Genomic DNA, 72089 nt, shown 5'->3' with positions numbered 1-72089 from the left:
TCTAATATTACTAACTTGTGTTTATAATGTAATTACCTATTGAACAATTGTCTGGTAAAAGGGTAATAAACTGCAATGAGTGTCTTAAGTGAAACCATTTTCCCATTTTATAATGTAATTATTTTGTCTGGTTTGCATCAAACTTCAGAATTTTTTTTTTCTTCTTCACAGAAAAGGGCACGATTTAAAAATACACGTTATATCTCACATGATTAGAAAATAGAACGTGTGTATTATAGTTTTTAAATAATTAAAAATAGAATAGATGGTACAGTTATGCATGCTTTTTGATTATGTAATCAAATAGACCATTACTTGTGGAAATTTAATTAGCTGTGCAACGGTGTTTGATTATAAATAGTTTGTTTTCCATGGAATAGCAAGCTCTAACACTCAAGTCATAGAATTTTGATAATTACTTACGCGTGTTATTGCTATTACAATTATTTATTTAATGCTATAATAACATTATATATGTAACATGTTTTCAATTCTTAATAGTTCTTTAAAATATGATTGTGACTGTTGTTTTACTAATACTAGCTATACTATTTTTTCGTTGGATACAATGTAAGAAAATTTACTTTACGTCTTGAATATAATCATCAACGTGAATTATTTATACTTTCAACTAACAGTTATTTTAAAATGACATAACATAAATGTCAATGCCTTTCTACAAATCGCCCCCAGATGCGAAAGACGTAATGTTATTGAATTCTAAATGGTTCTAGCAAAAAGATAGCCTAGGTGCATCAACTATTTATCTTATTACTCTGTTAACTTTTTCGTGATCCTACACTCATTGTATTGTTAAAAATCATAGCTTGATATCTTCAGCAAATTCTTAATTATCTATTTGTTTTTTTTATCCCACATTTGTCATACTTGCACAGTTTACGATAATGTAAATATATGCACTCAATAAATATTGATGTTCAACTACTACTCAACATTTCAGATGACTAGTTTAAGGTTACTTTGTTCACATGTTTTTTTTTTGTTTTGTTTTTCTGTGTATCTGTTGAGCGCAGCATGATTTGTATGTATCTTAGAGAGTAAACTTAAAAGGTGTATAATAAAATGCTTAATGTTTAATTTTCAAGCGATCATTCGTATTTTTATATAAAAAAAAAATATAAATATCTGCCGAAAGCTAGTTCCTTGTGAAATTCTTTATATAAACTTCGGTGTTTCCTGTTCAGAACACATTAGGTAACAATCATTGTCTCGCATTTGACAGACGTAGCTAGATAAAACTGAGACTTATCTAAATGAAGCTGATCGAATCAATACATGAACAAACTTTACATCGAAATATAATCAAATATCTTTAAAATAATAATGGTCATTGCAATATTGTAAAATTGTTTAAGCTTCATCACGGGAGTTACTAGATAAATATGACTGCTATAACAATTTTCCTAGTAATTTACCCAAACAGTGTTTCATTTTGGTTTCCTTGAATCCTCAGCTTCAATTGTTGCATATTGTATAGGCATTTGATTTCAACTTCTAACTTCTTGATTATTATTCCCGAGTCATGTCATGTTTGTCTTTGTTTTTTAAAAACATTTCACTTTTTGCTTTCAGAAAATTCGAGTTCTTGGAAAGGAGTCGAAGAATTAACATATGTCAGATGTAAAAATTCTAAAAAGTAGAAAATGAAAGAAAATAATTGAATATTTTATTAGCCATTTGAATATTTTTATTTTCATTATTTTCATTTTCTTTACTTCATTTGCAAAACGTTCAGGAGTCAAAATGTTCAGACAAATATTAAGATATTGCTTCGTCATCACATTCATTATAACAAAAAAAACACTTCTTAAACTATATTGAGTTTATATATCACCTAATTCTGCATGCAAAGGGCATTATTATTCTGAAAATTCTGTTATTTAAGAGAAATATTCGTGTTTGAATAAAATAGAAAAGTGATCATCAATTTTTTGTCTGCATTAATCACGGAATGTGCAGGCGTTGGATTTATGAGTCATAATTCATTGGGAATAAATATTTAGATATAACAACACATGCATGCAAAATAAAGCATATTAATGGCGATGTGCATAATATATCACAATAATTCAGGATATGAGATCTTGTTCGGAATGAAAAGGTGTATTTTATTATTGATTCACACGCTCATCGACCGAATGTATTTAAAGATGGTTACTACCAACACAGCTCGGACAACGTTATGATTGTCAAAAACATTACTTTTCTTGAACATAAAACCTTTATAATTATTTCTTAAGTTTAAATAACAGTGCATTTTGAATATTTCAAGGCACTGTTCAAACACTTGGTTTTAAAATAGATTTTAGATGCGGTCATATATCTGTTAATCAAAAATAGTAACTGCTAGTGCAAGACTTATGTATTTTATTTTGGGGAACAAACCGTTTAATGGCGCGGTTTTTATGGATATGTTTGATGTGTTCATGACACTTACGACTTATAGCAATGTACTAAGCAAAACGTTTTACAATGAAGTGACAAGTATCCTGTAGAAAATTGCCTTAAGTTTATAAATCAAACAAAACGGACGTTTGAAATGACTGGTTTGTTATGTACATAAAGTAATATAGCATTCTCAATTTTATTGTCGAGAGATACTCAAAACACTAGAAACCTAGCTTTGAGAAATATAAAATATAAGAAACTATCCTGGCCATTAGTGTGTTCATTCTGTAAGCAAGAGCTATTCTTTCTAACCCTAATAAGTTGTCTTAGTTACCAAATGAAACAGATTAATCGTAATGATAGTAATTTACAAAAATCATTCTGTCTCATTATATGTATTTTGATTTTGTATTCTTACACCTCCACGTTCTTGATAATGTATTCACACGTGTTTGGGTGGATTTTAGAACTCATGAATCTGACTCAAAAAATAAATAACATAATATATACATGAAAAACGAAAAAGAAGAAGAATGTTCGCAACTTGAATAAAGTGATAAAATAAACATAAAAAGTATGTAATTTGAACATATATAAATTTGAAACACTAAAAAGTTGTTTGTTTATATAGGTAAATTTGATTAATGCATTTCTTATTATATACATTGTATTCTGGGACAAAAAGAAATAATGCTAGATAAATTGTATATTAATTTTGTTTCCTAGTAATTGCTTTCATGTCATTTACTGTACATAGTTCCCAGATTTTAATGAGATTTATCATTAGCTGTCCTAGAAACAAAGATCTTATGATTAATATTTATTTTAAGCATATTGCAATGACTAAAATATCCGTTTTATGTCTTTTACTTTTCATGGACGGTATAGTTACGAATACATTTAACGTTGCTATAGTCATAAACAAAGTGGTAAAAACATACGTTTTCAACTGTTATGACATACGAAAGATAGTGGCATATTTGTTTTGTAAATAATTCTGACATATTTTGTTCCTGTCCATGCAATTCTATAGAACAAATCTGTCAATATGTCTGATTCAGTTTTTCATTTGCTATCCAACATTTCATAACTTGCATTATCACTCTTGTAATTTCCCTTGAGATAGAACTTGTCTTATATTTCGAAACATCGTTACCTATTACATATATTAAATGTACCTTCCGCTACATAAAAATCTCAATACTAGTGAGTGTATTTCATTTTACCACTTTAAACCTTCTGAACAGGTCTAAAAAAAACATCGGAACTAATTTGTCTAAATTCTTTCTTCTGCCTTGCATCCTCTGGCCCTTTTATGTGATTTTTTGCTGATTTTGTCTTCCATTAAGACATTGAGTACTTTAATATGGTCATTGGGATTTTCATTTTATATGTATCTGCAAGATCGTTTATGTATTTTACTTATTTTATCTTTTGTAACCATAACAACTGTTAGAGTTTCGATTGGCGTTTTTAGCCGGTTAAAACTCCCCAGCGGTGTGTTTGTTGCTGACCGTTCCAGAGCGGCTGTATGTTCCTCAGATGCATGTCTTGCTTATTGTTACATTCTTTAGTTGCCACTTTAGTGTCCCTTCCTTAATTTGTCGTCTGCGGTAAGTATCGTCCACTTTCCCCCTGCTGGGTTTCTTCTGGGTGAGTTACAAATGCAGCACTATTATAGTTCTCCCTTAGTAATACCATAACAAACTCAATATCGGAAAGAGTGGCGAAAGTTTGCATATATAACGAAAGAAAATAGTACACAGACAGCCTACGCTGAAAGATTTAACCGTAATCTTTATATTGGAACAAAGTGTACAAATTGCGATGTAGTTTGTATATATGTAAGAAGTCCTTTAAAACGTACATGTAGTCAAAGTCACCAAATAAAATCTGACCGTATTAAAATAATAATGCTTCGGCAGGGGTGTAAAAATCAACATAAAAATAGAATATAAAAAAATATATTCGCTCAATTTGAAGTAATGCTTTTTTAACATCAACATCATTGTAATATTTATGAATGTTTTAATACATAGAATAATGATTAATCATCATTTTCGCTGACATTAAAACTGTGATACAAATAGTTTGTTTTCTAATTTTGAACGAAGTGACAAAGAAACACACTTGAACGATGCAGAAAAATACATGAAAATCATTCCATTGATAGTATTGTGTAAAGAGGAAATCAAGTAATTAGATATTGTCCAGGAAATAATCGCAATAAATAACTATGTTTTATTATCATGCATTGTCATTGCAATGTTTGCTCTATTTTGACGTCAAATTGACGTCACAATCAGATAAGTAGCTTCTAAAAGCCTATGGGAAAATCCATAAATATTTAATATTGTGTTCATAGGACTGAGGTTATGCGTTCTAAATAATTGCATTTGTTTATTTTTATACACCCGAAAAGAAATTCAGCGTAAGTTGCTATGCACCTGGTCGGCCGTTCGTCCGTCTGTTTGCAATTCCGTTTCATCTTTTTTTAACCGATGAGGGGGAATTGTAACTACTTGGCAGAAATGTGAACACAATAATGACACGTTATGCAGAGCTTCCTTAGATCATAATGTCACCAGCCTAGGAGTTTCTTGAATTATAAAGTCTTGTTCTTCATTTTAAGTTTTTTTTATGTAAAACTGCAAATGTAAAACTGCTATATCTTGAACTTAGATGTTTCGCATGTAGCATTGTCCTCTGGACCTCTGTATCTTTGATATATCTCTTGGGTCAATATCTGACCTGCTTTGGAGGTCATTTTATTTATAGAGATCTTTTATGAACTGTACAGCCAAAGAAAATAATCATGTCTAAAATAATAATCTGTTATAATTTTATTTGTGTAGATTAACTTGATTTATTGTTTGTATGATCCTACTTCGAATTACTTGTATGTATACATTTTACTATATGAGATAAAAAAGGCAATATCTTGGAACTCCACTGAGTCTAAAAGTTTAAAAACATAAAATTATAATTTCTTACGTACACAAGCTTTTGCACATGAAACAGAAAGATATTCAAAAACATATTCAGAAATATGCATACAAATAGATTTAAAATCATATACATATGGTAATCTTATTCCAATTTGAGTGAATAATGTTGCATTTTTCACCAATAAAATAATTATTCTGGAAATAGAGGAATTATTGGTCAAGACCTACATCAATAGCACCTTAATCTCAAAAAAAAATATTTCTAGTCCAGTCGAGACAAACAACATTAGTAGGCTATCTTACAACAATCATACAATAACTTAAGCACATTAACTGTGAAACATGTTGAGTCTTTGCTACATGAGCATTAATGTAATGTCTTATGCATTTGTGTATATGTTTTTGAATATTGCGTTTACGTCATAATTGGTCATGGCGATATAGATAATGCTTATAATTCGATAACAAATTATTGGAAATTTTCATGCACAGGGTCTCAATAATTGAAATTTTACAAACGTTGAAAATATTTTTTTTATAAATATATATAAAGTGTAACTCTCATTCCGCCTGATAGATTTGCAACCTGATACATCACTTTTCGTGTTTACTTTTTAATAACAGGACTTCATTAATGCAATGTGCTAATGAGACGTTATAATATCAACAATGAAATATTATCAGTTATGAATAGCATGAATAGTTAATGAAATAAATTGTTTATAGTTTCTTTTAATTAACGTGAATTAAAGTGCATAAGTAGGATATTTGAGTTAAAAGAATGACAATCTGTTTTTTAGGATTGTTTTTATGTAACAAACACCGAGTTTCTAATAAAAAAGAAAACACATCAATCTTAAAACCTGATTAAAATATTTGTTTTAGTACAAACAGAAGGTCTGTAATACAATGAATAATTTCTCAAATTTGTATTAGGCATAACTGCGAAATAATTAAACAGGTAAGTTGTTGGCAAGTGTGAGATATATGGTGGAATAGTTGATACATTTATATAGTGAATAAACACATAATAAACACATAATCTAGAACAAAATATTATATTTCATCGTAGAAATATTCATTCATCACCACAGTATTGACATTTTAATAACAAAGTAATATTTGAAATAATTGTGGAAAATGTGCCCATTATAGAAGAATCCATTTTAATTTTATATAGCCCAAAACGTTTATGTTGTAGAAAAATGGTGAAAGTAGTGATCAATGTTATATTTGAATGCTAGCACAATGTCCTAGAATACTCATCATTCCTGATAGCATTGAACGCCGCCTTTCCTTGTTGATCTTGTTTATCATATTTTAGCATATGAAGCATATTTCATTACAACGTTTACTTCATTGTCATATCTTTAATATACAGCAAGCCAATCATACAAATATTATAATGATAAATCGGTGCTGTCTGCATTTCTTTTTCCTTATAGGTTTCCTTTAAATACTAATTTAAAAATGAATTTGTCTATTACACAGGAGTCTCAATATGTTGATCGAAATAAATTCTGTCTTAAATATAGATATTTGATTGCTTCATATTTTTATGATACATCATTGAGTTTTATAACATGGTAATACAGAATGAGAAAATCAGTCTTTAAATTATTTGTATTTTTGCAGGCTCCTTCTATAACTGACTTAATTATCATAAATAATGATTACAAATAAAATCAATCAATCAAACACTTTTATCATTTATTTACTCCAAAAGACTACTTTGTATTTATTAATCATTATTCTATCTTTTGGTGCATGGTAACTTACTTAACTTTACATATCATCATAATCAAGTTAGAGTTTTGTTCTTGATGAATGTTATTTAGAAAATATACTTTAATTTGCAGATTTCTACCATATGAATGAATAAAGTAATATTGAGTAAGACTTCAAAATGTGAGTTTTTACAACGCAATAAAATATGTGTAAGTTACTGAAAAATCCATCCGTATGCATGGTCAATGTCAATAAAGAAGTAACATAAACATAAAGTTAACAAATTTGAGCATACTATCTCTATAAAGTGAATTGGTACATTGTAATTTACTATATTTTACATTCTTAAGTTAGAGTTTGTTTCAATGAATGTTGTTTAGCAAGATAACTCACAAAATGTGAGTTTTTACAACGCAGTAAAGATTGAACATTTTACCGGAATATCCCTTCGTATGCATATTTAATGACAATTATGTAGTGAACAATACCATATATTATTTTATATATAAATCATGCATCTCTGTAAATGTAAGATATCAAGTTGTCTGCGAAGAATGAATATTCAATTTTTTGTTTATTACTTAAACATGATAAAGGAGATCAGTCAAATCCCTTGTTACTGTGGTAGGTCTTTCTATAGGTGTGTTTGTACTTTGTGCCGCACTTTATTGATTCAGTGATCGTTTCACTACGCTTGTTGAGCCTTACTTTTGCCATATGTTATTGAAAAAAGCACTTACTTATCCGTTAATGCTGGTAATGAATATTGAGCATAATTATGTCATATATCGTATCTTTCAATCATGGCATAACTATTAACCAATCTCTCTTTACTAGTGATGACAAAACTGATAATATTGTATAAGTAATACTTGTATATGTAAATATATATATAAGTACTTTATTAGGATGCAAAGTAATTAATGTAGAGGAATGAAACTTGATGCATTTTCTGATACCATTTTATGAATCCGCAGATTGTATGACTTAGTAGTATCATTTGAAAAATAACCGTACAATGTTACTTCTGTTATCCAACGTTCAAAAAACTGTTTGTTCAATGCATGCTTTTATTGGTATCTGTATTGTTTTAATATTCGCTTCATGTTTATTAGCTTATTATTCCGCGATCCTGTAAGCCCTATTTTTTCTTCACCTCAAAAATAGGTGGGAATTTCTGAATATCATCAATCTTAATTGATATATTGGCAAATGTGTACGAATGTTTGAATGTTTACGGGAAACATCAAGCATTAAGCATGTTTTACGTCATTCAAGCAGAGCTTGGGTCATTTATATATAGCGGCATATTGTTTTCTTAGCGCCTTTTGGTGTATTACAGACATCTGTTTTGAAGTATTGCATACATCTATTTTTAATTTAGATTTATGGCCTTGGATGCTTTAATACTTCTTAAATACTGAAAAGAAACAGAAGCTGTTCAATAGATTATCATACTGTGTTAATGTTCTACATGAATCTACTCTATAATGTACCTAACCTACAACAATATCTTAAATATGTATGTGCATATAATTAAAATAATTGCTTAAATAATCAATACAACATGAAAGTAAGTCGCATTTAACATCCCGTCTGTGTATCATATATTTTGCTTCAAGTTAATTATCTTGAATTAAGTCATTGCAATAGAGTTTATTATGTGATAATACGAGCCTTAAAGAAAGATATTTAAGCTTGTCTGAACCACTCTGGCGTAGGGCTGAAGCATCGTATCTTTGACATGGGACGGCAATAACTTTTAAGTCCGTGCTAAAATGTTATCTTTAAGATAATGTACAAGTGTATTATGGTTAAGCTTTAATATTGAGGTCACAATTTTAAAATGTTCTAATAAAAAAACATATATTTGATACATATAAATATTTGTCTGACAAATAATATGACACTAAGCAGCTATGACATATATATCTAAGAATCTTATAAGCAATTCAATTAACTCATACAATTAAGATGGCTGAATTTAATCTCTCGTTAATCTATCCCAAACTCACATTTGTATTTGTCAATTATACATTAATCACATACTGATTAAATTATTCATGTAATTCATTTTGATGTGTATAATTTTATCTCTTTAACACCTTATTATCAATCCAGTCATAAACCCAAGGGAATACACCCGCTTAAACACGATTTCGACATTTCATCAGAGGAGAGCTTGTACAGAAGAATACACAGGTCATACGAATTGCTTTCTAACGAAACAGATCTAATATCATTTTATTTAAAGAACACAACTTTAGGTTGATATTTGTATTAAGCATTATGTGATGCATGCTTACATCGAGTCATATTTTACATAAAGTATAACAGACACTCTTCAAACTTAAATCAAGAACATCAATTATTATTACAGTATTCCCTACAGTTTGAACTTCGCCAATATTCCTTAAAATAGTTTATGCTTCAAGCATTTTCTTTAGTTTTTAATCTAGTTAGAATGTTAACTGTGTTTTATTCTCATATTTACCTAGCACTAACATCTGCACCAAACACCACATCAATCATACAGCTATAATGATATCAAAATAGTTCATTGCAATTAGTGTATAATACAATTAGTGCTTCCATTCAAAGCAATGATTGATGAATTTGTTTCTATATAATTTATGTTTTTCCAAATAATCGGGAAAAATATCTGCAAGAACCACATTTTAGATTTTAAAATCATCGTGAATAAACGTCGATTTTCTTGTTATTTTTTGGTCTTTACACAATGCAGATTTTACTGATATTTTTCATTTAAAATACCTGTTAGTAGTTAACCCTTTTAATTTTCTTTGTAATGAATATAAATATCGTGTGGTTTAAAACGTTAATGGGAACTTTAAGATTAGAAAAAATCTTGGTGAAATATACAATCGTTATCATTATAATACATTACTGAGCATTTTGTCATACACCTTTTACAAATGCTGTTATCTTAACAGGTATTACGTATAATTGAGACTATACAAATTGAGTATGAACGACTTTCAACTGACCATGTAAGCTTAAAGTCATGACAAGAATTACGACAAATATTAATATATTTCCTCATATGATACATAATACAAACTTACAATATATGAGGAATATGAAATAATTTCAAGAGCTGCAGGCAAATATTATCAAATCTGTTAACATATTTTTGGACTCCAGTCTATTGAAAGAAATGTTTCCAGCGTTCACGAATATTGCTAATTATTTGGTTGCCTTTCATACGACCTCACACGATGTGTTGTTGTAAATTGTAATATACAAATACTGGCGTTAAATACGTATCTATATATTATCTTAAACTTACATAAGATTGACGTTTTCATTTAATAGTAATATTCTACAAAATGAGAATAAAAACAAAAGTGTGCTGTCCTTTATCTTTTTTTCGCCTCTTTATTTATATCATGTACCGTATAGAGAAACACATTATTATTGTGAGGTTATAAGTCTAGACTGTGGAGTTCTGACATTTTTATAGATATACAGGCATTCAGAAAAATATTCTACTAAGACTCCTATGGGGAAATGCCTTTGACTTAACCTTGTGAATCGGAAAGTAGAAAATTACAGACAAAAAAGAAGTGTTCTCTTGAATCACATGTTATTTATATCGCAATGAAATATTTCATTATTGAAGTTTCCATAGAAGTAGAAAATCAGACACCTATACGTGTAAATACTTTAAAGAAGACTCGTTTTGAACCCACTCTTTTTCATTAACCAATGAAAAGTGGAGAAGGATAACTGGATAAATTTTGACATAAAAAACGCCTTTTTTGTCTTTTATGCAACACTTTACGATATCGATTTTCAAGATATTTGTTTCATTTGATAGACCTTACCTAGCCTGGGTTCCAGTCTGTCGATTTTTTATGTGCTTCTGTTCGGCAAATCGACAGCCTGGGGAAATACAATTTTCGATCGAAGCGCCACCTGGTATACACCCCGAAAATTACGGGTGTTATTAAAGAACGATAACTCATGCAACAACAAACTAGTTTCTAAAAATAGAAACGGAATTTCCACGAAGTGACCCGAAGCTCAACGAACAGTTACGGAGCCTCGCTTTCAAAACACCATTTCCGATTAAAAACTAACACTCGTTGACAAAGTTTATTGCATGATAAGTGAATCTGATCAACAGGTGTGATTAGTTAAAGTAGATAAAGTGTGTGAGCATCAGATAATTGTGCTGGACTCAATTTAATAATGGTAAATGGCGTCAAATTTTCAACATTTATCATCTTCGCCTCGATTTCGGATTTAGTTCATGTTATTTGTTGGTCACGTGCTAATCGGTCTATTAATAGGATTATCATTAGTCGATAATTACATGGGAAACCCTGCAGGTTTCCCCAGGCGTTGATACTATCAAAACCAGAGATGTTGTGTTATCTATGACGATCGAGTATGAAATATCGCGTAAGTTATGAATAAATAAAAAAATATCAACGCCTGAATCCCAGGCTAGACCTTACCAAATGCTTCAAAATAAACCCTAGGTTCTCGATTCGATTTTAAGCCGTTCTCGAGTTATGGCCCTTTAGCGATTTTTAAACCAATTTTTCAAAGTCCATAAAAACCGTGAAATGTATATACCGTTTGGATTGGTTACATTCAGTCCGTAAGAAAAGACCAACTGCTGTTAGATTGGACAATGTCATTTCTAAATTTAGATCAGCGCATGCGCATAATGTATCGCAGTGGTGACTTCAGTCATTTGGTGATTGGACGTCAAAGAGTAAACATCATTACGCAGTAAGTTGAGTTTATATTTCAAGTACAGTATTTTCAATGAAGAATGTTTAATAGAAATAGAGCGTTTATGCACTAGTGATTTTTAGTCCGTATTCATAAAGAGCACCTTAAAATATTTCGTACGATACCAAACATGACCGGGTTATGTTGACTAAGAAAGGCGTCAATCCACATTTTACGCTTGAGTGATTTTACTTCATATCTCGTGTCCTATCCGAGTCAGCGATACAAAAATATACATTTTCTGAATTTAGTGAGTAATACCTTTCGTTCGATACAGGTATTGATAAGATCGGTCCGTTGGTTGGGGAGAATAAATGAATTTCACGCACGAGTGACTAAACATCCGGTTTGATCGCTTTAGTAAAATGTACTCGTCAAGACCTTCAATTTGATACCAAACAAGACTGTGTTTCGTTCATAAACGAAAAAGTTATGCGCGTTTTTCCGCATGAGTGATTTTGTCTGCCATATTCAAACTCTCCTATCTCAGAAACGGTAAGAGATAGATCCATATAATAATACATTTTCTGTATCTACTCGCAGAGATCTTTCAAACGGTATATACATTTCACGGTTTTTATGGACTTTGAAAAATTGGTTTAAAAATCGCTAAAGGGCCATAACTCGAGAACGGCTTAAAATCGAATCGAGAACCTAGGGTTTATTTTGAAGCATTTGGTAAGGTCTATCAAATGAAACAAATATCTTGAAAATCGATATCGTAAAGTGTTGCATAAAAGACAAAAAGGCGTTTTTTATGTCAAAATTTATCCAGTTATCCTTCTCCACTTTTCATTGGTTAATGAAAAAGAGTGGGTTCAAAACGAGGCTGTCTATTGTTAGACGTCATCGTTTTTCAATTTCATTGGCTGATCGAAAATAGCAATACCGGTTTAAACCTGTCGTAAATTGTCATAAATAGTTTGATAGGCGAGGAGTAAAGACTGGGGTAAGCTTATTTCAGTTATTTTAATGTTTTTTACGCATGAGTGATTTTAATTTCGATTTTAGTCCTTATTCATAAAGAGCGGCTTAAGACGTTTCATTTGATACCAAACACGCCTAAGATCGGTCCAGGCGTGGTACAGAAAACACGTTTTTACGCTTCAGTGATTTCAGTTCCGGTCCAATGGCTTTTTAAATAGCGTCAGGTAACAGGTGTGGTAAAATGCTTTCCAACGATACCAAACACGTATATATTCGGTCAAGTAATAACGAAGAAATCGATTTTGAAATTTCTGTGACGTCACTTCCGGTGACTTTAAACTCGAATTACACAAAAACTGTAAAAGATAAACCCATAAAACTATATATTTTCTTTATCAGCGCGACGAGACGAATCGATTGGAAAACAGTTGTAACGTTTTTATTGACTTTCGCAATTTAGGGTTTAAAATCGCTCTTGCGTCATAACTCAAAAACGGCTGAAAATCGAATCGACAATGGGGTGTACATTAAAGGTAATGAACTGTTCTTTCAATTGGTAGTCAACAATTAAAAATCATATCGGATTCGGTTGCTCTAGTAACCAAAATATATATTTTTTACGCATGAGTGATTTTGACTTCCAGTATGAACTTTACTATCGCCAGCGTCAGAATGTACTCGTCAAGACCTTCAATTTGATACCAAACACGACTATGTTTCGTTCATAAACGAAAAAGTTATGCGCGTTTTTCCGCATGAGTGATTTTGTCTGCCATATCCAAACTCTCCTATCTCAGAAATAGTAAGAGATAGATCCATATAATACTACATTTTCTGTATCTACTCGCAGAGATCTTTCAAACAACATATAAATCTAAGGGTTTTATGAACTTTGAAAAATTGGTTTAAAAAATCGCTAATTGGCCATAACTCGAGAACGGCTAAAAATCGAATCGAGAACCTAGGGTTTATTTTGAAGCATTCTGTCAGGTCTATCATTGATGCGTTGTAAAAATAAACCATCTTCATTGGTCCATATTTCAATTAATTCATCCCCTCCGGTTTATCAACCGTAACAGAAAAGGTCCGTCAATTCTATTAATCTTTTGTGATTAATGAAAAGCTATATTTAGTAACGAAGGATAAAGGGTTTTTGTTCAACATAGTTCCGCTAGGTATTGTAAATCTAGACTAAGTGGCGACTGTACTTGACGGTCGCTGCGTTTGAAAGGATAATAGATTCTTTTGTGATTAATAAAAAGTTATATTTAGTAACGAAGGATAAAGGGTTTTTGTTCAACATAGTGCCGCTAGGTATTGTGAATCTAGACTGAGCGGCGACTGTACTTAATGCCTTTTTCTTTCATTGACACCCGCGTGGGGCTGATGAAATAGCTCCTGGTGGTTGTGAAATACCGCGACTAAAAAATAGATCATGCGCAGTCTACAAGAACATTACGCTATGACAGTCATTTCCTTACTAAATGTAGGTAAGTAAACGAGTTATATTTGTATCAATATTATTTTGAACCTATTAAAAAACTATTTTTTATAAATTAAAATGTTAAGTACGTATCTATTTACAAACATTTCTTTTATCTGTCATAATGGTAATTATCTCTCCGTCTAGGGCCGAGGACCTGACCCTCAATGTCCGCGATTCAAGCCCTAAATCGTGTATACGAGTCAGCTCCGTATACTTCCGGGAGATATCTTTTTATTCGCGTTTCTATTTATAACGTGATGATGTCAGTCTTAAAATAGAATTCAAAATGGCCGCCGCGCGTCTGTTATTCAACATGGCCGCCGCGCCTGTGTAGTGAGGTCATTTCTTTTATGCAAATTAGTAGCTATTAATAGAAAACAAAATGGCCGCCGCGCATGCGCAGTCTTGGGGCTAAACCGACCCCTATACTACTAAGGAGTTTATCATAGATAACAGCCGAGGACATTCCGATTAGTAAAAGTAGTGAGATAAACTGGGCTGGTTTCCGTTCTTAGATTTTTTTTTACACTACAGACATTTGATGGATTTCTGTAGTTTCCAGAGCCAGCTTCTACTTGCACTTCCGACAGCATTTTTCATGCAGGCGCGTAGTGTTTTTTTCATACAAGTTATCCGAACGGAAAAACTTTAAGAATATGCATTCAATTATCATTATCTAGAATAGAAATCCTAAAAAAATGTGCGCATTTTATAAGAGAAAAAATGGCAATTTTAAAAAAGTCTATTTACTTACAAGGAATCTGACCTTTCAGTACAAAAGACTAATTGCTCTACAATTAAATCTTTTCAAAGTGCGTAAGTCATGTTCATGATGTTGTAGTCTAATACAAAAACGCTTTATTATATTATGTCTGTAATTTAAAGGCCCATTATGCCTAAGAAATTATTTTTATTTTAATTTCTCACAAGCTTTTTTTAAATTTCTCACAAGCTTTTTTTGAATTTGAAGTATTTTGTTGGTAATATACGTGGATTGCAAGTACAGTTTATTATGTGTAAATTATTTTTCCTTGTTCACTTCACAATATTTTATTTTAAAATACATGTACATGTTGAAAAAAACTTCATGAGAATTAAACCTCCAGATGAGTCAAAATATTTCAATAAAATCAAACTTGAGAAAATGTAAAAATAAAAAAAAAGTTTCAAGATTCAAGTGATATTTTACATATTATTTGCGATTAATGACTGATTTTTCAGTATTTACAACAATATTTCTACTGCGTTGCTAACACAGTAAAGGCTATATATTCATATTTTGACCACATTTTGATATTTTACGTGTTTTGTAAGTGTCATTGATAATGCCTTTTGGATACCTCACAATATTACACATTCAAAAAACATTTTCAAAGTTTTCATAAAAATTAGCATGAATCTAGAGGCATGCTGCTTTAAAGGCATGAATCTGGAGGCATGCTGCTTTAATGCATTTGTACACCTAGAGATAATAGTTCAAACTATGAACACAAAAATTGCTGCTGTAAATACTACTATATGCATAGAGAATGAAGGACTACACCTCATCTTGACCGCATTAGTTACTGATAAGCTCTTGAAAGTATCAGATAACATTACAAATCTGTTTCCTGGTTGCAGTTATCCATTGATAATTTTCATTTTGCGTTAATAAATATTGTAAATTTAGCTACTGTTATGTCTTTAAATTGATATCAAGTGTTCAAAAGCAATAAAAAAAAACAAAAAACTTGATTTTTTACTGTAAAACTTATAAAACTTGACGATAGGCTTTCTCTTTTTACTCTCAAGGTTACCTTTGTTTCTACAAATGTACATGAAAGCATTTGCTTGTTAATCTGTTCGGCCCTTTCCGTCACTGTTCGGATAAGGATTATAATAGATAATAGCCGGGGAGTTCCGATTGGTAAATCCATAACACTGATTACAAATTATGCACCTATCAATATTATGCCCGCCCGGGGGGGGGCGGCGGGCTGACCCAGGGGAATTTGACATCTTAAAATGTTTGAAGTCTAAATCCCCACCCTAGAGACAACCAATTTTGTCTAAATCCCCACCCTTGAGCCTGCTTGGTGCATCAAATGCCCCAGGGGTAGGGGAGAGGGTAAATATTTAATAGATCAATCAATAAATAAAACTGTTATCAGCAAAAACAATGAAAAATATAAGTACAAAGGAAAATAATGAATCCAGATTAAGGGCCTCAGAAGTAAGGTAGGTATAGTCACTCCCAATGAATATATATGTATCAATCAATTGTAGTTTAATAACTTTGATAGTATTCAAATAATTAGACTTTGAAGATTCTTATATTTTTTATAAAAATGGGTATTTTAAAGTAATAAAGGGGCATAATTCTGAAAATAATGCATCAAGGTTATAGACCTTCTTAGTATGGTAGTGGTAGTCCCACTAAATACCGTACCTAGTTTCAATTAAATATCTTTCATAGAATAGAATGTATGACTTAAAAAACTTAAACCAATGCGGACACGGACACACAATCGATCATATAAGCTCTTTAATATTTTACATTTATAGTTTAGCTACAAAATAAACCTACTAACCTAGTTTCTGACTCCACATGACCCAGTTTCTGTAGGGATAATAAGCATGCTGACCAAGCTTAATTATAATTGAACCATATCTGTGGCCTCTTAGAGTGTTAAAACACTAAAAGTTGAGGACACCAGATTTGCGAAGACAGACATTCACCGGTCATGATCACAATAGCTTCGTGCCCACAGCTCAGATGAGCTAAAAACTTACAACACTTTAACTTCTTATTTTATTTTAACATTTAACACAAAAAGTCATTAAAAAGACATTCTTCCTCCTTCTGCAGCCAAACCTGTACACTTCCACATTGTTTTTCTGAAATAGAGGGCATTTTTATAATCTTTAAGGTTTCAAATTTATTAATTTTCATTTTAATTAGACCAAAAATGTTCTAAGATTTGACCTAGTGACTTAATTTTTGACCCCTCATGACTTAATTTTGAACATGTTCTAGATTTTATAGATTTGAACATTTACACTAACTTTAATGAAAAATGGGTCAAAAATGTGGCCTTTAAATTGTTTGCATTCTTTTTCTAAGATTTGACCTAGTGACAGAGTCTTTGAACCCCACATGACCCAACCTTGAACTTTGCCCGAGATTTCAGCCAAACATTTTGACCAAAGTTTCATGGAAGAAACGACAATTATAGCTCAACACAAAGCTACAAAAAGAACTGACATAATTTTCTTAAGCTAAGTTGCATGGTGTACTCACAATCTGGTGCACTTTCCTCAAGAGCCTGGATAGGAGCAGGAGCCTGGATGGGAGCTTGAGTCGGGATATATAGGAGCTTGAACCTTGATAGGAGCTTGGGCCTGGATAGAAGCTTGAAAACCTGGATTGTTTAAAAATTAATAATTTAGTAAGCACAACTAACAAAGATTTCCAACATATATTTTTGATATATAAAACAGTAGGTTGTTTTTAATTCTATTGGAACAAAAATGGTACTGAATTTTTTTTTTTTTTTTTTTTTTTGAAAACACATTATTTTCTAAACAATTCTGCTGGTACTAAGTCTATCAAACTAATCTTGCAATTATGGTGGGGAATCACGTGATATGGAGACCACATGACATGGTATTGCAGCAATTGATAATCTTTCAGATTCTGGTGTCAATTTTGAAAATTTTTGTCAAATATCTTTGTTTAACAGAAAATATTTTGGAGTATGCGTAACTGACATGACTTGCAATAGCCCCCAGCGACATTATAAACAATATTGTGCTTTTTCAGGAGAATTTTTAAGTTTAAAGGAACATAATGCTTTTGTGAGTAAAATTTCAAATTACTGAATAAACATATCATACTTATCCTTTTATTGAAGAAAATGGCTCATTTCCGCATTACTATTCTTCAGAAATTATTTTTTCATCCAAACATACCTCCAAATTATTACATTTGCGCTACATGAGCGCAATATATTTATAGCTTATTTTGAAGATTTTCTTTCATGTCTTTAAGAAAGCAAATGCAAATTTTTACATCAGAATTCTACTTGATGTCATTGGTGTGAAACTGAATACTCTTTTATTTCAAATAAAGTTTACAAATGCATAATGGGACTTTAAGATACCATGTTACGTTACAGGTCACCATATCAATGATTCCCCACCATGTCAATGATAAAATACACATATTTAGACCACAGAAGTGCAATACCACTTATATGTTTTGTATGGCTTTCAAAAAAAAAGAGTTTTTTTGGCCTCAGACTCATTTAATGTTGAGGCAATCATTTATGAAATTCAACTCATAATGTCATTGTGCCTGAATACCTTTTTCAAAGACCGTGTCTCGGACGCCTTTGCCTTGCCCCTTTTTCTGTTGGCAGAAACACTCGTCAAATGGTCCAACCAAATGTTCACCTGTTTAAATATAAATCAACATTTTAATACATTCACATTTATCAGATAAGAACAAAGCCTTAACATAGTTTCTGCAGATTCAATTTACTTTTTATTAGAGCAAGTCACGACTGTAAAGCAATACATGACCAATGAAGATGAAACCGATAGCCAAGATTCAAAGCCTCGTTATGACAAGCAGTTGAAACAGTAAATGATAAAAAAACAATGATGGTAATACATCTGAAAAAAAGGATATTATTTTATTTAGATCTGTTTTGACATACATTGTATTTAAATGCATTTTCTTACTTTATTAAAAATCATATTCTAACAGAGACATAGATAACAGAGATAGGCAGGCTTCTTCCTAGCCAGTTAAAATATCACGCGTGCCTGCTAAACTTAAAACTTGTAGCAAGTAAAACTTATTAACCAGATATCAAAATCAGTAAAATAATACATTTTCTGAAAACTTATGCATTTGTCTATTGCTGCAGCCTGCAGGTAAAAATATTTACAGTTCCCATTAAAATAAATGTTACATCAATTTTTTAAAGAGAACTTCTTGATATTTTTTGTTACAAAACTATTCATGTGACAAAAAAATGGCTCAGTGGGTATGTTCTGCCATGTTTTTCTAAGGGAAAGGCATGGAAGGTTACCAATATTTTAACATGCAGTTATAGATGAAAGATTAACCTTTCAAAGAAAGGGTACAGTGTTTTTTTTCACTTTTGGGGGAAGGGGGTCGGTGCCCATTGGAGGGGGAAAAATGCAATAGGAGGGGGATTTTTATACAGATCTAAAATATTGATGTGTCACATGATAAACTTGTTGGGATACCAGGAGTAGCTCCCCTTACCTATATGAAAACCTTGCTTAACAGTAAGTCTTACAGGCATAAAATAAAGCATTTTTCGGCAGTAAGTTGCAAAAGAATGATATTCATTGCAGGCAAACTTGGGCTGCCATATTATAGGGGGAAATTTCAGCTTTGAGGGGGAAAGAAACATACTATTTTGAGTGGGGAATGGGGAGAATTTCGCCGAATATTTTGGTGAAAAAAAAAACACTGGCCCGTATATAATATTTAAGGACATTAAGTTTTATTTGCTACAAAATGCCTAATTTTTCACTTTTTGATAGGCATGAGTGATATTTCAATGGAGTGTATAAGAGCTGCTTATCTCTATGTCTCTGATTCTAACAAGGCTCACGGGAACTACTGACTTGGAGTCCCGTGACTTCAGCCTTTGGATTTTAAATCCCTTGCATGGATGTGCAAGCTGATCTGGATCTACACTGGTCGCATAGGTGTTAAAATAATTATAAAATGAATAATTAATAACATAATTCTGTGTGTATGTATTCAACATCCGTTTTGTGTCACTTGATCAGTTCATTCATACTGCAGTTAAATAAATAAAAATAAAATAAAATACTGCAGTTAAAGGGATTATCTCAATTGATACGACATTTTCTGCTCTAATCGTTTATATTCTACAGGCAAAGTGAACGTTCTTTTGTGGATTTTGTATTATTAATACGAGATATGTGTCAGTTTCATGTGATTTCCAACGCCTTTCAGACTCGCAAAATAAATGGGTCTATTCGCGAAAACAGATGACAAACATGAAAACCGCTAGGCTTCACGTAGTGTCTGGGTAGAAAACAAATGAAGAATACAATCCCTGTATACCTTTGCAAATAAATCCCAATTCTGGGGCAACCTTCTCGCCTTATCCCACAATTTTCTCTACCGTAGAAAAAATCGAAAAGTTTCATGTCTGCAACTTCAAAAACACGAATAAAAATATCGCCGTCGTCTTTTGACCTTTCGCAGAACTTTACTCCCCTTTTTTATTTTGTGGCGTCGAAATTCCCGAGTCCCGGGATTTAAAAACCGGCCAAAGTCTATTACCCGGGACCCGGATTCCATAAGTTAGTCAAATTCCCGCCTGTCAGGAATGGTCTTCTGTCTAAAGCCCCGTGTATGCCCGCCGCCCCCCCGGTAGGGCAAAATATTGACAGGTGCATTATGATAACGTAACTATTCTACGAGTATTTATATATCTAACACATCTGCATCATAACTTACATAATCCATGTACATTAAAAGTAAAGACGTTACTATAGTATATACTTCACGGTTTATAAACAATTCTACTTCCTGTTATCGCAAGTAAGGTATATTTAAACTCCCAAGTAGGATACATAAATCGATAATAACACGTGCTTTTGCTTGCAAAACATTAGGCTCACAAGACAGTGTTTATTATTTATATACTGTGTACATGCATGTAATTCAAGTTAGTACACATAAGTTTATGTTTACCACTGCTCCAAGTTATCACACACATTTAATAAAACACACGTGTAGCATTTAACTATATGATTAAGCTAGACTTACCTGTAAGGTGAAGGTTAATCATGATTCCATCTACATAACGTTTCCCATCCCATAGAGTGATTAACATTTGTAATATCACTGATAAGCCCCAGTTTCAGTACCGTCAGGCAACTGTTTGCGCATGCGCAATACGTAAAGTGGGTCTGACCAAACTCCCCGCGCCAACCGCTGTGAGGAGTTTGGTCCGACAACGAGGCTGGAAAATGTGTCAGTTATAAAATCCGTGAGTAAACTCGGAGTGTAAATAGCATGCCATCCGTTGTAACACATGTATGCCTGCCGGGCACTCGCTATCTATGATATCGGTTTACTATAAATATCTGGAGAAAGGGTGATCCCTCGGACGCTTTAATAGTCTCAATAAAATTACATGAAAATGCAGAATTATATTGATTGGGTCTTCTTCTTTTAAGCAAATACATAATACATAAAATTGATACCAATAATAATAATAATAATATTGATATTTTTGCGGGAAAAAAGGGTTTCTTCCAACGTTATATATTCCGTACATGCTACATAATCTACATAATATAGCATGTACGGGGTATCTTCTCACTTCCCCTCGGAGCGTGCTCGTCGCTGAGAAAGCACAGGGCATCGGCAGAAGATTTAAAAGACTTGGGATTGCGTAAAAAGATCAGAACTTGTACTGCGGACCAGCTGCCGGTGTCCGGACTTATGCCGAGGGTTGTGGCCCTACAATATGTAGACAGAGGCGACGAGGGTGGTGTGCTAGGGTGCGTGAGCCCCTAGCACATATAGACGGCCTGAACGCCTTTGCTAGCACCAACAGCCGTTTTAAGGGCTACCCATTCATTGTTTCTCGGGTTACTGTACATTTACATTCTCATTGACCACCGTACCTCTGGCTAATATTCCGTGGAAATTGCCTGGTGGTAAATTATCACCACTTATAGTGCCATCCCCTATCAAACCTCCAAGAATATTTTGGACTGGTGGTGAATTGGTCCCAGGTCGACCTTAAGGTATCGTGCTACCAACGCTGAATTGCCTTTACCATTGAGAAGTTGCAGCACTTTGAACTCGGTTTTGATGGAAAAAAATCTACGCAAAACAGTGATTTTTGGCAATTTTGAGATGTCCCCTCGTTGCCATGGTGACAGAAAATTTAAGATCGATAATGCCGTACCAAAGGCTAGGTCAGTCAACATATGTTTCAAGTTTGAATAGTATTAAAGCCTTTGTTATAGTTTCATATCATTTTTAACTTTTGTAACAGGAGGCTTTTATATGAAAACAGCCATTTTTCACAAAATGCTCATGCATTAATGGGTTTATTATAGCTGAGAGTTTCATAAGCCAATGATAATCTTACATCTGGTTCCCGTTTACAGATCTTTTGGACAAGTCTGGTTCCCACTTTTGGAATGTGTTTAAATGACAACAAAGATAGAAATCAAATCTTCTAAACATGTTTATCAACTCAAGTCTATTTCAAATTAACTACAATACAATGTTTTATTTGCTACTAAAATCATCATTTGAGCCATGTCATGACAAAACCAACGTAACGCATTTGCAACCAGCATGGATCCAGACCAGCCTGCGCATCCGCGCAGTCGGATCAGGATCCATGCTGTTCGCTTACAAACCCTATTACAAGTAGAGAAACTGATAGCGAACAGCATGGATCCTGATCAGACTGCCCGGTAGCGCAGGCTGGTCTGGATCCATGCTGGTGGCAAACCCATTACGTTGGTTTTGTCGTGACGCGGCTCATTTTATTATTATCATTATAAAAATAACACATACAAGTAATTATTTTGATTGTAATTCAAACTTTACAACACATCTATAACAATGTTAGTCAGTTACACATATACAAAATCTATAGGAGAAAACATTCTTAGCACATTATTTTTACTCTATAATATAAAAATATTCATTTTTGTTTGTTAAATTATGTCATAATACCACTATGAAGACCATATGACAACTTTCCGGCACAAGTGGTGGGGGGAAGGTTTTAATTGGGTGCCTCAGCAGGCATAATTCCAGGCACATAATTATACTTATCATATAAGCCTGTTGGACCACTTCCTCACATGACAGAAATTCAGTCTCTGACAGGATTCACATCCACAGCGGTGAGGGACTATTGGCATGAAGTCAATGACTTAAACCACTCAGCCACTGGCTAAATATTGAAGGATTTTGTTAATGACGTCACTTTTTGAAGTAGTGGGATTGTTATTCAATTTTTAAAATACATCTGAATTCAAATCTGATGACTATCTTATTGTGCTGTATTTGCTAAGAAAATATAAATAGATATATGCATAATGTCATAATGCCATCATTTTCTAGAAAATTTAGAACACAGAGCACTTCTAATATATTCAAATATCAATTTTTTAAACGTCAAAAAACAAAACTGAAAAACAAATCTACATACAACCTTGCATAATACAAACTCCTCGCAGCGGTTACTTCCCCTGATCAGTACAGTAACAAAGCGTGACTTAACCACTGTGAGGAGTTTGTGCATAATAAACAAACTTGCATCATATTATGTCAGCAATTAGTAATAAACTAATACAATGTATAAATTTATAGCAAAACTTCAAATCTTTGGTTACCTAAACTTTATTTTATTACACAACACAAACATCCTCTAGACATGAAAATCAGTGTAATAAACTTGTTACATGTATTCAATAACTCGAAAAACTTTTTACCACTATCAAGCTAAAAAAACATAGGCCTTATAGTAATTCTTCTTTATTTTACAAATAAAAATCACTTTTTATAAAAAAAAAACACATGCCTTATAGGAATTATTCTTTATTTTGCAAAAAAAAAGTTAACGTCTTACACTAAGGTTACCTCACTAAAGATTTAGAATGAATTTGGCCATGACTCAACTTGGACAAAACCATTCACAGTATTTAGGGAAAATTTCAAAATATGTACTTAGTGCAAGTGACAAGGGTAGAATATGTTCCCACCAGCAGATTTAAGTTTAAATCTTGCAACATACTTAAAGTGGCCTTCAGCTTTTCTAAAAGGTTGAATACGTTAAATTTTAGATAAATCGTTAAATTTTAGATAAATCGTTTTATATAATTGTCAAATCAAAAAAAGTGAAAGGAAATTTTCTGTCAATAAAATACATAAACAATAAGGATACCCCTCGATACCTCTAATCTACTGGTCTGCTCTCTATATGTAAATTAGTAAAGTGGACGATTTGTTTCCTTATCTTTCATTTTTATAAACAAACATCACAGCGGTGTTATAAATAGCTCTCACCACGCTTTTTTGAAGAAGTGATATGATGCATTTTTCCATGATAAAATTACTGAAATACTATGTTTGACACAACAGACAATTGTTTTTGTTTTTTTTTCCAACAAATATTAAAGGCTAAAGGCTGCTTTAAATCACATGACAACACTAGTCATTTTCATTGTAATAAATTGACTCTATTAATTCTTTATGACAACAGATAAATGATTCCCTCTCTCTCAATATATAAAATATATCTATGTAATGTAAGTATGAATGTATGTATGAACTTTGGTTTGAAACTGACTAGACTTCTGAGATTCTCTTTCTTTTTTTCTTTTAAAAAAATAAAAATCTAACAGTGGTAAAACTGAGTCAAGAGACATTAACATTTTAATACTTTTATACATTTCATATCATATACCTTGCAATTTTCTGAAGAAAAAATTCCATCTTAGAATTACAAAATTTCAGATTGATTTTCCGTATTTCACTCTTATGTTTTATTTGTCACATATAAGTAACTGTATACATAAAGTATTTTACACTATATCATAAAATTATCATAAACAATAATCATAAATAAAAGTTTCACATGTTATAGTTACACTTTGATCATAAAACAATGATATGTATAGTAAATCAGCATGCCTCCAGATGAGCAAAATAAATCTTCCAAAAAAATCTAAGTTAAAGGGACTTCACTGAGGTTTTTTGGCATGACAGGACTCAAAATCATTTTTGAGAAAAGTGTTCTATTTGATGTTGATCTACATCAATAACTTGTGTGCAAAATTTCAGATCATTCCCTTCACCCGTTTTTTTTTTCAGAATAATTATTCTCACAGTGAAAAATGGCCCAAAGTTGAAAAGCGATGCAACGCTTTTTACTCAAATTCGGCCAAGAATAGCACTAAATTACAGATTCTATTTATATTCTGAGTTCATTACTTATTTATCTTTTGCATATCTTCCTGTTTAAGTGCCCCTGTTTGTCTATGGAAGAATTTGAGATTGGATAATGTATTTAGGCATTTGGACCTAAGTGGAGTTCCTTTAACATAATCTCCATTGTTATTACATGATATTGAGTCAGGTGAAAAGATTTTCATTGAAATTATGTTATATAACTTAAGGTATGTGTTATGAATTTGAAAAGAAGCTATCCTACCATACAATTTATATATTTATATTTATTTTACTCATTAGAAACAAATTTTTATTTTTGCATAAAAAAACAGCCTGGAAGACTGCTTCTTTAAAACAAAGAAACAAAGATGAGATTTTTACAGAGTATAAAGAATGGCAGCAAAATATAAAATGCATGTAATATATTGACATTTTAGGTAAAAAAATAAAATAAAAAACTTAATACAAAAACAACACAATCTTTGGTATGACAACTACACCACAACAAAGGCTTTCTTTCTTTGAAAGCAAAATGTTAAGACAGATAACTGTTGTGTGATTTGCCTGAAGTAATAAAATACAATTTCAAGCTACCTTGAGTGCTATCAAGGGATATTACTCTAGGGATACCCATAGGGAGCTGGCACACAAGTTTTTGGATAGCATATAAAATGCTTATTTAACATCCGAACAGACTAGAACACCCCTCCCCCCCCCCCCCCAACAAATTTTTTTTTCATCATCCAATATTATAATATTATATAAAGACAATGGGTGGAACATCAAAATCTAAAAAGTTTACCCTTTTTTTCTATTAATGCCATGTTTTTTTTTTTTTCACAAATGAATCAATTTTCAGAAAAAAGCAAATGTCCTTTATATACATGTATAAATATGGCTACCCTTCTGAAAACCAAGAAATATTTTTTTCTAATGTGTTCGTATATTCTAATTAGCATTTTATATACAGTCAACTATCGTTACCTCGACATCGCTTTTCTCGATATTTTGATATCTCGATGAAATTTTGCAAGTCCCGATTTTCTTCTTTCTTTATCTATATTGGAAATATTTGTTTATCTCGATATTTTTATTTCGATATTTTCAGTATCTCGATGTACAATTTCTGCCCCAACAGTTATTTTCACACTATTATCCTTTGTTTATCTCGAGTAATAGTTTTCTTTCGTCTGTTCCCTTCAGACATGAGAAAAACTTGACGATAATTGCTCAATAGCGCGTGTCATAATGATGATTATGTTTGTAACATGTTTAGCTGTTTTTATAAAAGTTAATCTATTTAGCGTGTTGATTGACTAATGTCCAAAATGAGTGCATTTTACGTTCTTTATTAATATTCGAACACTGTATCAATTCATTATGACTTTAAATGTAAATGAAATAGTGAAAGTATAGAAAAGATATCGTTGCTATATTGTTTCACAACATCACCAAATCAACCAGAAGTCGAACAACATTGAGAAAGACCCGATAAATAACCCGGTAGGATATCCGGATGAACCACCCTGAAAACAATGTTTTCACTTTATTGGTGTATTACTGAGTGTTTTTATCACAAAAGCCCGTATTTTCACTGGTATTGAACATCCACTAATGTTACTTTGTTAAATATTGACTAGGCTGTAAAAATCAGTTTCTGCCTTATTCAAACCCTTATATGTTTATCTCGACATTTCGTTATCGGAAGTCCCAATGACTTCGAGATAACGAGAGTCGACTGTATGCTATCCAAAACAATGTGCCGGCTCCCTATGGAGATACCAAAGAAATACAAAAACATAAAACCAATGTGCATAACATCTGTTATCAAAAAAAAATAAAAAAATATATATATATAAATTATATTTGTGTTAATATTGGTCATCATTTTGCTGTCATAACTTTAGAAGTATTAACCTATTTTATCTCTCTAAAAACAAGGGGAATATCAAGAACAATAAAACATTCTATGTATGAATGAAAATAATAAACAAATATAAATCAAATAATAAACTTGTTCAACACTATCACAAAGCAGCAGTTAATGGAATGTAAAGAAACAAACATATCATTTGCATAATGAAAAATATTTATATAATTTAATTATATATATATAAAAAAAAAAAAAATAATGAGCCGCCCCATGACAAAACCAACATAATGCGTTTGCGACCAGCACTGATCCTGATCAGACTGCTCAGGATCCATGCTGTTTGCTTACAAACCCTATAACAAGTAGAGAAACTGATAGCGAACAGCATGGATCCTGATCAGACTGCGCAGATAAGCAGGCTGGTCTGGATCCATGCTGGTCGTAAACACATTATGTTGGTGTTGTCATGGCGCGGCTCATATTATGAGTTATAAAGATAAACATTCAGTGTCTTTGTGCTGTTAGTTTACAGCAAACGAAGTCACGACTATAAAATTTTACTGTACGTTATGATATATACTATACATCTCAATGATAAAGCGTTAGAATCATTTTATTTATTTGGAACAATATTCCATTACAATTGATAAAGAAATAAAATGCCCCACAGTATAACAGAGCGACTAAAATCTAATTTCATAGGTTTTTAATATGATAATAAGTCATGTTTATGAACTCTGTACACATTTACAATTTACTTCTGTAAGTTCTTATTCAGTCCACCTTAAACACCCTATAATATAATTATCTTAATTGGACTAAAATGTCCATGTAAAAATGTCCATAATTCTGTCAAAATCTATGTAAGTGTTATGGGTCTTGGACAGTGACTTATCAAGCTCTCAAATAAGTGTGTAAAGTTTTAAACCCATTCCCTTCAGTAAGTTTTAGTAAGTTACCAACTTGCATGCAAAATCTTAACCAAAAAGTGACAGCGATGCAGACACTAATGCCCAGGTATATACAAATAGCTCTCCCTATTCTCCAAAGAGTCGAGCTAAAAATTGAAGTTATCGACATAAGAAAGTAAACACATTTCTTGGGTGAAATTATATTTCACATTTTGTACATGTACATATAGTTTCACTTGCACATATTGTAATACAAGAAACAAATATAAAAAAAATGTTAGTAAAGAAAGTACATTTGTGTTTATAGGGCTTGTCAATCAGCAGTATCGAAAATGTATAAAAAATATATATATGGAGAAAATAAGAAAAAAATACAAAAAAAATATTTCAGATCATTACTTTACAACAAGTTATGCTATCTCTATATAAAAAATATTGTCACAAAAGAGAAACATATAAAAAATATTCTACAACATCAGATATTTACAAAACTTTACCCTTTAACCTGCTGAATTTCAATATTTTTTTGTTCTTTGTTTATTGTATTAAAGGCCCATTATGCCTCAGAAATGCTATCATTTTCATTTCTCAAAAACCTTTTTTTATTTTATTTTGCATCTTGTTACAGTTTTCATATTTTACTCATTTTCCATACACACAATCTATATTTGGCTGCATTTTGTTCTTTTGGCAATTGGTATAATTAAGTAAATTTGTATTTTGTGTAAAAGTCAAAATACTACTTATATTGACATTTTGCTACTTTAACAACACATTACTTCATCAGTTGTTCAACATCTAACACGCCTTATATCCATTATTAAAAATATTATTAAACACATGTTTGAAATTTCTAAAGAATAATTTTTTTTATTTCTGAGGTATAATGTGCCTTTAAGTACTAATATCAGAGGGTTACGAACAGTATCAAGCTCGGTCAGACTGTGTGGATGTGCAGGTTGGCCTGGCTCTAGACTGGAGCAGGTTACGATTTAAGAATTAATAAAAATCACAATGTTGCAACTCCTGTCATGTTATCTTGTAGAAATTGATATGTAATACATATGTAAACATGATTGTATGTTTGTATCCAATGGTTACAGTATCCAATGGTTATTGTATGGTAAACAATGGTAACGGTAGGCAATGGTTATTGTATGGTATCCAATGGTTATGGTATCAAATGGTTACGGTATCCAATGGTTATGGTATCCAATGGTTATTGTATCCAATGGTTATGGTATCCAATGGTTATGGTATCCAATGGTTATGGTATCCAATGGTTACGGCATCCAATGGTTATGGTATCCAATGGTAACGGTATCCAATGGTTACAGTATCCAATGGTTATGGTATCCAATGGTTACGGTATCCAATGGTTACGGTATCCAATGGTTATTGTATCCAATGGTTATGGTATTCAATGGTTATGGTATCCAATGGTTATGGTATCCAATGGTTATTGTACGGTATCCAATGGTTATGGTATCCAATGGTTACGGCATCCAATGGCTATGTAATCCAATGGTTACAGACTATCCAATGGTTACAGTATCCGATGGTTACGCTATCCACTGGTTATGGTATCCAATGGTTATGGTATCCAATGGTTACAGATTGTATTTTAAATGCCTTCAGTTGTCATGGTATTTGTAGTGCATAAAGTTTATCAGCAGTTATAGAGTAGGATTATTATATGAGAACCTTGACCATTATAAACTTGTATTTGACACATGTGGATATTACGAGGCTCAAATGAGGAGGTAAGGCTGACTCACAAGGCATAGACACACCCAGTGTGATATGTTTTCAGTCTGTAAAACCAACGAGAGCCAATCGGATTAATTTAAATCAGCACCTAACAAAACATAATCCTATAGGCTTTCATATAAGATCGTAACTTAAGTCAGACTGTATGAGACCAAAGACAAGTAATAGAGTTAAGATACTCTTATAATGATCCTTATAATTATATCATACACTCACAATCAAAATAATTATATTATATTCAAAATGAGAAATGTAACAAACATGCCATATCATATATATACATGTATTCATCTATATAGTAATAAGACACACTCTCACCTCTAACAATTAACATCAAAAATGTTATACTCTTTAATATTCAGATCTATAATTTTCTAAATTTCAAAAACAAGGTAAACAATATTATCTATATCAATAAAATGCAAGTCAAAAACACCTTAAAACATTTGCAGAAGAAAAAAAAACAACATTATGATTATTTCTGCAAATCACACAAAATAAAGAAAAAATATGTATATATATAAAAATCATCACAGATTCTATCAAATAATGCTACTGAATTGTAAAAAAAAATAATATAAACACAGATATGTATTAATAATGCTGTTTTGATGATAATGATGTTTATCACATACTCATGCCGATTTTCCCGCTCCATAAAAATGGTACTGCACGTCTGTGCATATTTTTTGACATGACATAATTTGTGTTATACATAAAGATAGTGTAAAGATGGAAATTTGTTAGCGTTACACTGTATGTGAGTCAATGAAAAATTATTCTTTTGCACTTGTAACAGTTTTTATTTTGGGTATATGATAAATAGAATATCATATTTATGTAGGTTTATTACTGAACAGATGCTCGCACAGTATAATTTTATTTAACTGGTTCAATTATATAATTTTATTCAACTTGTCCAATAAATTCAGTATTGAACCTACACTCATTCAATATCCTCTATTTGTTCAAATTTTGGCTAAATAAAAGATGCCAGTATCACACTCCACGAGAAAAAAAATATATTAAATATAAAGTTACATTTCTACACACTTCACATTATTTTCTTATTAAAGCGGCCTTTAGCTTTTCTAAAGGTTAAATGTTATTTTTAGATAAATCATTTCATATAATTGTCAAATAAAAAGAATCAAGGTAACAAATGAACTTTGAAAATTTAAATTAAGTAAACAATACGGAAACCCCTTGATACCTCTAATCTGGTCTGCTTTCTATATATAAATCAGTAGAGCTCAAGACTCCTTTCCCATTCTATTTTTAGAAACGAACGTCAATGGCGTACTATAAATAGCTCTCAGGATGTTATTTTGAGAAGACTTCACAGTCATGTGATGATTTTTTCCAAGATAAAATAACTGAAATACTTAGTGTGAAACAACACAAAATTGTTTTTTTCCTGCAGAAAAAAAAAAGCTTAACGCGGCTTTAAATAGACTGAGAAACGGAGTACATAATAATTCACAAAATAAGAGAAGGAATGTTAGTATGCAATATCACATCATTTATGACGTTATAAATAATAAAAAAAATATATGAAAATTTCTTCTCTACAAAATATAGTTCACAATAAATTTACTGACTCAATTTATATCTACGAACTGTACAATGAAAAAATAGGTCAAGTTGATTTACTTTATATTTATGAACTGTAGAATTAAAAATAAGTTAAGTTGATTTTCTCTCTATTTACAAACTGTATAATGAAAAAAATAATTTAAGTTGATTTACCTTCTATTTATGAACTGTATAATGAAAAAAATAAGTTAGGTTGATTTACTTTCTATTTACAAACTGTAGAACGAAGAAAAAATAAGTGAAGTTCTCTAACATTGTACAATAATGCATGTCTTTGGTGACTATATTACCATGGATCTCATCTCCCAACCCTTAATCTATTTCCTAAAAGACATGGCTTCCATTAAGTTTTGAAATTTGGAAGTCAGAGACTGCAAAATGTCTGACACTGGAAGTCACATTATATAGGTAAAGAAGGAAAAGTATTGTATTTTGGAAATCAAAGGTGAAAATCAAGGAGTAAATGAGTCCCAAACTTCCATTTACAGAAGCCCTGTAACAGGTATGTCATCATACATCCTGGATCATAATAGAAACAAGTGAATTCAAATTTACACTTTTGTGTCATTCTTGGTATATAAATACATGGTACATATTTCATTTTATAAATAACTTAAGACTTTTTTTTAATATCTTTTATAAAAAAATTCAAAATGATAATTATTTTACTGTGATTAAGTTTGTCTTCTTATCAATGGTGAGTGGTCTTCAGGTTTTATTTTATGTTTATATCACAATTAGTTTTTTTATTATCCTTTTTGTTGTTGTTTCATTCATGACAATAATTATGTGATATTGATTCTTGAAATGCCAAGCCATGTATTTATATACTGAAATAAATTATCATTATAAGTATTATTATTATTATAATATCTTAACTTTAATTCAGCTCAATCAAGTTCAAACTGGAACCTACAAGAGCAAAGATATCTTTGATATCAATGTTGATGACTCTTGTATAAAACATGCTTAATTTAACAATAACTTTATCACTTATTATTATTTCTACTTCATTTTTTTCCATTATTAGACTTTCCGATTTTTGATAATTGTTGGACACTTATTACATGTATTAGTTTAACAGATCATATTGGAAGTTATTCACCAGAAATCAACTTACTGCTGCAAACTGTATGTAAACACTTTTTGAAGATATTTATGGCCACAGTGTTTAATAACCCAAACATTTACCCAACTATGAGAGTTGCTTCCCTTTTATATTTCAAACAGTTCACTTGATCTGTAAACTTTGATCTTCAGCTCAATTAACTTTCCTCAATTTATGGATGGCGTCAAATTTGAATCGATTTATCATCAAATGTGAATAAATTGCTGGTTCTAAGTTACAACCAACTGGCAACCTCTTGTATTTCAGCCTATACACATATTTTTCAGGCAGTGAAAACCACTAACTTACATATTTTCAGATGGTGTTGTTTAAATCCGTCAGAGCCCTACATACATGATTCTGTAGTAGAGAGATTTTTCTAAACACCAAGCCGCAGAATTCACACGACATGTCCTTGAGATGAAGTTTTTTATGCGTGTTAAGAGAACTTGACTGTGTAAACCCTTTATTGCATATGCTACACACGTACGGTCTATGCCCGCTGTGTGTTCGGAGATGATATACAAGATGATGCCGCTCTTTGAAGCGTTTCGGACACAGGTTACACGGGTACGGCCGATCTGTGTTTTCGAGATTCAGGTAGTTTTCAAGTTCAGCTTTGCGTTCTTTCAGACTCTTCTGCATATTTGATTTCCTGTTTCGACTAAATAATTTCAATTTGGGTTTGGTTTCTTTCAATGGTGTTACATCATGTATTTTGGATGATCCTAGGTCGGTTATCATATCTGCTGTATCTATCCCTCCATTCTGAAAATGACCTGCTCTCATCTGATCTTCACCTTTAAAATGCAATAAAGGAAAAAAAACTATACCAATCCAATAATGAATCAATGATTTATATCAAAGCAGTATTTTGTTTGTTTTGGGTTTTACGTCACACCGACACAGTATAGGTTATATCGCGACGTTCCAGCTTTAATGGTGGAGGAAGACCTCAGGTGCCCTTTCGTGCATTATTTCAGGCACGAACAGGCACCTGAGTAGAACCACCGACGTTCCTTAAGCTAGATGGATAACTTCCTCACATGAAAGAATCCAAAGTCCCTGTCGGGATTCTAACCCACAGCGGTGAGGGGCAAGTGATTTGAAGTCAACAACCTTAACCACTCGGCCACGGACACCTCCTTTATTAAAGCAATATAACAGAAGTACTAGTACATTGAAATAACCTGCTTTATAATTTAGAGATATACTATCTGTATAAGTGAATATTTGTACCTCACAAAAAGTTTGAAAATGTCCAAAAACAGACTTTTTGTGTGCGAAAATATTTGCGAAAGTACGATTTTCGGAACTCCCATCATATAAGCATTCTTGTGATAACAGCTTTTGTTGGAATGAAGTTAATTCCTACATAGTGTAGTGTGTAAAATAGAAAAATGCTTAAAGAAATATTATGTAAATGTTCAGTTGACATTTTATTATGAACCTTTTTCGTTATTTTTTCACAGTGTGAAATATTAAAAGAACATTAAATAATGCTATACATTTGTTTGTATTTAGAGAGATGGTACTTTTAATTGGTTTTATTAACATAGTAACTGGTGCACCTGTGTAACTTTAAATGATGAAAGGCCACAGAAGACTATACGAAGTTGATGTAACTTTTGCGGGCTCAATTTTTTGCAAATTATTTTGATTTGCAAAACTCACAAATATATATCCATGTCACAAAATTTACCACTCATACAGTAAATTATTTTTTAACAAATTTTAACAGTTCTTACCAGAGAAGTGTTCAGTATCCATGTCAGGTTCATTTTTTTGTCCGGCCACAATCTCATCACATACATTAGCTGCCTCATCTGCTCCCATGTCTGAAGAATCTGTCCCTTCATACACACCATCTGGGCTGTGGTTGTCTACCTGGCTAATCGAGTCAACTGAGTTCTCTGTGTACAAAGACTCAACGCTGCCATCTTTTGTAACCATTAGATTGTCAACATGAACTTGTTTGTTCACCACATCAGTTTTTACTGCAACTTGAGACTGACTGTGGTTTTCTGGGTGCTCACTGTCACTTTGACCTTCCGAGGTCAAGGGGTCAAGGTTACTGGTAGGGTACGAGGTGAACATTGCATCGTAATCTTCAGTACCTGGAGTTATATACTGGAATGTAGGTTCTGTTTTGATTTCTGTTTTGATTGTCTTGCTAGGTTTTCTCCGCCCATGTTCGGCTTTCTGACTGCCTGACCTAGATATACTGGTTGTCAAGGAGACAGGGTATGGTTCAGATCGTGTAGTATTAGGTCGTCTAGCAGACCAGCTTTTTCTAGGTTTTGATTCTTGGAACTCTTTTGTCTGCTTTTGTATTTGATTTCCTAATGAAAGAAAATGAATCATTTTTAACCAACACTCTGAAATGCTATTTTAGTACCATGATGCAATATCAGCATTATGGAATGCTATTTTTAGTAACATTATGCAATATTCAACTTGTCATGCATCATGAAACAGTTGGTGAACATTTTTCATGATCAAGGGGGAAAAATTAAACGCTTTAAATGGGGAAAGTGTCTTCCCCCCAACCTAAAATACATAGGTTTGAGCTCCTAGTGGGGTCACAACCCTTTTCTACAAAAAGGCCCCCCAGTAAATGGGTTTTTCCCCGGAAGTAAACAGACTCAAAAAAAAGCTTCAAAAAAGAGGTCCAAAACTTTAAACCCCCAAATTTTTTTCTATATAAGGATGCCATCATGCCAAAGCCAAATTTTTGCCCTAATTTTGTATTTTCAAAAATACATGTAGGGGCCATTTTGTCTAATTTTTTATCTTTTTAAAAATTAAAAAAAAAGTTTTTTAAAAACCTTTTAAAAAACAGTTTAGTTCTTTTATTTTTTAAGTGAACTAGAACATAGTTGGGCATATGTTTCAAACACAAATATCTATTAACTTGGTTTCATATACATTTTATCTGTTAAAATTAAGGTTGTTTTTGTAAAATTTTTATCTGACCCACCTTATATTCATAAATTATATTTAAATTTTCAAAACATGCAAAAATATGTCTAACTCTGTAACAGAGTAGAACTTTGTTGTTAACAAAGTTATTTATGTCATATTTTACGGAAGACATTCAAAATTTCACCTAGCTTTTTCTAAAACTATAATTCTATTTTACAATTTTGATTTTTTTAAAGAGACATTATGCCTTTAAATTATATAAATTATAATCAATAGCATACAAATAAAAGTCAATAGCTTTAAACTTTCTAACAGATTTCATACATTATTAGTCAATCAAAATCAATTGGAAATATATGGCTTATTCAACATGTCCAGGTTTACTACACAATTTAATTGAGCATGGTATTCTGGTTCAAGCCAGTTGAATATTTCAATATTTAAGCATAAAATAATGAATTACTTTTGAGACAGAATCCTAGGAACTGTGATTTGATTTCATCATGACCTTCGAGAAACGTCTTGCCAAACTCGGAGCCTAGCTGCGTCAATGTACCCTCCTCTAGTGAAGCTGTGATTAGAACAGATTCTTCCCCCGTCTGCTGAGCTAACTGATTTACCTGACAAATATATATAAATATTAATATGGTTAGATTACATGTCTTATAAATAATATGGTTATTATATTACATGCCTTTTCCAAAGTGCCAACACATAGCATACAACCAGACCCATTCCCAATGGAAAATATGCTTTCTCCCCCCCTCCCACCCCACCCCCCAATCTTTAAAATATTCCCAATTAAACTGAAAAATCTTGATATCAAAACTGACAAATTTGCTGGAATTCATTCCAGTATGGTATCACATGTTTCATTATCAAATTTCAAAGTAATTTTTTTATGCTTTGAAATATATTAAAATTTTGCATTGGTTGAAATAAACAATTAGGCACAATTCAAAATACTTTACCCAAACAGCATGAAGGAAATTAAAAAATATATTTCCAAATTAAGCAATTTAGGAAGCAAAATTTCCCAAACTGGGCAAGGTACTTTTCCTGAAGCCTGGATTTGAATCTGATGACTAGTTAATTAGTTCATACATTTTACATGAACTAATGGCAGTTAATATCAAAATATAAGACTTGATAAAGATTATTATTTGTATATGAAGTAATAGGGATAATTATTTAATTTTACCCATGAAATATGGTCCTATATCAGTCAAATATATTTCATATTTTTTAAAAATAAATATGAAATATAAATATGAAAGTGGGCGGAGTCAAAACTCATATTTATTTCAAGGGACTTCTTTCGCCGTTTTGTTTGAAAAATCTGATAAATACAAAACAACTTTTCTGGAATATTGCTTTGAAAACTATCTAGCATGATAGAAAATGGTCTCACTAAGAAAATTAATCCGAACACCAATATCTTTAATTCAGTAGTTAACGCTGTACAGACGTTTAAAGAGTTGTTTACATGACGTCACAATGTAGCGCCAAACAGCGCGTGCTTACGCATAAATTAACTGCGCGCTGTACAATTGCAGTTGGTAGCAAGCAAGGGGATTCGTTTCCATTTTCTTTGATAATGAAATTAAATAAAAAAGTTATTTTTTCGTTTTTCGTGAAATATGGTATTGTGGCCAGACGCCCTTTCCTATGTCTGACCACTCGGGGAATTAGCTTTTAATTGTAACTTCACAATTGCTTTTGAGATTTATATAACAACAAACTTAAATGTCCACATTCAGTTTCTTTTTTTATTCCATATGATTTGCTAAATCTTTTACACCAGTCCACCTTATTATTAATTAACTATTATCTATTACAATATCAAATTAAATCCTTTTATTTCACTTCTAATCTTTCTACTCAATGTATTTTCTTTTTTTATCCTAACCCTCTTAACCTAGACTTAAACCTAAACTGACCTAACTTTCCCCCCAATCTGTATGTCCAAAATTCTATCCAAAAACAAAGTATCTGCCCCCTTTTTGAATTTAATCAATAATAATATATTTCTTATCTTTAATCTGTCTATCATAATTAATAAAACATTATCACATGTGCATTTTGACCATCTTCTAAGTTTTACATCAAGGATTTCACACCTAGTGATATTGCTTTAGAGAAGCTGAAGGAGCAGACCAAAACTAATTTCAGTCTATCCCCCTCAGCTTTCCAAAGAACCAAAATATGTTATTAGATCACACATTAGCATAATATTTTAGGTTGATCATAAACATAAAACAAAATATTGCCTGGCTACAGTATATATTTTCACTCAACATGATAAAATGCCACATATTTTCACTCGCCGTACCGGCTCGTGAAAATATGTGGCATTTTATCATGTTCGTGAAAATATATTCCATATTTCACGCAAACGTAAAAATATCCTCTTAGTATTGATATAAATATAGGCACAAGTTATAGAGTAAACTGTTTAAAAGGTTAATTAGCTCTGCATTAACTTACACCAGTGACAAGGCCAACATAAGATGGCCATGACAATATAGTTTCACTTTTTCTCTCCGAAAGGCGGAGCTAATAAAGAAAATAGTCATAAAATGAGCCGTGTCACGACAAAACCAACATAATGGTTTTGCGACCAGCATGGATCCAGACAAGCCCGCGCAGTCATGATCAGAATCCATGCTGTTCGCTTACAAACCCTATAACAAGTAGTGAAACTGATAGAGCAACAGCATGGATTCTGATCAGACTGCGGCATGGCTTGTCTGGATCCATGCTGGTCGCAAACCCATTATTTTGGTTTTGTCGTGACACGGCCTCAAATATTTTAAAGGAATAGAAAGTTATGAATATGAAAACATATATATGTCATACCAGAGACTGGATCTGATTTTTAAGGACAGCTTTCAGAATGGCTTTATATCCAGGTATCTGCTTGAACACCTCAAGGTCCTGCATGTTTTGAGCCTTTCCTTCTCTCTGTTACAATTACACTCTTACACTTCTCTATAAGACAGGGCACCCAAGTTTATTCTGTCACATTTATAGCTGGAAAAAAAAAAAACAACCAATAATAAGCCTTACTGTGATAAAATATCTTAAATGGACTTGTCCATCTTTCAGTCTACTGTAGAGAAAACTGCTAATTTCTTAAATGCACTTAGTGTCTATTCTAGAAATCGAAAAAACAGGGGGGATTTTTTATCAAAAAAGTGAGAATTTATTTTGTTGATTTTTTTCCCTTCTTTCTCTATGTTAAAAATTTCCCCCCTGCCTCTGAAAAAATAGGGGGGAATTCTCAAAATAAAAAAGTGAATCCCCCCATTCCCCCTCCTAGAATACACACTTTGCCAAACTTTCTCACAGTGATTTATACCTCCCTTTACAGATTATCATCACTGCCTTCGCAGATGTCACATTAGATGAAAGTCACATGAGTAACGTCAAAATTCAAATGTAAATATAGACCGTTACATAAACAAAAGAGCTGTCGGTAGGACAGCAAACGCTCGACCTATTCTTAGTGCTTGATAGTAAAAAAATGCTTGATACAGTTACCTCCTCCTGTTTACAGGTGGGGTTATGATGTTGAACAAGTGTGCAAAGTTTCAAAGCCATATGTCAATGGACTTTGAAAAAATTTGAACTATTACAAAAACTTTAAACGTAAATTCTTAGTCGAAAAAAAGGGGCATTATTCTGTCAAAAATGCTTGATAGAGTTACCTCCTCTTGTCTTCAAGTTGGGGTCATTGATGGGTGAAACAAGTGTGCAAAGTTTCAAAGCCATATTGTCAATGGACTTTGAAAATATTTTGAACTATCACAAAAACTTTAACGTAAATTCTAAGTCGAAAAAAAGGGGCATAATTCTGTCAAAAAAAATTGCTTGTTAGAGTTTACCTCCTCCTGTCTACAGGTTGGGGTCATGATGGTGAACAAGTGTGCAAAGTTTCAAAGCCATATGGGGTCTTATGGACCTTTGGAAAATTTTGAACTATTTGAAAAAAATTTAACATAAGTGGTTTTACGCGGACGCCGACACTGGTCGGGTGACTGCAATAGCTCTACTTATTCTTATCGAATAGTCAAGCTAAAAATCTAACGTCATGTTTCTCTTTCTGTTCTATTTTTAACTTTTCGTACTACGTTTGTTAAAGTAAATACAAAAAATTATCAAAAGTATACAAAAGAATGAAAATTAATTTCAAAAAGCTAAAAAAATATAAAAATATCAGAAATTCTGATATATATCGCACCGTGGTGGCAGAGATTTTAGTACTGATAAGAGGAGATCACTGCGTAGGAGATTGACACTGTGCAGCACAGTCAATTATCCATTTTTCACTGTTAAAAAAAATCCACATGCTCTGGAATTAAGAAAATAATACTCTTTTTTTTTCTCAAAAATCAATAAAAGGCGATTTTCTGACTTTTTTATGGTATAAATGTAACAAAAAAAATATAAGGAAGGAAAGAAAATTTGTTATCAAGGAAGGAAAGAAAATTGTTATTCTTGAATTTTGTATATTGAAATCATGTCAACAATGATGTTCAAATATATACATGTCTTGGCTGGACCGCAAGTATTTTTAACATTATAATTTTACCAAATAATAAATTTTTGTATATTTATGTTTCTCTACAAAATCACTCAAGATTACTTCTAGGGTTAAGTTATGGGTTAGAGTGTAGAGGTTATGGGGCAGGGTGTTCACTAGCCATGAAATATTGAGGGTGATTTTGACCATTTTCACCGACTGCAAGGCCAAATCCTATTGATTGTAACAAAATTTGACCCTCCAGTTAAAATCTTGAGGGTCAAAGCTGGCCTTTTGGAAATTTGAAGGGTCAAAGAGTTATTTCAAGGGTCAAATGGACACCCTGGTTATGGGTTAGGGTTTTAAAACTTGGATTTTGCTGCAGACAGATTCTAAAAGTGCTCCCATTTCTGTACTCTTAAGCTGTTAGCACAAATACGTCATATGGTTCTTCTGTAGGTCCTACATTTAAGTGTCAACCATAGCTGACATTGCTCAATGTCATTGATGTTTTGCATAAATTTAGGCAATTTTAAAAAGAAAAGTTCTCAAAACAAAATTTTCACTTTCTGCTTTTCACCCGGAACTTTTAATGGCAAACTGAAATCGCGAGAAAATACTATGGGGATTTTTAGTGGAAAAAAACCCCGACTGGTAAAAAAAAACAAAGCAATCCCCGGGGGAAAATCACAGAGATTCGCCGTGATATATCGCATATAAATGTTAATGTTCATGTACAATGTAGTCTTGTTAGAAAAATTCAATTACACTTATCTATTGCTTTAACAGAAGTATCATCATACATAATATCTTATGTCTAAAAATTGGTAGTTTTAAATTATTATTAATATCCAACATTTTTTTTTTACTTTTGAGCAATAATTAAACATGTATAATCGTTTCTTGGCAAAAATAAATGATAGTTTAAACATTTTTTCCTGATATTATAAAAAGGATGGAAGTCAATTGAGTTGTCAGCACTTTTTTGATGATTCAGCAACAATAACAGGTGTGTAAACATCAAAGATTGACAATTTCTTTAGAAGACCAGACTGTCATTTGTCAGAGGTCATCTCATGTGTAAATTTTGTGTATATTATTTTATGGAAACATTATATTCAGCGATTTTTTCCCTATATTAGTGGTATCGAATAACGACCCATTCACAAACGGACCTTCATAATTTTCAGACTGGGTCCCACGGAGCCGTTCACAATTCTGATAAAATTTCACAATTCTGATTAATTAAGCCTTTAATAACGTATTTTTTCCTCTCTTCTCATATTTGATGCTAAAATTTTTGCCTGTTGTGCTTTGTTATCTTAAAATGCGTTTAGCAAACATTGATTTCCGGTGCTTTGGCCCTTTAAATTTTCGAACTGTTTAAATACGAAACTTCTAGGGACGAATCAATACTGAAACAAGCGTCTGGTAATTTCTGTAAACATCATTCAAAATGTCTCGTAACAGTAAATATTACCTTAAAAAAAAATATAAGTTCTTACTGCTTAATAAGATATTAACAATAATAACAATCTTAATTAAAAAATTCACAATTTGTTAAGAAACAATGCTTTTTTTCACAATTTTTATGGTACCGGACCCATTCAAAATTCAGGGAAAAAATTGCTAATATTTCTTCTATTTATGGATGCTACTTTTTGTGCCAGTGTTTCTATGCTTTAGTGCTATGGAACTTCAACCATTGGCGATGAATTTCGGTAACATTTTTAAAACAGACATGCAAATAGCCGCCATCCAGAAATTTTAGGAGAAAAATCTTGCATATATGACTATGTTATTTCTACAGACACAAGTAAATACGTGTAATAAATTGATTAATGGTCACCCCGAGAGGGCAAAATGTCCCTGCTATATTTCACAGTGTTCCACATGACGATATTCAGCAGCGAGGATTTCAAACGATCGGGTGTTGAGCCAAAAGTCACAACTATTGCAGGGATGTCCCAGTGACAATCCACCCATAAAAAAAAATCGCAGGGATCCGCAGACTTTGGAAAAATTGTTAAAGGCTAAAGCTGTAGTAATTTGATATTCAAATGGTAATAATGTTGTTGAAATAAAAAATAGGAAGTGGCTAGCCGTACGGGCCCGTACGGCTAGCCAAAAGTTCTAGCCGTATGTGAGTCACGTACGACTAGCCTTGACACACTGTATTGGCTAGCCGTACGGCACTTTTCAAAAATATATGGAAGTCGAAAATGCATATGTTATTTTGTGTTTTTAAACGACGATTTTAATCAAATCTCCGCATTTGTCCTAGTTTGTTCAATTTAATAAAGATGCTTCGCAATTTTGCCAAAAAAAAAAATGAATACGTAAGTAAGCGTTGTATAATCTATCTTAATAAAATTAAGTGTCAAAGTTGCATGTTATAACGTCCTTAATTTTCATGCTTATGATTTGTATGAAAGATGAATTTTTAAATCTGTTAATTAAGCACATGGATCGAATAAATAATGATCGGAGGGGAATAATTAAATAAATAAAAAGAATATTAGAAAAAACGGTGAAAAGGAAAAATAATTTAATAATGCAAACTTTCCATAATGATGGACGATGGACAAACTTCTATACCGACGGTAATTGACGCAATTATCAGAGCCCAACAACAATTATTTTCGGTGTTTTTTTTGTTTTTGTTGTTTTTTTTTTTCAATTTAAAAATTAAACATAATGAAACAAAAAAGGATTATTATCAAAATTTTGTAAACTATTTCAATTGATGTTATTTAACTGCAACCAAATGCTATTTTTTCTCGACGTCTTGAGATGACAAAGTACATTCTTTACTATAGTCAACGCGTCGATTAATCTCTAAAAAGTAAACATTCTTGACTAAAATTCTCGCGTTAAGTCATAATTAACATATGCACTTCCGCCTTCCATATATTTTTGAAAAGTGCCGTACGGCTAGCCAATACAGTGTGTCCTGGCTAGTCGTACGTGACTCACGTACGGCTAGAACTTTTGGCTAGCCGTACGGGCCCGTACGGCTAGCCACTTCCTAAAAAATATAAATAATGCACATGAATTAATTGCGAATCAATGCAACATTTAACAAAAGTGTGAGCGCAGTTTCAGAATCTGTTTGCAGCCAGCAAAAATCAATTGTTTTAAAAACCCATACTCTAAACTGAAACACACTAACCCTAACCCATAACACCAGCAGTAATCTGATTAATTTTGTAGATAAACATAAATAATGAAGAAAATTAGAATGTTTACTGTTTTCGAAGCCAGAACTGCATATATCATTGTTTAATTTGTAACAATGCATGTCGTTTACACACTACACAGGTAAACAACAGTTGACAAAAATTTTTTCACTGTTTATAGCCAAAATTATAACTTATTGTCAAACGTTAACACACAATGTCATTCAATGTAACATACTCCAGAAAAATGGCACACATTCCAATCAACATTACCTTAAAACCATGGAAAAGCTTCTTTGCATCTGTATAAATTCATAGCATGCAACAAGAATTTACTTGTTTTCAATTCACAATAACCCTCCTTTTTGAAGAGTGCGTGAAATAGTTTCGTCCTCAATATATTTCGACCCATAGAGTATATTCAATAAGAGAATATGACTATAAAATCGAGGTGATTTAACTCATGGCTTAACTTATAACAGCGAGATGTTGTCGTATAGAAGATTCTTTAAATCTCGTGAAGGCAAAGGGCTACCTGGAGACCATAGAACGTACAGGTGCACAAGCGTTTCAATGGTCAAAGGGGGTTTCCTAGCAGTTTTCGGTCACAGGCCTGCACGAGTATCGGACTTAGGAAGAAAATATGACGACATTGATAAAAAACCTCTGTATTCATCTAAAATGTGTCAAAAACCAAAAGAAAAAAGTGAAATATGAGTCTCCTTAAAAATATACTGGGGCTCATATTTCACTTCTTTGTTTTTTTTTGGGGTGGGTGGGGGGCAGGGGGTTGACACATTTTTAGACAAATACAGAGGGTTTTTTTTATCAATGTGGTAATATTTTCTTCCCAGGTCCGATACTCGTGCCTGTGTTTCAGGCCTCAAATCGCACTTTTTTAACAACAACAAAAAAAAACTGATTATTACAAAACTTTGATAGCTTAAGGTCTTCAGCGTACCCGTTTATAACATGACGTGAACCGCATCTGATGAAAAAAAAAAATGTTAAAAAGCGGCTTATAAAGTTTTAGAAGCCAGAACTAAAACTTTGATAGTTCTAACAAAGTTAGATACCTGCCCAGCATAGTTTCAATGTTGCTCCTTTACTTTACTTTTTAATTGGAATACTGTATATATGTAGGCTTGAATATTACAACTTTTCTCAATTTTATGCAAAACTTCCTAGCAGTTTTCCGGACTTTTTTATTTTTGATATAATTCATTATCAGTAAGATCTGTTAAGATGATTTTATCAAAGAATTAAATAGACCTTTCCAACCTTTTACGTGTCGCCTGCAAATATATTGCAAAAAGTATTGATTGCCTGGAAATGGGTATCAGTTATTGCGCATAGTTGTATTAGAAACTTGAATTCCCCAGGTGTTGCTTATTATTTAATGTCGCTAGTTCTAATTAAAGAACAGGAAAAAACATGTAAATCGCTGTACTATTTTAACTGCTGTATTACATAAAAACAAATGTCTCTCTGATTTGCTGAAGTAACATATAGATGCCCTACTGGTAAAAATAACCTGTTCTGGATGAAAAAGATAAAGGGCCGGAAAACTGCGCATGTTATAGGGACCGGAAACTGCAAGAAAACCATTACAATAAATGGTAAGATATCTACGTTTAATCTTGAACAAAAAAAGAAATCTTACTTCTTTGAGTTATGTTATGCCAATTAACCAACAATAATCAACGAACTTTTTTATTTTCATAGCAGCTTTATATTTGATATAGCTAGAGCTCTAACATGAAATATACGACAGGACAATAATACTGCGTTTAGATAGCCTTCAAATACATGTGCGTAGATCTTTTTTGAAAATAATCAGAAGTTTCTTGAGTCATAGATTAATTAAATCAGATTAATCAACGTATCAGTCTAACGTCATATAATCCTAGCGCTTGTGGTTTTTAGAATGTCTCACAGAAAATGTTCTTGAAAAGCTCCAAGTAAAGTTTTTTCCTTGAATGAAGGGAACGTGTTACAAATTGTATTTTTGTAATTTTTTTAATGGCGTAAGCCGTTCTACACACTCCGACCCTCACACCAGTACGTGATCTCAGTGAAGTTTAATAAATTTGTTCGTATATTTAGTGGAAATCGGATTGCACCTAGGATTTAAACACAGCTGCATCATGTGGTATAATGAAAACGTGAAACATCCCTAACGCTCCCTGGTACCGGCCTGAGCAGTACTCAATTTTCAACACATCAATGATCCCGAATGACCTGAAAAAATATAACAACACTGTTCAAAGTGAAGTACGTACGGGGAAATTTTTACAGCTGCCACACGGTACTTGACACCTGCTGTTGTGAAGTATAAAAGCTTTAATTATGAACTGACGGCGCACTATCCTCCAAAATCTAAAATGACTTATAAGTACTCTTCTGGAGGACTCGCCCATTTTGGCAACTGGTTGCGAGTATAAATAAACGCAAATACACACGAAAAAGTGCAGGTAACTTTCGTTGTGATTGATAATGAAATCCTTTCTATGGTCATCCGCACTGTACCTCTGCCCTTGCGTGTACAAAATTAACCAGTTCATTGCGATATTTCAGATCTATTTTAAATACAGTATAATCCCTAGTTAAGACCAACTCGGATTTAAGACCACCCCGCTATTATAAGACCATTATTTAAAAGAACGGAATTTTCTGTTCTTTATGTCCATAGTTACATCCTCCAGAATAAGACTTACACTTAAAATTTGTTTGTACATAGCATGCAGTGTGTTCCGTACCATTTCAACATAACTATGAAACTATGCTAAAACATCACTGCATTCACTAGATACTTTGGACATAGTCAGTTTATCAGTGTTCTAAGAAACAGTGAAAAAGAACGGACGACTTGCTAGAAATCGCTTGTTGTGATAAATGAGTGTGTATCGTTCCCCTTGGCCCCGGTAATGAAAACAAATCGATCAAATTCGATGGAATAATAGCAAAGTTATCAATTAAAAACATAACTGAATCGGCGAAAAATCGGCATGTACCGTATCCGAAATGTCACGTGGTATGGTCACATTGGAAAGTGAAGGTACTGATAAACTGCTGGCTGAACTGTGCTCTGGTAAATTCAATGTGGCTGATTGTCGTGACCCGGAGTGAAAACTACCAACACCACCATCACATTATTCTTGTTTATGATGTGTTAAAATGGTGTCAAATTTTGCATCATATTGTTATTACTTGAAGTGTGATAACTTTACCCGTGCATGGAGCTAAATCTGTGCTCCATGCATGTATAACGACTACATTTGTATCCCCAATCCAGTGATTGATCTTCTACATGTACATTCAACCTCAGCAATACTGTGTTCTATGTGACCACGGTTTTAATTATTATAATTAAAGCCACGGATATAAATATACTGAGTATAGCCGTGTTAAAGCCGTGGAATGACGTTATATAGCATAATTATATAGAATATATGTAAGGTACGTACTTATAATTATCACCGAAAGAAAATATTTGAATGTATAGATAATGATGTACGACAAGGACAGCCAAATTTTAACATGCAAAGAGGTATTTCGAGGTATTTCGACTTCCATACAAAATTCTAAGACATTGCTTTTCGCCATTTGAATAAGCTATATTGAGTTAATGCCTTGCTTGGACTTTTAAAAAATATGTCCCAGACTTGATTAATTTGCCGTTTGTTCTGCCTAGTTTTTGATCAGCTTTATTTTTCTCTCTTGATATTTTATATAATAATCAAACAACTCTTTTATTCTATATTTTTTTCTAAAAACAAAAAACAAATGAAATTATATAACATAAATCTACGATCGCAACTAATCGGCCCTTTCCGTCAGTCTTCGGATTATAGATAATAGCCGAGACAGTTCCGAATGGTCAACTAGGGTATATCGATAGTTTCTGATGATTAACAGAGTTGGCTCCCCTTTTTAAATTGTGCCATTTGTTAGTATTTTTGTTTTCGTCAATAAGGCAACAAATAAACTGTGTGATAAAGGTTTCAATGTGATGACAACGCATAAATTTGTGACAAACTCAGTTAATAATGTCAAATATTTATGCATTGTTACGGAGGCTTTTAGATTCAATCTACTTCTAAATTTAGAGATCTAAACAGCTAAAGTGAAGTTTTGTAGTTTAAACAGCAGTGAACAGTGTTAAATGAATGACAAGCCGCATTCCCTAAGAAGTTTTGAAATGTATTTCACTTTAAAATTTAAGGAAATAACTTCAGATAGAAAACATTCTGAGCAACTAATGAGTCAAAATATATTGACGCGCTAAAGCTAGATTCTGATTATGTTTGTTCTGGGAAAGAATCTCGCTTCTATGGAGTGAAGATATACACAAACTAGCACAATATTTCATTGTGCTGTACAATTGTTTGGACTAATCAGTTTATTAACAGTCATCAAATTTAGCACTGGCCTGATGGCCCATGGCCTGTGAAAATTATTTCGGGCCAGTGAAAATTTTAAGAAAATTTAGTTAAATATATACAGTAGTAGAATCAATTCAAAACTGGAATTCGGGCTAGTAAATTCAAAATCTTAAATTCATGGACTGTATTAACTATGAGTAAATATTGTTGCTGTAACAGGAAACCAGATACCCATATAGAAATTGAAAAACAACTCGAAAGAGACAGGAAGACTAGAAAAAAGGAAATTGAAATTATATTTTTTGGTAAATACCAGATCAACATGTATATAAATTACTCTTTATTGTAACACACCTAAAGGTGATAGAATGGAAAGAAAATATGTATTTGAAGAGAGATTGTGAAATATTTGTAGTCTGTACAATTTGGTAGCATTATCTTTTAAAGACATGCTGCTTTATCTACAAGATGCTTCTTGTTTCGAATGTATAAATTACTAGAACAACCCTTTCACTGTTACAATGTTATTTGTTAAAGGGAGGTAATCACTGAAAAAAAATTGACAAATGATTGATGCAGTTATTTGCTCTTATATGATATTCACAATATCAGCACACACATTGTGTCAGACCTCATTGTCACTTTCTCATGGTCAAAATAGTAAAAATGCTGTCGAGTATGTACTTCTTCGATATAATTGTGTAATCTTATCAAAATGTCACAGGGTGAGAAAAATGTGCAGCCTGACTGGGACTCGAACCCGGGACCCTCAGAATACTGTTTCGTGGCTCTATTGACTGACTATCTGGCCACTTACACATCTGCTCCCCTAGATAATGAACAGTTTGGAACCGTGACATAATCCCCTGCTATATTGAAATTCGTCCTTGAATTTCTCAGGGTTACAAAGCATTGCAGTCTTGGTCCCCTGTTGGGCGCCAAATTTCACAGGGTGAGAAAAATAAGCAGCTTGATAGGGTCTTGAACTTGGACCCCTGGAAAACATTCCACAGTTTTACCGACTGAGCTCTCCGGCCGCTTTAAAATACACATCTCTCCCTTAATAAGTGAACAGTTCTGAAATGTGACAAATATTGACAGAGAGTGCAATGAATATCATACTTTAAGAATAATTTCCATTTTGTAGATCTAATTTTAATTTTCCTTTCTTTTACAGGAAAAACCGGCAGTGGAAAAACCACACTCTTTAGACAGTTACAAATGATATATGGAGATGAATATTCAGATGATGAGGTTGGCTATTTCAAACGTCATGTTTATAAGGACATTGTACACACCATTCAGGCATTGATTAATTCAATGAAGGTACTTGACATACAATTTCAAGATGATCAAAATCTGGTAAGAAAATCTGATGATTTTTTTGTTTGTTTGTTTCATTGGGTGTATATAGAAGATACTTGTACTGTTCTGTGACTGCAACTTTTCTTTGATTTTAGAAACTACTAAAGCAATAATATCAGATTGATATATGTTCAAATTGTAAAATGCTGACAATATGCATTAGGGCACTTCATGATTGAGTTCCTGTGAAACATGAACATTTAAAACCTGGTTTTGTTGCATTGTGTTTTTGTTTGTTTAACTCACTTAATGTTTTACTCACTCATATTACAGGAGATGGCCAGGCAGGTGCATTCTGTGAACACATTTTATATGAAGACAATATCAGAAGAACTTGCCAATGCTATAAAACGGTTGTGGAATGATAGAGGTGTACAGACTTGTTTAGAAAGTGGGAAGGTTTCTGTGTCTGACTCAGCTATATAGTATGTAAAATTTAGGTGACAAGATGTGAATATATATATGAGCCGCGCCATGACAAAACCAACATAGTGACCAGCATGGATCCAGACCTGCCTTCGCATCGGCTAAGTCTGATCAAGATCCATGCTTTTGCTATCAGTTTCTCTACTTGTAATAGGGTTTGTAAGCGAACAGCATGGATCCTGATAAGACTGAGCGGATAGGCAGGCTGGTTGCATCTATGCTGGTCGCGTGCATGTAAGGCTGCCACGGTTACAATTTTTTGTAAATGTTTACACGCTTGCTAAAAAACCGAAAAGATACTGTTTAATTTTTATGTAATATTCTATACCATGTATTTTAGTTGCCAAATGATGACTTACTTTTTATTTTATGCATGTACAAAAAAATAATGTTCAGGGCTCATTGCAAGGGAATTGGCACATATTTACTGCATTCCCCATTACACTCTTTTGAAAGATCAAAGGAAAATCAAGTATACCAAAAATGTATTATGTCAAGAGTGATTATGGCACAAAGATGCTGTGTGGAGGGTTCTGTTTTCTGTTTTTGTCCCCTGCCTTTTTGAAGAAAAAAAGTGGGATATAGAAAGTCCGTCCATCCAGCTGTCTGTCCATCCACACACACAGGACATAACATTTGAATATCTGGCATAGATCACATAGATGAGTCACTTACTATGGAAAGAATTGGAGATACTCCAAATAAATTGATATCATGTTTTTGCTATTCTCATCCCGATTTTGATGTAAAGCATTGCAACATTTTTCAATTTTGGATTATTTTTCACCATTGTATATTAATTATTCTGGAAAAAACGATGAGAGCAAATGATCTGAAATTTTGTATACAAGTTACGATAAGTCTAGGCCTACAATAAATGAAACATATTAAAATCTTGAAAAATTGTTTTCAGTCCTGAGTCACGAGAAAAAATATGAGTGGAGTCCCTTTAAAGAAAGAATTTATTTACATTCAAAGCTGGGCAAAATCCATTTGTCAAAGTCAGCTGGCTTATACAATGTAGTTGAATTTAAATATTGTTACAGAATACAAAAAAGGATTTGATATATTTACATTTACAGTTTTCTGAATAAAATGGATAGAGTTTTTGAATCTGGTTACTCACCATCTAAACAAGACATTGTGAGAGTTTTCATACCAACTACTGGTATACAGGAATATGTTTTTGAACAGGAAGGCCATTTGTTCAGGTAAATTTATGTAATATTTGTACAATTGCAGCTTCAAGTTTGGTAACTCTTAATTGCATTTTGGTGTGATTGCCTCCCTTAGATTGTCACATTGTGTATGTTCTAAACTATTTCCTTGAGAGTAATGAATGTTTGTGAGGTAGGTATACATGTAGTTGTTGGCCAATTTTGTAGAGCCAAGATTCAAAGTTAATTTTAGGTAAAAGATAAGTTTTCGAAAGCTTTTTAAATTTTGTCTATAGACTGCATATATATAAATGAAGGTTCAAGTTTTAAAGTGGCAATGGGAATTCCGCCATGACTGTAACAAAACCTCCATTCGTAATTCAATCTGTCTAATTATTTATTATGTTATATTGTAGAATTACAGAAATGGGAGGCTTCAACTTGCACACGTTCCGTTGTAGAAAACTTTTGTTTCAGTTTATACAAACTATTCATGGAATATTTTATGTAGCAGATATAAGTGTGTTTGAGAAAACAGTGGAGGGTTCAGACGCTGAAGTGAGTATAGAATGTTCCTTATTTGTCATGTATGCTCTATATTTTCTTAGTTCAAGGCTACATTATTAATCAACCATAACACACATCTACATGTTCAGCAATTAAAGCATGACCTTGACTTATTTTGAACTTGACTGTCAATTATTGAAACATGTTTAAATTGCCATAAATTTGTTATTATTATGGATTTGGACCATTTTGGATGAATCAAAACATATGACAAAACAAACATCTTGATTAATTCAAATATTAACTTGACCTTTGATTGACCTTGACTATCAAAGTCAAATTATTGAATTTTGCTTAAATTGTCATAACTTTGTTATTTATTTACAGGTTTGATTTTTATTTGGACAAAATAACACATATGACCAAACCGACACGTTGAATTATTCTGATATATCCTTGATCTTTAATTTACTTTGACTGCCTAGGTCTTGTTTAAATTTGCTAAAATTTGCCATAATTTTGTTATTTATTTCTGGATTTGACTCATTCAAAAGAACACTGATCAAATGTGACCTTTGGGTGACCTTGACCATCAAGGTCAAATATGAATTTTATATTAAACATTTGTATATCATTATAATTATGTTTTGTACAAGAAAATAATGTTTTGTAGGCTTCCTCCTATGTGTTTGACTTAAGAAATATGAAAAATGAGTGGGTCTGGCTCAGGGTTGGCTCTTATATGCTTGAATGTTCATGGGGGTACTGTTAAACTTTAGCAGATGGATGGATGGACAGTCAGTCATAGGATCCTTGTCCAGAGCATATCATCTACATCTATAGAGGGATTTTAGTATCACTTTATTCAAATGTTCACCAGCATGAGACATAGTTGCATACATAAAGAAGATCTTTAAGTTAAAGTTTATGGTCAGAGAATAATGTTTTCATGGAACAAAATTTTTACATGAATTCAGGGGTTTTGATGTACGTGCAACTTTTCACCAATGTTTACCATTAGTTTAAACAGTAATTATTTCATATACTGCAAACTTGTATCATAGTTTCGGGACCTTTCTGTTGAAAAAGTGTCAGAGTTAAATCGTATACATATTATACACGCACAGTGCGTTAACTGGAGTGCAGGTAATAGTTAACATCAAACACTCGGGGGGGGGGGGGGGGGGGGGGGGGGATGGGGGGGTGGGGTGTGGTTGGGCAATGCCCACTCCTACAAATCAGATAGCCTCGTGTTTCAATGCTTCGATACCCTTTCTACAAATTCAATTATGATACAACAACATTAAATAAAATAATGCATGTATTGTTAACCATTGCAAGGTGGAAAATTTTATGCAATTCTTATAGCCAAGGTCAAGGTCACACTCAAAGATCATGTAGACTGATAATATATGTGTATATGATTATTAAATTAGTCATCCTGAATTGAGGGATACTTATTCATACCAATGTTTACTGTTATGAAACGATGCCATGCATTTTTTGATGAGTGTACTTTTGACTATTGCACTTTTGCTCTTGGTAATTAAGCAAAGATTATGTTTCAGTCCAAACAAGAGCTTTCTGATATTTTGAAAAAAGGAGATATTGTAAGTATTTGATAAAGTATATTTAATTGCATTGGTATAGCTAGTGGAGATAGCCTTGCATTGCTGTAATGTTTTGCGAGACTTCAAAAAAATTGTATTTCTATGTTTCAGAATGAAGTTGTAGAGGCAGTGAATTTGTTTAAATTAGTGGTGTTACACCCATGGGTATCTAGAACAAATGTTGTATTGTTTCTGAACAAGATTGACCTTTTCAAAGAAAAACTTATAAAGTACAACATTCATGACCACTTTCCGGAATATACTGGTAAGATAATTCATATAAAAAATTGTAGAGTATTATATCCATGGGCTGAAACAAAACTCACAAAAAGTCGTTTTGACACTCATTTCTTTGGGCTCAAACAGAACCCCCAACAAATATTTTGACACTCATTCCCATGGGCTCAAAACAGAATAACATAATTGAGTCGTGTCATGACAAAACCAGCATAATGCATTTGCAACTAGCATGGATCCAGACCAGCCTGTGCATCCGTGTAGTCTGATCAGGATCCATGCTGTTTGCTTACCAACCCTATAACAAGTGGAGGCTTACCAACCCTATAAGAAGTGGAGAAACTGATAGCGAACAGCATGGATCCTGATCAGACGGCATGGATGCGCAGGCTGATCTGGATCCATGCTGGTCGCAAACACACTATGTTGGTTTTGTCGTGACGTGGCTCATATTATTTTGACACTCATTTCTATTGGTTCAAACAGAACCCCCAACAGGTTATTTTTACGCACATTTCTAAGGGCTCAAACAGAACCCCTAACCAAATATTTTGACACTCATTTCTATGGGCAATAACAGAACCCCCAACAAATCATTTTGACACTATGTACATGTATATCTATAAATATAAGATATGTGCCTGTTTGTTAAATTAATTGACAATATTGCATTACATATTGATCCACCTTCGACCACTTCATGTATTTAATAAATGTCCGCTTTACCTTTGATGTTATGATATATTATAATTGAGATTGTTTTCTTCTGATTGCTATTCTAATATCTTAAAGGAACTCCACTGAGGTTAAAAAGCTTGAAATATATTTGTCTCTTTTAGTTTCATAGGTCAGCTTGTTCACTTAAAATAAATAGAGCGATAAGGAAAAGGTTAAGTTAAGAATTATACTAGGTATAAATTGAAAATCATATTTTTGTGCTACTCTTACCTCGATTTGTGAGAAAAGCGTTGCAACACTTAAATTTGGATTATTTTCACAATTAGAATAATTATTCTGGGAAAAAAACAGCAAATTATCTGAAATTTCGCACATTGGTTATTGGTCTTTATCAAATGGAACATTTATCATGAATAATATTTCCAGTCCTGGTATGTAAAAAACCTCAGTGGAGTCCCTTTAAACTATGTAATTACTGTCATGAATGTAGTGTAGCAGTCATTGAATAAAAATCAACAACAACAACAAAAACAATGCAACAGTTTCAGTGCAATTCAAATAATCTAATGTTATATATTTTAGGGAAAACAATTGTTTAATACTAAAACAAAACGACATTGACTTTCTTCAATAAAAGATTAAATGTTGATTTATATATATGTTGATATGCATATAGATGAAATAACAGTATTTAAGAAATAACAAACTCCATATTTTTAATGTCTTCGGTAGCACTTTCAATGCTTTCTTAGCATATCTTTAGCCGGAATTTAAACAAACAAAAATAAACACATAAACAAATGACTGTTATGTCATGAAAACAAATGCGGCAAATGCAATTTCGGTACATTGTAGTTTATAAAATACCGATAATATAATAATGCGGACAGTTAACATTATCGGCAAACATAATAATATTGATAGTTTATACCATAAATTTGATATTATGGACATATTGCATTATCGGTACAATCTGGCAGTGAATTAATGATAAGGGTGGGTAGGTTTTGGGTAATAAAGTTAACATGTTACTTAAATATGTTGATATGTATATATTTGAAACAGGACCCGACAATGATGTAGAGGCTGGTTGTCATTTCATGAAGAATTTGTTTCTTGCCGTACAAGCCGAGGAAAATAGACCAATATATCCCCATTTCACATGCGCCATTGGTAGGTTGCCATCATAACTTATGATATTAATATCTTTGTTTGATCAAGTTTATCACGGCATACTTAAAATTTGATTTAACCGCTTTTAATAATTTGTATGTTTGTTACTGTGGTTGGTTACATCCTCATTGGCTTTTATAGATAACTTGTTAGTAATTACCAATTTTCCAAAAATGACATAGAGGATATTTGTTTGTTTGTGTGTAAGATGAAATTTTATTTCATCGAGTGGGCTTTAAAAACAGTATTCTCACGAGTGGCGAAGCCAAGAGTGAGAATACTGTTTTTAAAGTTCACGAGATGAAATAAAATTACATCTTACACAACAAACAGACAAATTTTCTTTTTATTTTATGCTTAAAAACAAGTTAAATCGAAATTTCCATAATTTTAACGTTAATATTAAAACTGTTTCCCCCATTGAGAGCCCCATTTATTCGGAATTTCTCATTAAAAAAAAGAAGTCTTGAGCTGAAAAATAAGTCCGCCAATCAACATTAACCCTTTCCCCCATGAGCATATTGTGAAAAATGGCCATTTTCACTGAAAAGCCTCCTCTAACAAGTTCAAACTGCTATGAAACTATGAGAAATGCTTCAATACTAATCAAACTTGGCACAAATGTTGACTGGACCATTGCCTTTGTAACGACATGCTCAGTCTTAAATTTCCTGTTACCATGGCAACGAGGGGACATCTCAAAATTGCCAAAAATCACTTTTTTGCCTCGATTTTTTCCATCAAAATTTACTTCAAAGTGCTGCAACTTCTCAAGGGATTGAGATAGAGTCAAAGGCTTTTCAGCGTTGGTTACACGTTACCTTATGACCAACCTGGGTTCATTTTAAGCCTCTCAAAAGTCCAAAATTTTCTTGGCGATGAGGGGGACTCCGCCCCCCTTCAAACCCCCAAACAGAAGGGGGCACATCCCCCTTCTGGCAACCCCCTGATGTATTATTTGGATGGGGGACGGCGCCGAAAAAATGGTCACTTTTTTTTACAACATTTCTCAAACGAAAAACAGTGTTTGGGGTCTAAATAGGACATTTTTTTCACTGTTTGAGGCCTCAAAAGGGGGGGGGGGTCAAAAAGCCGTCGAAACACGCTTATATAAGGGAAAAGGTTAACAAAAAATGATGAAAAACCTTGGAATCACCCAAAATCTAGTTTTTCCATGTTAACATGTGGTCTTTTACCTAATTTTGATGAAAAATTGTTGTTTTGTAACATTTATAATTTTTTAGTTAACCCTTTCCCCCATGAGCATATTGTGAAAAATGGCCATTTTCACTGAAAAGCCTCCTCTAACAAGTTCAAACTGCTATGAAACTATGAGAAATGCTTCAATACTAATCAAACTTGGCACAAATGTTGACTGGACCATTGCCTTTGTAACGACATGCTCAGTCTTAAATTTCCTGTTACCATGGCAACGAGGGGACATCTCAAAATTGCCAAAAATCACTTTTTTGCCTCGATTTTTTCCATCAAAATTTACTTCAAAGTGCTGCAACTTCTCAAGGGATTGAGATAGAGTCAAAGGCTTTTCAGCGTTGGTTACACGTTACCTTATGACCAACCTGGGTTCATTTTAAGCCTCTCAAAAGTCCAAAATTTTCTTGGCGATGAGGGGGACTCCGCCCCCCTTCAAACCCCCCAAACAGAAGGGGGCACATCCCCCTTCTGGCAACCCCCTGATGTATTATTTGGATGGGGGACGGCGCCGAAAAAATGGTCACTTTTTTTTACAACATTTCTCAAACGAAAAACAGTGTTTGGGGTCTAAATAGGACATTTTTTTCACTGTTTGAGGCCTCAAAAGGGGGGGGGGTCAAAAAGCCGTCGAAACACGCTTATATAAGGGAAAAGGTTAACAAAAAATGATGAAAAACCTTGGAATCACCCAAAATCTAGTTTTTCCATGTTAACATGTGGTCTTTTACCTAATTTTGATGAAAAATTGTTGTTTTGTAACATTTATAATTTTTTTAGTTAACCCTTTCCCCCATGAGCATATTGTGAAAAATGGCCATTTTCACTGAAAAGCCTCCTCTAACAAGTTCAAACTGCTATGAAACTATGAGAAATGCTTCAATACTAATCAAACTTGGCACAAATGTTGACTGGACCATTGCCTTTGTAACGACATGCTCAGTCTTAAATTTCCTGTTACCATGGCAACGAGGGGACATCTCAAAATTGCCAAAAATCACTTTTTTGCCTCGATTTTTTCCATCAAAATTTACTTCAAAGTGCTGCAACTTCTCAAGGGATTGAGATAGAGTCAAAGGCTTTTCAGCGTTGGTTACACGTTACCTTATGACCAACCTGGGTTCATTTTAAGCCTCTCAAAAGTCCAAAATTTTCTTGGCGATGAGGGGGACTCCGCCCCCCTTCAAACCCCCCAAACAGAAGGGGGCACATCCCCCTTCTGGCAACCCCCTGATGTATTATTTGGATGGGGGACGGCGCCGAAAAAATGGTCACTTTTTTTTACAACATTTCTCAAACGAAAAACAGTGTTTGGGGTCTAAATAGGACATTTTTTCACTGTTTGAGGCCTCAAAAGGGGGGGGTCAAAAAGCCGTCGAAACACGCTTATATAAGGGAAAAGGTTAAATGACGGTGATATTTATTAATTTTATTAAAAAATATGAATGATCGCTTGTTTTGATAATGAAAACAAACAATTCTTGTAGGAGAAAAAGTCCAACCATCCATCCATATTTCTGTTACTTAGTGCGAATTTATATTAGACCTGGCTTTGTAAATTGTAAGCGGCAGCCATTTTTTAAAGTTGTGTATTTCATGGGAGGAAAATAATTGTGTAAGATTCAGAGGGATATAATTTGGATTTGTTAGTCATACACATTTTTAAAAGAAAGAAAACTTATTTGAGGATTGTAACAGACAAAAAATAAGTGTTGACAGATGTGAAAACATTCAGAAAAGGAGCTAGGAAAATGGAAAACTTGGAAACCTGCTCAAGAACGCTGGGTTGATTTAACTAATTCTTCGAGTTATGGCTGTCAATGCTTTCAATTTTTCATAAAGCATACGGCAGTTATTGCTCGTAGGATACTTTAATATGCCCAAATGTCATCAAGAGCAGTTTTGCATGGGGAAGGAATGTATTTTTGAGACTGTCAAAATGAAACAAAAAAACGAAATTTGGTGATTGGAAATTCATGAATTTGAATGAATAGAAGTAAGTTTTCTTCTTTTTATTACTTTTGACATTTAAGTTATTTATCAATTTCAGTTTTGCTTTTTCTTTAAACAGCCTGACATTGTCAGAATTGTCAGCAAAAATAAAATTGAGGTACCACATGGGGAAAATCTTAAAAAAGTAGTTTCGTCATTGAAAAGAGTGAAATTATATTTTGATAATTTTCACTGTGAAATTACCAAATATAATTTTCACGGATAAATCAGTAATCCACTGAAAAGCATAAAATAAAAACTACGTAATGCCACATGACATCTTTTACAATGATAATATGTTAACTTACAATGTTATAATTATACCCCCAAAAACGAAGTTTGGGGGGGGGGTATATAGGAATCACCCGGTGGTCGGTCGGTTGGTCGGTCGGTCGGTCCAGACGTCCGTTGCATTTTCCTTGTCCGGAGCATAACTTGAAGACTTATGGTTGGAATTCAATATAACTACCTACAATGGTCAAGCACATTGAGAGAAAGTGCAGTGCACAAGAACCATAACTCTATCTTGACTAATTACAGAGTTATTGCCCTTTGTTACTTTTCCTTGTCCGGGGAATAACTTGAAAACTACTGGTTGGAATTCAAAACAACTTCATACAATTGTCAAACACAATAAGGGGAAGTGCAGTGCACAAGAACCATAACTCTATCTAAAGTAATTACAGAGTTATTGCCCTTTGTTGCTTTTTTTTGTCCGGACCATAACTTGAAGACTAATAGTTGGAATTCAATATAACTACATACAATGGTCAAGCACATTGAGAGGAAGTGCAGTGCATAAGAACCATAACTCTATCTTGACTAATTACAGAGTTGTTGCCCTTTATTACTTTTCCTTGTCCGGGGCATAACTTGAAAACAACTGGTTGGAATTCAAAACAACTTCATACAATTGTCAAACACAATAAGTGGAAGTGTAGTGCACAAGAACCATAACTCTATCTAAAGTAATTACAGAGTTATTGCCCTTTGTTACTTTTCCATTGTTTTTTTTTGTCTGGACCATAACTTGAAGACTAATAGTTGGAATTCAATATAACTACATACAATGGTCAAGCACATTGTGAGGAAGTGCAGTGCATAAGAACCATAACTCTATCTTGATTTATTCAGAGTTATTGCCCTTTGTAACTTTTCCTTGTCCGGGGCATAACTTGAAAACTACAGGTTGGAATTCAAAACAACTTCATACAATTGTCAAACACAATAAGGGGAAGTGCAGTGCACAAGAACCATAACACTATTTAAAGTAATTACAGAGTTATCGCCCTTTGTTACTTTTCCATTGCTTTTTTTGTCCGGACCATAACTTGAAGACTAATGGATGGAATTCAATATAACTTCATACAAAGGTCAAGCACATTGAGAGGAAGTGCAGTGCACAAGAACCATAACTCCATCTTGAATTATTATAGAGTTATTGCCCTTTGTTACTTTTCCTTGTCCAGAGCATAACTTGAAAACTACTGTTTGGAATTCAATACAACTTCATACAGTTGTCAAGGACATTAAAAGGAAGTGCAGTGCACAAGAGCCATAACTCCATTTTGACAAAATTCAGAGTTACTGCCCTTTGATACTTTTCCTTGTCAGGATCATAACTTAAAACGTACTGGTTGGAATTCAAAACAACTTCATACAATGGTCAAGCACAATAAGAGGAAGTGCAGTGCACAAGAACTATAACTCTATCTTTAGTATTTATAGTTATTGCCCTTTGTTACTTTTCTTTGTCTTTCTGGACTTATTACAGAGTAATTCAATTAACTTCATCAATGGCCAACCACATTGAAAGGAAATGCAACATACAAGAACCACAACTATCTTTAATTGCCCACAACCATAACTCTATATTTCAATTCTTTTACAAGGTATTCTGCTACTAGTAACATCCTCATTTCCGAAGCAGTCTTGTGGGGGTATTAATCACATTTAGTGATAGTTCTAGTTATGTTAGTAATTACCAATTTTCCAAAAGTTACCAACTTTAATTAATGCCACATGATTACTTTTATGATCTTGCCATTTAATGTTAAAGGCCCATTATGCCTCAGATAAGCTTTTATTCTTATTTTTCAAAGCCTTTAATTTTTGGTGTACATTTATTGTTATATAAACACTATTTAATTCATGTTTGTCCTTCATGTTTGTCCTTCATGTTTGTCCTTCATCCTTCAAATTCATGTTTGTCCTTCATGTTTGTCCTTCATCCTTCTATTTCATTCAAACTTCACAGGAATGTTTCTTTGGTTGTCACCTTTAAAAATTGTTAAAATAATTTAATTCCGTGCAGAACTCTGGTTTAAATTGGCACCGTCCTGGTGACTCATTGATTGTCCTTATATGTATATGTATATAGTAAAACTTAAAAAATCTTCTTAGATATTTAGCATGAAACATATTCTAGTGAGTGTCTACCTAGTTTGTTCAAATAAAAGCCCTGGAGTCAACATTGGCCCCGCCACAAGGGGGTCATTGATTTTCTTTATATCGATGGCTCAGCGCAATACTGGTCTAACTGCTATTTTTGAAAATGTTCAGGAGAGACAAAAAACTGATTTTATCCAAAAATACTTATATTAGAAAATATTTTTTTGCTATGTTAACATTAATTATAATAAGAAATAATGCCATTTATATAATTTTTTATTAAAGTGTTACAAATTGTGTATTTTAGAGTTAGACCTTTATTGCGCTGAAATTCTGAGCGCAATACAAGACTAACTTGAGTTAGACTCAAATTCCCTCTTGCAATTTGGTAAAAGTGGTACAAATATTTGAGTTAGACCTGTTTTATGTTAAATATTCTGATATAAATTTGAACAAAATTGTTTTGTTAATTTAAACATTGTTTAAAATATTTTGCAAGTCTGTAGAAGTACTTTACAAAGACTAAATCCTTTAATATTTTTCTATTAATATATCATGCTAGCTGACTTTAGATGAAAGTACACTTCTATAATTCTTCTTTTTCAATTTGTTTGAGATTCAGATTTACTTAAGATCTTTTGCAGATTATCTGTGCAATAAATTTGAATTCTAAACAAAATGCAAACAGTTTTGATTCATATACTGTTATGAACAGTAGTCATGAACAATGATGACTGACAATCCAGGTATATATTATGATATCATCAAAGTTTGAAAACAGGGATTAATGTACATTTTCTATAACTCACATTTGTACAAAGAAGAAACATTTTATTTTCTCAATGCACACCATTACCACCATTGGTGCTTAATTAAATGCTGTGATTCCAATATTACTGTTATGCGCTAAATCTTAATGAATTTAATGTATGTGGTCCTCTTTTCTGATGATATAATCATTTATAAATATCAAATATTTTCAAAAATGAAAGTCGCTGTTAGACCATTATTTTATTACAGATTTTGTATTTACTTTCTCAACTGTTTAGAGTATATTTTGAACGTGAAATGTGCAAATTTTATGACATGTTTTGCTGAAAACTGTGCATATCTTAAGAAAAGTGTTTCATTTTATATATCAAAGTCATTTTACCTCTAAATTTTGTCCAAATAACAAGAGGTTGTCAAACATATTTTAGAGAAAAAAGTAGGGCAGTACAACCCACTATCAGGGATTCATAGAACAAAGTATTGTTAGCACATGATATAATTCAGAATCATTTTTGTAAAGTTAGATGTGCTTTAAACACTTGCAACCAATTACTCATTCAGATATGAAAAGGCACACACCTGAAGCACCATGTACACACCTTAGATTGGCACTAAACAATTACAATGGATAAATGTTTGAATTTTCTCATTGACACTGATACCAAAAGCAGTTGATAGTAAATTACATTTTTAATTTCATAAAATTTGATAGGTAAAATTAATGGCTTTTAGATCTAAAATGAAACATTTTTATCAACTTATAGCTGTTTCTGCCGCATAAGTCAAAGAGTGTTTGACAATTGCACTCTCGAAAATTCAATGGAGCTGTGTGATGTAAAAAATTGTCAGAATACAAGAACTGAAAAGGTCATTATAATATATATTTTTTTATTTTTTCTGCACATATCACATCAGAAAGAAAGATATTGTATCAATAATGCTTTTATGTTCTCACCGCCGATCAGATCAACTTGATCGACCCGATCACATTAATTCCCCGATGAAGCCCGACCAAGCTGGACCTCTGCTCTTATGATCATTGCCAGATTTCCACCCGACCAGATCGTAATGATCGTAATCGAGAATTTGGAAGTTGCTCTATCTTCCAAATTGTAACAGCTAATGACACACCAACAGTTTACATCTATATACAGTTGACTCTCAATAAGTCAAAATCGCTTTACTCAAAATTCCGCCTTAGTCGAATAATTTCCAAAGTCCCGTCAAATTTCCTTCTTTATCTTTGTATTTTAACTCCGCTTAGGTCAAATTTTGACTTACCGAGACTCCTGTTTAGTCGAAAAGAAAATTTGGTCCCGTCAATTAAAGTACAACATATTTTCATCTCAATTAGTCGAAGTGTGAAAACAGCCGACTGATCAAAGGTCGGCGACATCATGGTTAGATGTTGTCACTCGTGATTTACACGTTTCATAGTAATTTTTAATTGCTGGTCATCATGTATTATTAACACGTCGTAAAAGTGGCTTTAATCCGTTTCAGGACTTAATTGGTTTTAACAGTTAGATAACTAAATTAAAATTTAATTACATTGCTTTAAGAAAGTTGACTCGTGCCAGTCTGACGGGTGTTAGTCAAATAACAGCCTAGGTATTGATGTGTGTTATCATCGTAAATAACATTTGTTTAATTAATTTGTACTTCCGGTTCACGATAGTTGCTTATCTCATTTTCGTCCGATGATCAATTAAATCAAATATAATTGTGTGTTTATGTTTGACTATTAATATACATGTATTAAATTTTGAAAGATATGTTTTTGTTCATTTATAATTTGTAGTTGTAAGTTATTTACCGTCATTTCAATGGTCAAATATTGCAGCATTGCCGCTAACAACAATAAAAACCTACTTCTTTACACATTCAATCAGGCACATGTATATACATGTACGAATGTCAACGTATAGCGGTAGTTCCACATTACTCGAATTCCGTTTCTCTCGAAGTAAAATGCCCAGTCCCTTGGATTTCGAGTTACTGAGAGTCAACTGTATTGTCTAGGTCATGTGAACTCGTGTATACATCAGGTATACATGATATTACCGATCTGTACACGATCATCTCGACTTCTACTCCAGCATTATCTGATCGCAACCCGACCAACTCGATCTCTGTTTGATCTATTGTCCAGAATAACTAGACTGCTACCCAACTGCTACATAATCACACACGATCGCTTCTGGATAGTTATTCGACCATACTGGACCAAACTAGATTGTTACACGATTTATTCTCGATCACTAGATCTTCTTCTCGATCACTATACGATTGCTTCTCGACACTTATCTACTCGATCGCTACATGTCAAAAAAATTCGGGTAGGAAGCCCGAGCCATGCCGACCAAGCTAAAGCGCCCCAACCACTCCCGATCACGCATGCAGACCGAGCTAGACTGGTACCCGATCGCTTGATCGAGTTGATCTGATTGGCGGTGAGATCACAGCATAATATAAGTATTGTGAAGAGTGTGATTTGCACATGTTGACGCTATATTGCAATTGTATTGCTGGAGTTCATAGTGTAAAGTTTACGTATAACTTTACTTGATTAAAGAGAGTGATACAGTAGTAGATACAAAATTTAAAAATAAAAGCCTAAGAACGCCCCAAAATAACCCTGAAATTGTTCATTGTGCTACAGGCTAAGTTTGATTTGGCAGTGAAACAATGTACAGTCTATCCCCTTACATGATCTTACGCAGAACACATAATTATAAATATGAAACAAAGTGTAAAACTAAGAATAAGGAAATCTCAGCATATGATTAAACAAAGGTCAAACTAAAAATAATGAATTTTTAGAGGGGATCAGAGGTTATGAATCCACTAGTGTAACACGTGTTATTTTCCATTTTAAATGTGTGCAAGAGAAACATACACTGTCTTTTACTAAATTGTACAAAAATGATAGTTTCAACTGCACTTTATGTTATCAAATAATACAGGATGAGTATGATGTAATGACTTTAAAGACAAAATAAATGTTTGTGACACTAAATTATTATTCATTTTTTTCAAGGTTACTTGTACATGAAATGCAATTGACTAATATTTTGCGATTAATACAAAGCACTGATGGAGGCAAATAATTTTTAGTGTTTTCATGAATTCTCACATTCTTTATAACACATTTCAATGGGATATGCATAATTATTATTCTGAAGTGAAACATTTAAGGTCTAACTCAAGCATTTTTGAGGAAATGTGATATATTTGACATAGCAATAAGAGACCAACTCAAGTTAGACCTATATTGCACTGACGGAATTGATCTACCTGAGATAGTCTTTTATTTTTAATGTAAATAAAAAAGGCAAAAAAAGCATAAATTACCCTAAACTTTTCACAGAATGTGTATTTGACCTTACATTATCAAAATATGTAAAAAAGTGATTTTTGGTAAAAATGTCACTTAGACCAGTATTGCGCTGAGTCATCGATATGTACATGTACATATCTTTTGGAACTGTTGTTTTCCCTTAGCAAAAGGCATTCAGTAATATTTTTACACATGCACTATTTCAGATACAAATATGAACTTTGTGATATCAGTTTTAGATTTAAATTTTATATCTGCTTTTGTTTATAGTTTACAATATTACTTGTTCCTTGTCATGCAGAATTTTTATATCAGGTGAGCGATTTCAGGGCCATCATGGCCTCTCTTGAATGGATTGTCTTCGTATTTGGACACAACAACCATTTGGACAAGACTTTCAAGAAGAACAGTTAGTACGTGACATTGACTCATAAATGGCATTGACTCCTATGGACAAACTTTTGATTTTTTTTCTGATTTTTAGCACACCTAAGCTGGTTTAATTGTAATGACCTAATCATGTATTCACAATAGAAAAAAACCCAAACACAACAACAACAACAAAACTACATTTTTTGCAATATTGATATGTTAATTTATTCTAGTTTGACTCACACTTCGAAGTGTCCATGACCTCGATTGTTTTCTTTTACAGATACACTGGGGATGAAACGTGTGTTTGATAACATTATTCAATACACAATACAATCAAATAATATAAAGAAACACAAATTACTGTGATCACTTGAAAAGAAAAAGTGATTCAATTAATAAACTTAAGTACACTGGGAATCAAAGGACACTGGGAACCAAAGGACACTGGGAACCAAAGAACACTGGGAACAAAAGTACACTAGGAACCAAAGGACACTGAGAACAAAAGTACGCAGGGAACCAAAGGACACTGAGAACCAAAGAACACTGGGAACCAAAGTACACTGGGAACCAAAGGACACTGAGAACCAAAGTACAAAGGGAACCCAAGGGCTCTGGGAACCAAAGTACACTGGGAACCAAAGGACACTGGGAACAAAAGTACACTGGGAACCAGAGCTGCATCAGTACTAAGGGTGTAGTACTTAAGTACCAGTACCAGTACTTGGTAAATTATGCAGTACCATTACCAGTACCAGTACTAGATTTTAGCTCGGTACTGCAGTACCAGTACTTTCTTTGGTGAAGTAATTAAGTATCTGTACCATTACTTTTATATATTCATCAAAGTTTGAATAAATACAGTGTCAAACAAATAATTGTAATTATTATTCAGCAAAGAAATAAAATCATAATTTACTTTAAAGCTGCATGCCTCCAGATGACCCAAAATATTTCAAGAAAATTAAACTTGGAAAAAAATTACTAAAACTTTGAGAAAAGTAAACAAATTAAAGATTCAAGTGATAATTTATATCTTATGTGCAATTAATGACTGTATATTGTAGTATTTATCACCATATTTCTACTGCGTTACTAACGCTATTTATGCATGTTTTGACCTCTTTTTGGTACTTTACGTGGATTTTAAGTGCCGTTTGTTATGTGTCAAGTACTTTCTTTGTTCATTTAACAATATTTTACCTTTAAATACATTTTCAAAATTTTCATGAAAATTAGGATGAATCTGGAGGCGTGCTGCTTTAAAGTTAACATAACATATTTACAACTTTATAGTTTTAACATACTTTTTACAAACAATACGAGTTTACAACATATATTCATGTCATATCTAATTGTTTAGTAACCAGTCAACTGTATAAATACAATGCAAACATCTTTCATTTAAAACACAACAGTCCTTTGTTGCCTTTCATACCTTCACACCTCTGTTCAATTTAGACCAAAGTAAATAACAACTTTTTATGGTGCTAACAATATCACTTGAAATGGTATTTTTTAGAATAGAAGAAATTAATTAGTGTTTATTTTGCTCTTTTACTAGAAAATACAAAGTAATAAAAGATTTTAATAAGGATATTTTAGGGTAAAGAGTTTTTGAGTCTGTTTATCTTAATTTAATTTTTAGCTCACCTGTCACAAAGTGACAGGGTGAGCTTTTGTGATCGCTTTTCGTCCGGCGTCCGTCCGTCCGTCGTCCGTCCGTCCGTAAACTTTTACTTTAAATGACATCTCCTCATAAACCACTAAGCCAATTTCATCCAAACTTCACAGGAATGTTCCTTTGGTGGTCACCTTTAAAAATTGTTCAAAGAATTTAATTCCATGCAGAACTCTGGTTGCCATGGCAACCGAAAGAAAAAACTTTAAATATCTTCTTTTAAAAAACCCTAAGAGCTAGAGCTTAGATATTTGGCATGGAACATCTTCTAGTGAGTGTCTACCAAGTTTGTTCAAATAAAAGCCCTGGGGTCAAAATTGGCCCCGCCCCAGGGGGTCATTGATTTTCCCTATATGCATATAGTAAAAACTTAAAAAATCTTCTTTTAAAGAACCCAAAGAGCTAGAGCTAAGATATTAGGCATGAAACATCTTCTAGTGAGTGTCTACCAAGTTTGTTCAAATAAAAGCTCTGGGGTCAAAATTGGCCCCACCCCAGGGGGTCATTGATTTTCCCTATATGCATATAGTAAAAACTTAAAAAATCTTCTTTTAAAGAACCATAAGAGCTAGAGCTTAGATATTTGGCATGAAACATCTTCTAATGAATGTCTACCAAGTTTGTTTAAATAAAAGCCCTGGGGTCAAAATTGACCCCACCCCAGGGGGTCATAGGTTTTCCCTATATGCATATAGTAAAAACTTAAAAAATCTTCTTTTAAAGAACCCAAAGAGCTAGAGCTAAGATATTTAGCATGAAACATCTTCTAATGAGTGTCTACCAAGTTTGTTCAAATAAAAGCCCTGGGGTCAAAATTGGCCCCGCCCCAGGGGGTCATTGATTTTCCCTATATGCATATAGTAAAAACTTAAAAAATCTTCTTTTAAAGAACTCAAAGAGCTAGAGCTAAGATATTTAGCATGAAACATGTTCTAATGGGTGTCTACCAAGTATGGTCAAATAAAAGCCCTGGGGTCAAAACTGGCCCCTTCCGGGGGGGTCATTGATTTTCCTTATATGTGTATAGCAAAAACTTAAAAATCTTCTTTGAAAAAACCCAAATAGCTAGAGTTTAGATATTAAGCATGAAACATCTTCTAATGAGTGTCTACAAAGTTTGTTCAAATAAAAGCCCGGGGGTCAAAACTGGCCCTGCCCCAGGGGTGTCATTGTTTTTAACTATATGTGTATAGTAAAAACTTTAAAAATCTTCTTTTAAAAAACCCAATGAGCTAGAACTTAGATGTTTAGCATGAAACATCTTCTTATGGGTGTCTACCAAGTCTGTTCAAATAAAGAAATAAAAGCCCTTGGGTAAAAATTGGCCCGAGGGTGGGGGGGGGGGGGGCTATATACAGGTGAGCGACCTCAGGGCCATCATGGCCCTCATGTTACCTTAAGTCTTTGGTGTTTTTTATGATGAATACTATGTTAACATTTGAAGGAATATTGCAGCAAATCTTTAGGTTTGATAACTTACTTTTTCATAAAAATAAATTATAGTTAATGTAATATACAGCTTTATTTTATGAAAAAAATTGATGTTATTTTTAACTTTTATCAAAACCAAAGGTACTCGGTAATGCAGTAGCAGTACCACTTTTTAAGACAGTAATGCCGTACCAGTACCAGTAGTAGCAAAATTTTGTAAGAGTAATTCAGTATCAGTACCAGTACTTGCAAAATCGCTGCAGTACATACTGCAGTACCAGCACCAGTACCAGTAATGCAGCTCTGCTGGGAACCAAAGAACACTGGGAACCAAAGGACACTGGGAACCAAGAACACTGGGAACCAAAGAACACTGGGAACCAAAGTATACTGGGAAGATTCTCGTCTGCTTAAAGACAGTATAGGTTTACTGCTATTGCTTGATACCTTACAAGAAACTGATTTAGCAACTGAGTGTCTAGTATTGGTACGTCTATTATTGGTACCCGACAAGAGTCTTTTTAAGCTAAATAGGGTGTCTAGTATGATACCAAGGTGTTTACCAAAGAATATTTTGATAGCCCCTTAGAATACATTGTGTTAAAAGATTTGTGTTGTTCGAATTTGTTTTGTTTGCATATGTGCAGTGATCATTTAAAGACAATTCTGGGAGAAGTGCAATTTATTTTCCAACAGTAGCGGGACTGAGAATCTTTTAATTAAAAAGGATGCTTAGACATGTTAGATGGTAAAAGGAACAAATTAATGAAAAAAATAGGTTACTGTCCCACTTTTTGAGAAACCTGCCTCATTTTGTTACTTTTAGTTGGAAAGACAGTTTGTTTTCATTTTAAGATCTATAATGCTCAAATTTGATGCTTGAAAATACTGATACATGTACTTGTTATACAGTAATTTTAGAAAATAGAATAAATATCTTATGAGTACACACAGAACATTTATGTTATGCTTTCAACTATACAGACTAAAGATAAACCCAGTATAGATAGTGAATAGTGTCATTAAAAACTGACATTTCTTTAAAGGGACTCCACTTAGATTCTTTAACATGAAGGGACCGAAAATATTTTTTCAGGACTTTTATATTGCTTCATGAAGGTCTTGACCGATAATTCGTGTGCAAAATTTTAGATCATTTGTTTCCTTCCGCTTGCCTGGTATAATCAATGTTATTGCGCAAATTGACCCCAGAATGAAAAGCCTTGAAACGCTTTTTTTCTCAAATCGGCCGAAAAAAATGCATAGAAAAAACCGATTATTTATTTAGTGCTGAGTATATTCACTTATTTTCTATTGCATAGTTTTCCATTTTAAATGCACTAGATGATTGATGTAAGAACTTCCAATTTTATTATTTTGGCTATAAGACCTCACTGGAGTTCCTTTAAAGAAAGTACCAAATAAACATGCCCATTGAAACTTTGTGCAGCTTTCCATACATAGTTTGTGCATTCTTTTATGCAAATTCAATATATTCAGTAAAATTTTCTTACTCTTCAATCCATGTTAGACTTTTGTCAGCACTAAAAGTATTATACCTTAAGATGAGATTTAAGTAAATGATTTCATATTCAAATATTTTAATATTTATTTCGTTTGCTTTTACATGTTGGCATTTCCTTAAGGACTTTATCGAAGTTTTAATGTCCTGCCTTATAAAATAATATGTCCACATGGAAGTACACCTTCATTTGCAATGACAAAAAAAGTTTTAAAGCTGCATTAAATAAATTAGTAAAGATATATTGCCGTTGGCCTAAAACCAAAAATTCTACAGTTTCATTAACCTTTTTAACAGCATTGTTGTAAATTTTATCAAATATTGTTAATAAATTAGGATTTTAAATGGAAAACCCCATGGTAACACTTAAGCTCATATACACATTTTAAATGAAGACTATATATAATCAGCTCGTGTATGCACTACGTCATAGTGTTAAAGTTGCTATCCGGAACTTGTGCAAAAACTGTTAACCGTTTCAGCTTCACGGTACATTAGGCCTGGCGTTCAGAAAAAAAGTGATCATCTAATAAAAAAGATTAAATTTGAAGAAAACATCTGTTACAATGCGGAAATATACCGTCAAATTAGGACTACTATATTTACTTATATATATCCATATTTGTATATTGATGTACGAATGATCCGAAGGCGGAGTTTCTCATGCAAACAGAAATTGTACTTCCGATTTCGCTACAATGAAGTTGCAAATTTTTATGATTATAAAACTCATTTTGGTTGTCTGGACACCAAAGTAGGATCTGGAGTCGATGATAAACCTAATTTATTAATGAAATGTCGCTATTTCTGTTTTTTATGAAATTTATTAAAAGCAGCTTTAACATACCTAATACTGTATTCTTAGAAATTATCATGATTTATGAAAACATAATAACTAAGTTTTTCGGGACAAAATATTTATAGAGTCACAAGGCATTGCTAATGACAGATCCTCATTTTTTATGGTTTTATATCATAAAAACGATGCTCAAATGATGATTTATCAATATTGTAAGTTCCAAAAAAAGATATTACCGAATTAACATTTCATGTTAATACATTCATGAAATTTTGATTTTAAAACATCCCAGAGTAAAAAAATGCGTGTGCCCTAATCGAGAAAACAATGGGCGAAACTATATAAGATTGAATGTTGAAAAGGGACAGGTTATGAAGCCTGCATATGATAAGCTGCCAAAAGACACATTTAAAAAGCAGGTCCATATCCTAAGTGTGACTAAACAGTATACTCGTGAGGAATAAAACACCCTTGATTGAATGTACGGGCGACTTTTTACGGCCTCCACACGGCACAAACAACGCTGATGTGGCGATAAAATAGAGAGAAAACAACAAAATATAAAGTAATGCTTGTACAGTATTTTATTCAGAGTTTTTGTTACATTCCGGTCAGTTTATTGGATATATGATAAGTTTCCGTTATCATTTTCGAGAAAACTTTCCCTGATACACGGGGCAACACAAAGTAAACGTGCACTTGAAATGGTTTCCACATTCTGTGTCATCATTACAATGCAGATAATCACCGTTTGCCGTCTTTTTAGGATCTACAAATCTGCCGCTTACACTTCAACATTCTGGCCCTGAAAATGAAGTAAGTAATTTGTTATAAGTAACCTGAAATATTGAATTATAAGAACTAAATTTCTGCATGGAAAAAATAATACAACTTAAAGATTGGTATGACAAGAAACCCGACACAAATATTTTCAATTATTTCTGCAGATGTATGTATAGCTGATAAGATGGGCAAATGTATGTCTAAAGTATATATAAGCTGCAATGAGTCTTCTGTTCTTGATTACACAAACGCTTAAACGATAATAGCGCTGAATTTTCGCCTGTTCGCGTGCGACCTCGACTCCATGCGACTCAAAATGATACAAGTAAAATGGTTTCCTGCGGGGAACATTTTTAATGATACAAAGCTATTTCATTTAACTATTTTCAACATTGTTTTGGGAGAGGGGAATAAATAAACTTTTGTATCAGGAATATAGTTGACAATAATCGATCAAAATAGAAGAAGGTCTTTGGAAACTGGTGACCATTGAACATGAAACAAATATTTCTTTTCAAGAAAATGATTAAATAGGCCTACCATTTTATGAATAATTCCAAGCAAAAAAAAAAAATAAAGTTAACATACAAGTTTACGCAGAAAATATCTCTATTTATTATGGCAGATGCCACTACGAATATTTTAATTTTGTAGATTTTCAGTATAAACAATTTATTGTTTGTAAAATTTGAGATACATATATTCAAGAAACAATGATAATTTTCGAATATATCATTCAAGTTTTTCCACCTTAAACAGTAAATTAATTATAGAAAATTAGAAATATCACGTAATAGTTTTTTTGTTCTTATGTGTAATTCTGACTAATTCGCTAGAGGTAATTCCGTAACGTACCGATAAACGGTATTTAGCCAGGTTTTCGAAAAGGTCAATTAACCAATCGTGTACGGTTTACAGATCACATGCTCCTCCATGTACCGAAAACAGGTCACGTGCTCCTCCATGCGCGTACCAATACCCTGCGGTCTCCAGACCGCAGGGAATAAGAATAACCAAAAAAGCAAGAAGTGTATTGCTGTTATGCGTCCACATATAGCATACATTAAAACATGGTGGTAACCTCTTTTTCTGGGTTACTTGAAATTATGTTATGA

The 72089-nt window shown here is 32.8% G+C and overlaps 2 protein-coding genes across 2 annotated transcripts; one reads left to right on the top strand and one right to left on the bottom strand.

Moving 5' to 3' along the window:
• Positions 1 to 32530: 32530 nt before the first annotated feature.
• LOC132719501 (zinc finger and BTB domain-containing protein 14-like) lies at positions 32531 to 43531 on the bottom strand. Its single transcript, XM_060703272.1, has 5 exons — positions 43413 to 43531; positions 38295 to 38468; positions 35899 to 36055; positions 34259 to 34852; positions 32531 to 33310 (listed from the first exon to the last, which is right to left on the bottom strand). Exons 2-5 carry the CDS (start codon positions 38376 to 38378, stop codon positions 32826 to 32828), a joined length of 1320 nt encoding a protein of 439 aa, XP_060559255.1. The 5' UTR covers positions 38379 to 38468; positions 43413 to 43531; the 3' UTR covers positions 32531 to 32825.
• A 6872-nt stretch (positions 43532 to 50403) lies between these two features.
• LOC132719500 (guanine nucleotide-binding protein subunit alpha-11-like) lies at positions 50404 to 67266 on the top strand. Its single transcript, XM_060703270.1, has 5 exons — positions 50404 to 50526; positions 50889 to 51030; positions 52701 to 52854; positions 54570 to 54677; positions 65039 to 67266. The coding sequence occupies exons 1-5, from the start codon at positions 50411 to 50413 to the stop codon at positions 65122 to 65124; spliced, it is 606 nt and encodes a 201-aa protein (XP_060559253.1). The 5' UTR covers positions 50404 to 50410; the 3' UTR covers positions 65125 to 67266.
• The last annotated feature ends 4823 nt before the right edge of the window (positions 67267 to 72089 follow it).

This window comes from Ruditapes philippinarum, unplaced genomic scaffold (assembly GCF_026571515.1).
Source record: "Ruditapes philippinarum isolate M1 unplaced genomic scaffold, ASM2657151v2 ctg9959_1_1_1_1, whole genome shotgun sequence".
NCBI lineage: Eukaryota > Metazoa > Mollusca > Bivalvia > Venerida > Veneridae > Ruditapes > Ruditapes philippinarum.
This window is presented reverse-complemented; position numbering and strand designations above follow the sequence as displayed.

Excerpts from the sequence above, each read along its gene's own strand:
- LOC132719501 (XM_060703272.1), bottom strand. The coding sequence starts at position 38,378 with ATGCAGGACCTTGAGGTGTTCAAGCAGATACCTGGATATAAAGCCATT. Across the intron at positions 36,056-38,294 it reads AAAATCAGATCCAGTCTCTG|GTAAATCAGTTAGCTCAGCA; the intron begins GTATGACATATA and ends TATATTTGTCAG. Across the intron at positions 33,311-34,258 it reads GGATACTGAACACTTCTCTG|GTGAAGATCAGATGAGAGCA; the intron begins GTAAGAACTGTT and ends TGCATTTTAAAG.
- LOC132719500 (XM_060703270.1), top strand. The coding sequence starts at position 50,411 with ATGGATAGAGTTTTTGAATCTGGTTACTCACCATCTAAACAAGACATT. Across the intron at positions 51,031-52,700 it reads TGGAGGGTTCAGACGCTGAA|AATGAAGTTGTAGAGGCAGT; the intron begins GTGAGTATAGAA and ends TCTATGTTTCAG. Across the intron at positions 54,678-65,038 it reads CCATTTCACATGCGCCATTG|ATACACTGGGGATGAAACGT; the intron begins GTAGGTTGCCAT and ends TTTCTTTTACAG.